The following is a 72,089-nucleotide window of genomic DNA, read 5'->3' as shown; positions in this document are numbered from 1 at the left end:
TTAAGTTCCAGGTTGAAAAGTCATAAGGCTGGAAGGTGGCAAATTCAAGACTCAAACGTAGGTTTGTGTGAATTTGAACCCTAAGGTCTTGCTCCTGGAGGAGACCCTGATCTTGTAGAACTTGGCGGAGGATTAGAGGAGAGGTGGTGGGAACTGAACAGGATGCAGCAGGGCTAAGTGAATGAACCCAGTCCAGTGTGATGGTTGTTGTTGTTAGGTGTAATCAGTCAGTTCTGACTCATTGCGACCCTGTGTACAATAGAATTAAACAGTGCCCAGTCCTGCACCATCCTCACGATCTGTGTGATGCTTAAACCCGCTGTTGCAGTGACTGGATCAATTCACCTCATTGACGGTCTTCCTCCTCTTGGCCGGCCCTCTACTTTATCAAGCATGATATCCTTCTCCAGGGACTGATCCCCTCTTGACAATATGTCCCAGGTATGTGAGACGTAGTCTCGCCATCCTTGCTTCTAAAGTAGCATTCTGGTTGTAATTCTTCCAACAGAGATTTGTTCGTTCTTTTGGCAGTCCATGGGTATATTCAATATTCTTCTCCAACAGCACAATTCAAAGGCATCAATTCTTCTCCAGTCTTCTTTATTCATTGTACAGCCATCATATGCATAGGAGGTGACTGAAAACACCATGGCTTGGGTCAGGTGCACCTTCATCTTCAACATGCCATTTTTGCTTTTCAACACTTTAAAGAGGTCTTTTGCAGCAGATTTGCCCAGTGCAATGCATGTTTTGATTTCCTGACTGCTGCTCCTGTGAGCATTCATTGTGGACTCAAATAAAATGAAACCCTTGACAACTTCAATCTTTTCTCCATTTAACATGATGTTGGTTATTGGTTTAATTGTGATGCTTTTTGTTTTCTTTATGTTGAGATGTAATTCATACTGAAGGCTGTGGTCTTTGATTTTCATCAATAAGTGCTTCAAGTCCTCTTCACATTCACCAAGAAAGGTTGTGTCATTTGCATAACGCAGGTTGTTAATGAGTCTTCCTCCAATCCTGATGCCCTATTCTTCTTCAAAGAGTCCAGCTTCTCAGATTATTGGCTCAGCATACAGATTGAGTAGGTACAGGGAAAAGATGCAAACCTGACACACACCTTTCCTGACTTTAAACCACGCAGTATCCCCTTGTTCTGTTGGAACGACTGCCTCTTGATCTATGTATAGATTCCTCGTGAGCACAGTTAAGTGTTCTGGAATTCCCAAAATTCACAATGTTATCCATAATTTGTTATTATCCACACACTCGAATGCGTTAGCATAGTCAATAAAACACAGGTTAACATCTTTCTGATATTCTCTGTTTTCAGCCAGGATCCATCGGACATCTGCAATGATATCCCGGGTTTCACCTCTTCCCTTCTGAATCCAGCTTTAATTTCTGGCCGTTCCCTGTCAATATACTGTGCAGCTGCTTTGGAAGGATCTTCAGCAAAATTTAAATTCTGTGTGATATTAATGATATTGTTCGATAATTTCCGCATTCAGTGAGATCACTGTCTTGGGAATGGGCATAAATATGAATCTCTTCCAGTCGGTTGGCCAGGTAGCTGTCTTCCCAATTTCTTGGCATAGATGAGTGATTACTTCCAGCCCTGCATCTGTTTGTTGAAACATCTCAATTGGTATTATGTCAATTCCTGGACCTTTGTTTTTTTGCCAGTGCCTTCAGTACAGCTTGGACTTCTTCCTTCAATATCATTGATTCCTGCTTATATGGTACCTCCTGAAATGGTTGAATATTCACTAATTCTTTTTGGTATTGTGACTCTGTGTATTCCTTCCATTTCTTTTGATGCTTCCTGACTCATTTAGTATTTTAACCATAGAATCCTTCAATACTGCAAGTCGAGGTTTGAATTTTTTTTTTCAGTTCTTTCAGCTTGAGAAATGCAGAGTGTGTTCCTCCCTTCTGGTTTTCCATCTCCAGGTCTTTGCACATGTCATTATGATACTCTGTCTTCTTAAACAGCCTTTTGACGTGTGATGGTAGCCACAGTCTTATCCTCTATTACTTCAATCCTGAGGAAGGCTCTACTTCCAAGCTCTGTGCCCTTGGATCTGAGTTCTGTAATTTTCTAAGGTTTAGATTCTGCCTTGGAGTTGGGGTATAAGTTCAAAACTGGGACCTGGGCTCAGAGTTCCAGTTTTGAGGCTGGATAATTTGGATGAGCTGTGCTGCTATGAATCTTGGTGAAATTTGTCTCCATCTTTCTCTTCCTCACAGGGAAGGAGCTGGAATTGCATTTTTTCTCAAGGGGAGAAGGCAGTATCTCCAGGGAAGTCCTCCCCACACCCCCACCCCCAATTCACGAGGTGAACTCTAAACTCCCTCATTTTCTTATCACCACAACAGTATCACACTCAGACCAATCAGGGCCGCAGTAGGCCTGGCCTTTGGGAATTATCACCCAGATGCATAAAGTCTGACTCTAGTTTTTGCTTCATGCCTGCATGAGGCCCATGCTGGAGCCATTGTGAGCGCTAGCCCTCTGACTGCCCCTGCAATCCTCATTTCACAGAGCTCTCTGAGGTGACTTTGAATCTGTCTGTGTCTTCTAGGTGTGTGTTGGAGATGTCTATTTCCATCTACAGTAATTCTGTTTGTGCTTCTGTATGATTCTCTCAGTCTGTCTCATCGTGTTTCTGTATCTGAGTCTCTGCCATTGTCTACATGCGTTTGCATATTTGTTGAGATTTGTTTGTCCTACAATGAAGAGTTTTAAGACACACACAAAACATTAAAAAAAAAAACTCTCATTTTCAGGTAGATTTTCTACAAAAAGAATAATATTCATTTAAATGCCATGTGGCCTCCAAGCTGCTTGCTGATCTACATACAAGGCAGATCCAAGATAAATTAATGGGTAAGAGACTAGGAAGCATATTCCACCTGTCAGGGAAGTTGTTAATCTTGAGGGAAGCAGGGGGATAGAATGTGCAAGATTTCAGCAGGGCTGGTACATGAAGAAAGGTCTGAGAGTGAAGAGAGAAAGAGAGTGCAGGTTTTGGGTCCATGCTCAGTGTTACAGTACACTTGCTTCCACAGCCATAGCTCTTGATATCTATCCCCTTGTCTGTACAGTTCTTACACCTGTCCATCTGCTTCAGCATTCTCTTTAAGCTCTTTATATATACAGAACATTTCACATCAACAATGGATACCCACAGAATTAATGAATCATACATCCAAATCTGTTGAGTGAATGAGTGAGCTGATGACTAGAGATAATTCAGCTTTTATACCAATTGCTAGTGCACCTACCCACTTCACTGTTATCAGATTACATTATATTATATTTTCATCTTGATTGGAACTTAGCTAATTCTCTCTGATCCTTTGACCACTAATGAATAGAGTCCACCATCTCTGTATCTTTGATCTCTCCATGGATCCTAAATCAAATCTGTTCTTTTTGGAGCCACCTATGTATTTATTCAGTAGCCTCTCTGATTACTGCTTTTAAACTCAAAGGTTACAGGTGTAGTAGGATAATTTTCACCTGGAATGCCAATATCCTTCATTATCCATATTCATATTTCTACCCTTTTCTGGCTTTCTGAAACCACAATCTCTCTTTCATTCAACATGTAGAGTACCACTTTCCCTGGTGTCCTTGTGTCTCAGACTCACATTACCCCAGTGCCGTCGAGTTGATTCCAACTCATAGAGACCCTATAGGACAAAGTAGAACTGCCCCATAGAGTTTCGAAGGAGTGCCTGGTGGATTCAAACTGCCGACCCTTTGGTTAGCAGCTGTAGCCCTTAACCTCTAAGCCACCAGGGTTTCCCAGACTCACATTAACAGAGATAAAACTAAATTCTTTCTGATGAATCCATCTTAGATGAGACTGGATTGTGCGTCCATATGCACAGTGTGATGGAAGCATCCCTGAAGGAGGAATCAGTGGAGCTAAACTCTAATCCAGTTTCTGCAGAAATTGACTGTTAAGCCTTGGGTATTAATCACTCTCCCTCTCTGGGTCTTAGTGTCCATTTATGAATTAAGTAGCTCATATTTATTCAGCGCTTCACATATCATACAATATCATGTTTACAACAATCCGTGATGCAAATGTATTTTTATTCCATCTTTAGAGATGAAGACACTGAGGCTTAGGAAGATTGTTATTGTTCTAGGTCACACAGAGAATAAACTGTCAAGTGGGATTCAAACTACGGTTTTTGGAATCTGTTTGCAGAGCTCTAAAGCACTGTGCATATGATATTAATTATCTCATTTGTTTCTTCTATCCCAACAAGAGAATCATATTACCATTAATTCCATTTTTCATGTACAAAAAAAGAAAAAAATAAAGCTTTGTATCAGAGTGTAAATTGTCCACATCACACATCTAGTAACGATCTGAGCCTGGATTTTGACCCAGGTCTGATTTATTCCAAAGTTTCTGTTCTTAAAATGCTGTTTCCCATGAAGACTGGGTGGTGTCAAATATGCCTTTTACCTGTAACATTTTAGGATTCTGGGGAACAGAGGAAAGGGAGGAAGGAAGAGAGTGTCTGTCATAGGCTGTGAAGGGTGATTATTCTTACCTAGAATGAGATCGATAACTTCAGTTTCTACCATTGCCCCCCAAATCCCTCCCTCCACCTTTGAGGTGGGCTATAAAGGCAGAAGATCCTATAGGTGGGAGCTTACTTAGTTTTTGCTTTTGTTTTTCCTCAAATGGCAGGTGAAGACTGGTCTCTCCTATTGGTGACATGGGAGCTAAGGGCAATGCAAGTGTTGATCTCTTACCCTTTTTCCTGACTGGCATCCCAGGACTGGAAGCTCAACATGGGTGGCTCTCCATTCCCTTCTTCACCATGTACATCATAGCCATTGTGGGCAACAGCCTAATCATGGCAGCAGTGCAGGCGGACCCTGCCTTACATGAGCCCATGTATCTGTTCCTCTCCATGTTGGCCATCACTGAGGTGGGTGTCTCTGTATCTACACTGCCCACTGTCATGGACATCCTTTGGTTTGATGCCCGCCAGATTGACTTTGATGGCTGCTTGGCCCAGATGTTCTTCATTCACACCTTCTCCTGCATGGAGTCAGGAGTCCGGTTGGCCATGAGTTATGACCGCTTTGTAGCCATCCTGAACCTGCCCCGTATCATCTCCATGGGCTTTGGTATTACACTGAAGAGTGTGGCACTCATAGCCCCTCTTCCCATCCTGTCGAGGCAACTGCCCTATTGCCACACTAACGTCCTATCCCATTCCTACTGCCTCCATTCAGACCTAATTCAGATGCCTTGTGCTGATACCAAGCTCAATAGCATTCTGGGCTTGGCCATTGTCCTGACCACTTTTGGGCTGGACTCACTGCTGGTTGTGGTCTTTTATGTGCTGATTCTTTACACAGTGCTGGGCATTGCCTCTGGGGAGGGAAGGCGGAAGGCCCTCAATACATGCGTGTCACACATCTGTGCAGTGCTTGTGTACTATGTGCCTATGATTGGTGTGTCTGTGATGCATCATGCTGCCAAACATGCCTCACCCATGGTCCACACACTCACGTCTAGCATCTACCTCTTTGTGCCTCCTGTAATCAATCCCATCATCTATAGTGTTAAGACTTGGCCAATCCGAAAGGGGATTGTTGCCATGTTCTCCCATAAGAGGGAATTGCTCTGACTCACCCCAAGGGAACAGGGACTTTCAGTGAGTCCAGAAATCCTGCTGGTATTTTTGCTATGGACAAAACTCGACTTTAAGCATTTTTAGGAGGAATATGGGTGAAGAATTCAAAGTGTTGCCACAGGCTTGACTCTGGATCACAAGAGTCATCCCTAAGCTCTTTCCATCTCACATTATATTTGTGTGTGTATCTCTGTGTACACACTTGTATATATCTTTCTTCCCTAGCCAGATATGATCAAGTTGAGGGCAGAAATCAGGAATTTTCCTTTTCCTTAATCCCTCCAAACTTATAGCAAAAATCCTGACAAATAGTGACTAAATAGTAAAGGCTCAAGATTTAATGATATTTGAATTGAAATAAAACACATCCTTATTTTTATGGGTTAGATGGAATTAAGAATATACCCTAATAGAGAAAGATTATCCAAGACCTTGCATATGGGTAAGGTAAGCATACCTGCTGGTGGCCCCAGGTAGTCCTGGCTTACACCTGTTTTTCTTAGCATCATTTTGAATAATGCCCCCTTTTACTCTTAAAAGTGACCTTCTTTAAGCAATAAATTATATGTGGGATTTAATTACAAAGTGATCTCTTATTCTGTAAGGAACCAGACTCTCCCCACAATCCACTGTTCAATGGCCCCCATCCGGAGTTTAGGTACCGGAAGACTCTGAGGATGAGGAACAGTTAGGTAAGTGACCTCAACTCAGGCATAGAGTGAAATATGGGTAACCTCCCAATACCCAGGCTTCAAATCCTCAGAATCCCAGAAAAAGCAATAAGATCCACTGTAGTAGAATATCAACTCCTGTTTTTAGATAAATACCCACTGCCAAATAAGTCTGGTAGTACTGTGCCTGGATGTTGTTGTTGTTGTTAGCTGCCATCAAGTTGGCACCAACTCATGGCAACCCTTTTCATGGAATGAAACATTGTCCAGTCCTGCACCATCCCCATGATCAGTTGCTGATCAGACAATGTTCCATTACTACCCATGGAGTTTTTTGGGCTGATTTTCAGGAGTAGATCACCAAGCCTGTTTTTCTAGTTTTAGTCTTGAAGCTCCACTGAAACCTGTTCCACATCATAGCCACATTCAAGCCACCATTGACAAATGGGTGGTGGCTGCACGTGAGTTTACCCAGTGCCCTCGAGTCGACTGGCTAAAAATTGAACCTGGGCCTCTTGCATGGGAGGTGAGAATTCTACCTTTGAACCGCCAATGCCTGAATACATCTCCCAATTTCCACTTTCTTCTCCTTCCTGTCAGTTGTAAGTAACCTCATCATGCCATGCCGTGGGAATATTCTTATTTACTTCCTTATTCCACTCCTCACTCAGCGCAGTCAGCATAAATCTGATTGGTCCTTCCTTCTGCCTATGCTTGTGTAAGTTTTCCTGGAAACCTTTCGTCAAATGGGGGAGATCATCCTCAGTCTTAAATCACACAGGCCTTTGTACAGAACGCACTGTACTGTTGATCAGTAACTGGCCTCAGGTTTTCAGCTTCACTAACTTTGGGTACTTGAATGATAATAAGAATGTTTCCTCACCACAGGTTGTTACCAACCTCATCCAACTAACCAAGGTCACTTTTACATAATGACCTTTGCAAAGTACTCAATCAGTTTAGAACAGTGTGTCTCCAAATTTTTCTTTAGGTACTTTTTAAAATAATTAAAGAGGAAAGGACAACTATTTATATTTTTATCATTAATTTACATAGATACTGAACCTATATGTTCTAGGATATACTATAAATCTAATCAGTTTAAAATAAACTGTTTTATCACATCTTTCAATATACAACGGAATCTAAATGTTTTGATACTCGACGGCATGCGTTTAAGAATATATAAACACATTCTTAAACAGATATTTGACATCAGTCCATTGTCCCTTCAACTTAAATTTTTATTGTACTTCCTCCAAAGAGTTTTAATAATATAATGTACTTGAATGTTTGCAACTCTTTTAATGACCTTCTATTATAATTCTTTGCAACAAAAATATGTACATTTAAATTTGATTTTTAAAAATTGACTGCAAATAAAGAATTGTTTTAAAAGTGTATTCTGCTTTGAATTATATTTTATACTTATGACTACACAGCCGATTAAAACAAAATAAGCATAAAACAAATTTTACATATAACGAGTAAAATTTTATTGGCAATGCATGTTTTAATGAGATACATGGGGCTTCTTTTGGAACTTAAAATGATTTTTTTTTTTTTTACTAATAGAATGAGACATCCTTCAGTATCATTTCTGTTCTTATTTACCTTCTCTTCTTTTTGTAAATGTAAACACTGAGAAGTTTGTTGACTCAAATAAGAAGATGGTATTGGGACAGTTTTATCATGGCCTGGTACTATTTTTTTCAATGCTTTTGGAATTAACAAAAACCAAATGATGATATATTATTTAAAAATTGTTTTTAATGACCTAATAAACCTGGACAATGAATAAGGAAGACCGAAGAAGAATTGATGCCTTTGAATTGTGGTGTTGGCGAAGAATATTGAATATACCATGGACTGCTAAAAGAACGAACAAATCTGTCTTGGAAGAAGTACAACCAGAATGCTCCTTAGAAGCAAGGATGTCAAGACTGCGTCTTACATACTTTGGGCATGTTGTCAGGAGGGATCAGTCCCTGGAGAAGGACATCATGCTTGGCAGAGTACAGGGTCAGCGGAAAAGAGGAAGACCCTGGGCAAGGTGGATTGACACAGTGGCTGCGACAATGAGCTCAAGCATAACAATGATTTTAAGGATGGCGCAGGACCGGGCAGTGTTTCGTTCTGTTGTGCATAGTGTCTCTATGAGTCAGAACCGACTCGATGGCACCTAACAACAACAATAAACCTTAATTCTACGTGTTCCCTCTTTACTTCTGTTGAAAGTAATGAACGAAAGCCATTTGACTTTACCATTTGACTTTCGTTCCCCAGCTATCGATATCGTTACCTTCGTCAAAAGCTATGTCAAAATCTGTGTATCTTGGGATGATTCAAGGTGGCTTTGATAAACTATGTATTTTCTTTTTTTTTGGGTAAAGTGAGAGAAATGAGAGTGTGAAAAGGACGGAAAAAAGGCGTAACAGAAATCCAGTAAACCAGATATATTCGCAGGCAAAGCATTTTAAGCAAAGAGAGTATATGGAAATAGAATATCTAATAGTTCATTCCCTTAAAACTATAAAAAGTGCCCAGGCATTTTGTGTAATGTTTTCCTTTGCTCCAGGGCTATATGTAGTGACTGAAAAGTAGTAATTTGACAGTTTCTGTGGGGCCAAAGTGACTGTTCTGAACAAATCCATGTCAAATCTCACCATTCAATGCACGGGAAGATGATTTTTCAGATCGGTACTCAGAAAGTTATGAATGGATGTGTGTCTTTCATTGAAGAGAGTGGTTTCCTACTTCCTTTCTTTATTAAATTAATATTTTTTGTGTATTAATTCAATGTCAGGCACAATTTAGCTTTTAGTAGGGTAGATATAAGAAACTCTGGTGGTGCAGTGGTTCAGAGCTTGGCTTCTAACCAAAATGTCAGTGGTTGGAACCCACCAGCCACTCTGTAGGAGAAAGATGAGGTGGACTGCTTCCGGAAAGAATACACCGTTGGAGACCCTGTGGGGAAGTTCTATTCTGTCCTATAGGGTTGCTATAAGTCAGAATCAACTGGAGGGTAGATATATAATTATTTGATTTTGGGACGCAGCATGACGAATAGATCTAAAGGCTTAGGAATGGATGTTTTAGTAATTCCCTGGGGCAGGGAATTTCCCTCTAGGTCTTGAATATTGTCAGCAGATGGTTATACCATATAAGCCACAACTCTAAAGCATGAACGTGCATGAATAAACCTTGCATGTATGATCAAATCTCATTTTTAGCAGGGCTATTTTCATTGTCACTTCTTTTACCATAGAAATCATCATCTCTGGGGACATGATTGCTTAGCAGCAATTCTCAGAGAGAGTTTCAGATTATTATGAATAGAATTTATTTTTTTTTCACAGTTGTTTAAGAATGCCAGACTTAGAAAAATCCAAAATGATAGCTTCATGCTTAAAAAAAAAAAAAAAAATGCATTAAGATTTTATCCAGTAAACTTTCTGGCCATCTTTTCACACTCTCAGGGACTGTGTTTTTGAGTAACAATCACCAAATGACGAGATCACAGACGTTTTGGAGCCCTGTAAGATTAAAGCTATGCCACACAATATGGTAGTCACTAGCCACACATGGCTACTGAGCACTTGATGTGGGTAGTTCAAATTGAGATATGCTGTAGATATAAAATACACGCCAAATTTAGAAAACGTAGAATGAAGAAAAGATGTAAAATATCTCATTAATGTACTTTTACACTGATTATATATTAAAATAACTTTTTAGATATATTGGCTTAATTAAAATGTATTTTAAAAATTTTCACTTTTCCTTTTACTTTTTAATGTGGCTACTAGAAAATTGTAACCTACATGTGTACCTTATACCTTTTTTTTTTTTAAGCTGTGCTTTGGGTGAAGGTTTACAGAGCAAATTAGTTTCTCATTACACAATTAATACCCATGTTGTTTTGGGACATTGGTTGCCAGCCCCCTGACTTTTCAACACTCTTCCTTTCTCGACATTGAGTTCTGCATCTCCATTTGTTCAGCTTTCCTGTCCCCTCTTGCCTTCTCATCCTTGTACCTGGGCTGGTGAGCCTGTTTAGTCTTTTATATGTGGTGGAGCTATGTGTATTATTGTTTGTTTTATGGGCCTATCTAACCTTTGGCTGAAGGGTGAACCTCAGGAGTGACTTCAGTACTGAGTTAAAAGGGTGTCCAGGGGGTTTACTCTTGGAGTTTCTCCAGTCTCTGTCAGACCAGTAAGTCTGGTCTTTTTTTTTTTTTTGACTTAGAATTTTGGTCTACATTTTTCTCCAGCTCTGCCCAGGACCCTTTATTGTGATCCTGTCAGAGCCGGGCTCAGTCTGGTGGAGGCTATGGTAACTGTGGCCCAATAGTTTTTCTAACTTACCTTTCCCTTGTGTCTTTGGTTTTCTTCATTCTCTCTTGCTCCAGATGGGGTGGGACCAGTAGAGGTATCTTAAATGGCTGCTCACAGCTTTTAAGACCCCAGAAGTACCTATGTAACTTATTTCTATTGGACATCCCTAGGCTATATGTGAAATAATGGAAGCTAATAGAAAATGGTAGGGAAATAGAATAATGAGCTTGAAAGTTGTATTTCTTTGTTTAATAAATTCTATGAATTTCAAGTCACGAAATTCCCAGCATGAATGGCAGAGAAATAACAAACATAATATAGCAGTCTGCCATATTTCTTAAGAACTTGAATCTATGTATGCACACAGAAACCACACATACATAACTTATATCTATATCATCTGTATCTATATCTATCTCTATCTATATATCTATATATGTTGTTGCCAAGTCAGCTCTGACTCATGGAACTTTATACATAACAGAAGGAAACATTGACCAGTCCTGTGCTGTCATCATGATCGTTGGTGGGTTTGAATCCATTGTCACTGCAGTTATGTCAGTCCATCTCATTAAAGGTTTCCCTTGTTTTTGCTTATATGCAATTATGCATTCTCATGGATACACTTAGGTATAGAGATATCTTTTCCTCTGTAAGAGTTGCTGATGTATGTATCCAGGTCTAGAATTTGCTTTTTTCTTACATCAAAGTTGTAGAATGATGCTGCCAGTTTTCCATATATCTTCATAAGGAACAGAACAAAACAAAAAACAAGTACTCCTTCTCCACTTAAACACAGAAAAGGTATTGTTGGTCTCTTTGTAATCATGGCGCTTATTATAAAGGCGGCTGTATATTTTGAAGGAGAGGGAGGTCACACCTGAAGACTAATTGATCATAGGAATTTGTTACCTATGACACATTTTCAAATCAAACAGATCTGCCATCAAAGGGGTGGAAATGTGTGCAAAAATTTGAATAATGAAACAGATTCTACATGGTTTTGAGAGCAAAAGATCTTTACTCCTCTAAGAGGACCATCCTGACTCTTTCAAAAGTTGTGTGATTTAACCTGAATTGATGCTTTAAATCTAGGATCAGAAGTAGAATTGGAAGGAAAAAAGGGAATTGTAAATGCTCTTTTGGTTTGGTCTGAGCTTCATGACCTGACTTGATCATTAAAAAGAAATCCCAAGTGGCCTAAGTAAATGACTTTTTCTCTTTAAAAAGTAGAATTTTCATATGTACATAAGAGAACCAAGGAAAGATTGGGAGAAAAATCTTTGTGTGGCAAAAAAAAAAAAAAAAAAAGGTCGCTGTGAGTCAGAATCATTCCGTGGCAACGGGTTTGGTTTGATTTGTTGACCTTGAGCTCTAACTGGGTAAATGCCTCAGAAAATAGGAGATAATGAAATTGAGGAACGTCTTCCCAGCTATAAATGCCTCCCTCTGCAGTTCTCTCTGGCCCAAGTGTTTCAGACTATTTTTTTTTAACTGGATGAATATCAAATATTGTTTACAAAACAAGTTGACAAGCTTTGCCTTCAACCAAATAAGACACAAATTAAAATTAAAAAATTCTCATATTAAAGAACTTCTTATTCTATTTTGCTTATAGAGACTAACAAGCACTAAAAAGTCTAAGATAGAAGAAATAAAAATACATATCAGGTTAAAAATCATAAAAATGCACAAATAAAATGCTCTTATTAAGGCTTATAAACAGCATTAAAACATTTTGATATTTTGTAAATAAATATGGAAGAGTTACATAAGTATTCAAGTTCACTTAGTATTCCTAGTAAGGGTGAACCTTTAGAAAAATTAGTCTAGTTTAGCATTTTAAAAAACTATTTGAATCTGGTTTTTTTCCATGATGTTATCTCAGTATGAAATGTACTGGTAGAATAACATTTTATTTTATGGAAGTCTTGGGTTTATTTTCTCACTAAAAATCGAATAATTTTGAGCTTCAATATTTCTTACTGTGTTTTCCTTTGTTACATAAGGTAAAATTCTTCCCATAAATGCATGAGTTTATGTGAATACATAATTATATTTTAATTTGGGAAAGTGATGTCTTGAGTAAATAGAGTGAAACTTCAAAATTGTCAAAACATTATGCAAAAACAAATATTCTGCTTATTTTATAGTCTCCATTGTCCAATTCTTAAACTATACTCTTTCCCTAAGTCTACAACTCTTACTCCTGAGTAATTAAAAAAATTTCATTCCCTCATCTCTGGTGCATATTTCTTTGGGAAAGGAAGTGGATAATTGCCCGGCGGATCTGCTTGGTTTTAACACTGTAAATGACGGGGTTCATCACAGGAGGTGCCAGTAGGTAGACATTGGCCATGATAACATGGACCATTGGAGAGTTATGCTTCGCAAAGCGGTGAGTCATAGATACTCCAACCATGGGGACATAGAGGATGAAAACAGCCAGAATGTGGGACAGACAGTTATTGAAAGCATAGAATCTCTCAACCATAGAGGCAACACCCAGGACACTTTTTAGAATCATTGCATAAGAAAGCAAAATGACCAATGGGTCCATCACAATAATGAGCAACACCAGGGCAAATCCGTACCAGCTGTTGACCCGGATATCAGCACAGACCAGCCGAATCATATCCTGGTGGAGGCAGTAGGAGTGAGAGAGAAGGTGAGAGTGGCAGAAGGCCAGGTGCTTGAGTAGGAAAAGGGAGGGAAGAACAGCCAGAACACAGCGGCAAAGGATGGCTAACCCAATTGTGCCAATCACTATGTTGGTGAGGATGGAGGTGTAATGGAGGGGGCGACAGATGGCCACATAGCGGTCAAAGGACATGGCCAGCAAAACAGAGGATTCCATGAAGGAGAAAGTATGAATGAAAAATATCTGTGCAAAGCAGGCTTCAAAGCTGATTTCCCGGGCATTGAACCAGAGGAGCTGCATAGCTGTGGGCAGGGTGGTGAGGGTGAGACCCAGGTCAGTCAGGGTCAGCATGGAGAGAAATAGGTACATGGGCTGGTGGAGAGATGGCTCTGTGCAGATGACAGTGAGGATGGTTGTGTTTCCCATGATGGAGATGGTGTAGAAGCAGCAGAAGGGAATGGAGATCCAGATGTGGGAGGCCTCAAATCCAGGAATGCCCGTGAGGATGAAGTAGAAGTGGTCTTGAGTAGTGTTAGTTATCTGGGACGTGACCAATGAAGGAAGCTCCAGATTCAGGGTCTTTGCTCAAAGAAACATTAGAAATACTCTTCTTATTTCATAACTCTATCTTTAGCCCATTTGATCTAAATTTTTCCAAATAAAGGTTCAGGGTTTTGGGGATGACTAAGGAAAATTCAAGAACATCATTGCTGCCCTTCTTCAGCTTATCTTATCAGAGGTTGCTTTCACATAACTGTTCTCCCCTTCAAGGCTCAATACAGATGGATTCACGAAAAACTTTTTAATTTTTTCTGCTTCTGCTGTCCTACTCTCATTAAGAATTAGATGGTGCCCGGCTACAACTGATGACTGCCCTGACAGGGAACACAACAGAGAACCCTGAGGGAGCAGGAGAGCAGTGGGATGCAAACCCCAAATCCTCATAAGACCAGGCTGAATGGTCTGACTGAGACTGGACGGACCCCGGTAGTCATGGCCCCGAGACCTTCTGTTGGCACAGGACAGGAACCATTCCTGAAGCCAATTCTTCAGACATGGATTGGACAGGACAATGGGTTGGAGAGGGATGTTAGTGAGGAGTGAGCTTCCTAGATCTGGTGGACACTTGAGAGTAAGTTAGCATCTCCTGCCTGGACGGGAGATGAGAGGGTAGAGGGGGTTAGAAGCTGGTAAAAAGGACACGGAAAGAGAGAGTGGAGGGAGTGTGCGGGCTGTCTCATTGGGGGGAGTAATAGAGAGTGTGTAGCAAGGTGTATATGGGTTTTTGTGTGAGAGACTGACTTGATTTGTAAACTTTCACTTAAAGCAAAATAAAAATTATTAAAAAAATTACTCCCCCCCCCCCAAAAAAGAAATACTAAAAGGAGTTCTTTGGTTAGAAAACCAATAACATCAAGTATCAACCCAAGACTAGGAGACTGGGCAGGGCAATTAGAAGTCAAACCAGACAGGGAAATCAAAAAAAAAAAAAAAAAAGAAGCAAGTTTCAAAGAAAAAAGCTGAAAACAGGGTAACAGCAATGGTATTACGTAAAGGAAGACGACATTAAAACAATAAAGAGGGACTAAGAAATGTGAACATAGATCTCCCATATGGAGAGGAAGAAATGGCGACACGAAGAAAGAAAATTAGATTTAAATTTAGAAAAATAGGGGTAAATAAAAAGATAACCACAAAGGAGACATACTACTCTACTCATCAAAATAAAATGCAAGAAAAAAATAGAGACTCAGCAGAAACAAAATCAACAATAATGAATATGAGGAAAGAACAATATATAAAGATTATCTACTCCGCACATAAAATTAAGTGGGAAAAAGAAACTGTCAAAAACACACAAAAAAGACATCAAAATGGTAGCACTGAATTCATAAAAAAAATAAATTCATACCTATCCATAATTAAGCTGAATATAAATGGACTAAATACACCAATAAAGAGACCTAGAGTGGCAGAGTGGATTAAAAAACACGATCCGTCTATATGCTGCCTACAAGAGACACACCTTAGACTTAGAGACACAAAAATACTTAAACTCAAAGGATGGAAAAGATCTATATCAAGCAAACAACAATCTAAAAAGACAGGAGTGGCAGTATTAATTTCTCACAAAATAGACTTTAAAGTTAAATCCAACGTAAAGGATAAGGAAGGACACTATATAATGATTAAAGGGGCAATACACCAAGAAGACATAACTATATTAAATTTTGAGGCACCTAATGACAGGGCTGCAAGAAACATAAAACAAACTCTATCAGAGCTGAAAAGTGAGATAGACAGCTCCACAATAACAGTAGGAGACTTCAAAACACCACTTTGGTTGAAGGACAGGACATCCAGAAAGAAGCTCAACAAAGACATGGAAGATCTAAATGCCACAGTCAACCAACTTGACCTCATAGACATATACAGAACACTCCACCTAACAGCAACTAAGTATACTTTCTTTCCTAGTGCACATGGAACATTCACTAGAATAGATCACATATTAGGTCATAAAGCAAGCTTTAGCAGAATCCAAAACATTGGAATATTACAAAGCATCTTCTCTGACCATAAGGCCATAAAAGTGGAAATCAATAACAGGAAAAGCAGGCAAAAAAATCAAACACTTGGAAACTGAACAATATCCTGCTCAAAAAAGACTGGATTATAGAAGACATTAAGGATGGAAAAAAGAAATTCATAGAATCCAATGAGAGTGAAAACACTTCCTATCAGAACCTTTGGGACACAGCAAAAGCAGGGCTCAGAGACCAATTTATATCAGTAAATACACACAGAAAAAAAAATGAAGAAAGGGCCAAAATCAAAGAATTTTCCCTACACTTGAACAAATAGAAGGAGAGCAACAAAAGAAACCCTCAGGCACTAGAAGAAAACAATAAAAATTAGAGCAGAACCAAATGAATTAGAAAACTGAAAAACAATTGAAAGAATTAACGAGACCAAAAGCTGATTCTTTAAAAGAATCAACAAAATTCATAAACCATTGGCCAGTCTGACAAAAGAAAAACAGGAGAAGAAGCAAATAACCCGAGTAAGAAATGAGATGGGCAGTATTACGGCAGACCCAACTGAAATTAAAAGAATCTTATCAGATTACTATGAAAAATTGTACTTTAGAAAATTTGAAAACCTAGAAGAAATGGATGAATTCCTAGAAACACACTACCTACCTAACCTAACAGGACATAGGTAGAACAACAAAATGGACCTAGAACAAAAGAAAAGATTTAAAAGGTAATCAAAAAACTCCCAGCAACAACAACAACAAAAAGCCCCAGTCTGGATGGCTTCACTGCAGAGTTCTACCAAACTTTCAGAGAAGAGTTAACACAACTACTACTAAAGGTATCTCAGAGCATAGAAAAGGACGGAATACTCCCAAACTAATTCTATGAAGCCAGCATAACTCTGATACCAAACCAGGTAAAGACACCACAAAGAAAGAAAATTACAGGACATATATCCCTCATGAACTTAGGTGCAAAAACCCTCAACAAAATTCCAGCAATAGAATTCAACAATATATCCAAAAAATAATTCACCATGACCAAGTGGGATTCATACATTCATTCATGCAGGGATCGTCCAACATTAGAAAAACAATTTATTGAATCCATCACACAAATAAAACAAAAAACAAGAATCACATATTTTATCAATTTGTGCAGAAAAGGCATTTGACAATGTTCAACACCCATTCATGATAAAAACTCTCAGCAAATAGGAATAGAAGGAAAATTCCTCAGCATAATAAAGGTCATTTATACAAAGACAACAGCCAACATCATTCTAAATGGAGAGAGCCTGAAAGCATTTCCCTTGAGAGTGGAAACCAGACAAGGATTCCCTTTACCACCATTCTTATTCAACATTGGGCTGGAGGTCCTAGCCAGAGCAATTAGATTAGATAAAGAAATAAAGGGCATCTAGATTGGCAAGGAAGAAGTAAAATTATCTCTATTTGCAGACGACATGATCTTATACAAAGAAAACCCTAAGGAATCCTCAAAAAAAAAAAAAAAAAGAAAAAACTACTGAAACTAATAGAAGAGTTCAGCAGAGTATTGGGATACACGATAACCATTAAAAAATCTATTGGATTCCTCTACACCAACAGAAAGAACATCAAAGAGGAAATCACCAAATCAAAACCATTTACAGTAGCCCCCAAGAGGGTAAAATACTTAGGAATAAATCCTATCAGAGACGAAAAAAGGCTTATACAAAGAAAACTACAAAACACGTCTGCAAGAAACCAAAAGAGACCTACATAAGTGGAAAAACATACCTTGCTCATGGATAGGAAGACAACATTATCAAAATGTCTTTCTACCAAAAGCGATGTATACATTTAATGCAAGTCCAATCCAAATTCCAACGATTTTCTTTAATGAGATGGAGAAACAAATCACCAACTTAATATGGAAGGGAAAAAGTCCCTGCATACGTAAAGCATTACTGAAAAAGTAGAACAAAGTGGGAGGCCTTACTCCACCTGATTTTAGCACCTAGTATACCACCATAGTAGTTAAAACAGCCTGGTAGTGGCACAACAACAGATACCTAGACCAATGGAACAGAATTGAGAATCCAGACATAAATCCATCCACATATGAGCAGTTGATATTTGACAAAGGCCCCCAAAAAGTTAATTGGGGAAAAGTCAGTCTTTTCAACAAACAGTGCTGGCATAACCGGATATCCCTCTGCAAAAAAATGGAAGAAGACCCATACCTCACTCCATGCACAAAAATGAGCTCAAAATGGATCAAAGACCTAAATATAAAATCTAAAATGATAAAGATCATGGAAGAAAAAATAGGGACAATGTTAGGAGCCCTAATACATGGCACAAACAATATAGAAAACATTACAAAGAATGTAGAAGAAAAACTAGATAACTGGGAGCTCCTAAAAATCAAACACCTATGCTCATCCAAAGACTTCACCAAAAGAGTAAAAAGACTGCCTACAGACTGTTAAAAAGTTTTTAGCTATAACATTTCTGATCAGCGCCCGGTCTCTAAAATCGACATGATACTGGAAAAACTCAACTGCAAAAAGACAAACAACCCAATTAAAAAACGGGCAAAAATATGAATAGACACTTCACTAAAGAAGACATTCAGGTAGCTAACAGATGTATGAGGAAATGTTCACCATCATTAGCCATTAGAGAAATGCAGATCAAAACAAAAATGAGATTTCATCTCACTCCAACAAACCTGGCAGTAATCCAAAAAACACAAAATAATAAATGTTTGAGAGGCTGTGGAGAGATTGGAACACTTCTACAACGCTGGTGGGAATGTCAAATGGTACAACCACTTTGGAAATCGATTTGGCACTTCCTTAAAAAGTTAGAAATAGAACTACCATACTATCCAGCAATCCCACTTCTTGGAATATATCCTAGAGAAATAAGAGCCTTTACACAAACAGATACATGCACACCCATGTTTATTGCAGCACTGTTTACAATAACAAAAAGATGAAAGCAACCAAGGTGCTCATCAATGGATGAATGGATAAATAAATTATGGTATATTCACACAAAGGAATACTATGTATTGATAAAGAATAGTGAGGAATCTGTGAAACATTTCATAACATGGAGGAACCTGGAAGGCATTATGCTGAGTGAAATTAGTCAGTTGCAAAAAGACAAATATTGTATATGACCACTATTATAAGAACTCGAGAAGTAGTTCAAACAGAGAAGAAAATATCCTTTGATGGCTAGGAGATGGGGGAGGGAGGTGGAGTGGGGAGGGGTGCTCATTAATTAGATAGCAGATAAGAACTACATTAGATGACAGGAAAGCTAACACACAGTACAGGGGAGGTCAGCACAACTGGACTAAAGTAAAAGCAAAGAAGTCTCTGGAATAAAATGAATGCTTCAAAGGCCAGCGTAGCAGGGGCAGGGGTTTGAGGACCATGGTTTCAGGGGACATATAAGTCAGTTGGGATAATCAAATCTATTAAGAAAACATTCCGTACCCCACCTTGGAGGGAGGGGTCTGGGGTCTTTAACCCTAGCAAGCGGCCATCTAAGATGCATCAATGAGTCTCAATCCACCTGGATCAAAGGAGAATGAAGAACACCAAGGACTCAAGGTAATTACTAGCCCAGGAGATAGAAAAGGCCACATAAACCAGAGACTACATCAGCATGAGACCAGAAGAGCTAGATGGTACCCAGTTACAACCGATGACTGCCCTGACAGGGAACACAACAGAGAACCCCTGAGGGAGCAGGAGAGCAATGGGATGCAGACCCCAAATTCTCATAAAAAGAACAGACTTAATGGCCTGACTGAGACTAGAGGACCGTGGTGGTCATGGCCCCCAGACCTTCTGTTAGCCCAAGACAGGAACCATTCCCGAAGTCAACTCTTCAGACAGGGATTGGACTGGACAATGGGATGGAGAGGGATGCTGGTGACAAGTGAGCTTCTTGGATCAGGTGGACACTTGAGATTAGGTTGGCATCTCCGCCTTGGAGGGGAGATGAGAGGTTTGAGGAAGTTAGAAGCTGGCAACATGGACACGAAAAGAGAGAGTGGAGGGAGTGTGCGGGCTGTCTTATTAGAGGGAGAGCAATTGGGAGTATGTAGCAAGGCGTATATAAGTATTTGTGTGAGAGACTGACCTGATTTGTAAACTTTCTCTTAAAGCACAATAAAAATTAAAAAAAAAAACAACAACAATATATTGGGAAGGAGGTAAGGGTAAATGCACTGTTAAGATACTGAAATATTTCAGGCCACAGATGATTGTTCTTTGGACAGGAATTGAGGCAGTGAAAAGGGAGAAAATAAAAAGTTTCGAAATTGATTTAGGTGAGAGAATAAACATGACTTTGTTGACTGTTTGAATGGGAAGGTGTCATGACTGAGAAAGGCAAGGCCACAAGTTTATTCATTTAATCAATACATATTCATTAGATATGTAGTATAAACCAGAATCTCTACTTGTCTCTGGGGATACACGGATAGACAGAATTTGAGGTTTCTAATTTGAGAGCATATGGGAACAGCTTACTGAGGCAATACTGCCAGAAAAGTAAATGTGTGCATGGGAGGAGGGCAGTTAACAGTACAGAGAGTAGTAGGTAATAGGTATAGTTTTAGACAAATTGAATTTGAGATGATGGTAAGCCATTCTAGCAGAGATGAAAATTGGGTACATAATTCCGGAGACCAGAAGAGAATGATAAACTCTGAGTACATTTTTGTGAGTTGCAGAGACATATAAGATAATTGAACTTTAAGAGACAAGGGAGCTTAGAGAGAAGGGGACCTGGGTAGATTCCAGGAGCTCGTGTGTGGCACAGTGATTAAATCGCTTGGCTGCTAACCAAAAGGTGGTGGTTCAAACTGACCAGCCACTCCACAGGAGAAAGACAGGACAGCCTGCTTTTTCAAAGATTTATTGCCTTGGAAACCCTATAGGGCAGTTCTACTCCGTCCTACAGGGTTTCTACGAGTTGGAATCAACTGCACAGCAGTGGGTTTGGTTGGGTTTAGGTAGATTCCTGAAAATTATGTCACTTAATGACCCAAAACCTAAAACTGTTGCTATTCCAACTCATAGTGACCCTGTAGGATAGAGTAGAACTGCCCCTTAAGATTTCCAAGAAGTGGCTGATGGATCTGAACTGCCACCCTTTTGGTTAGCAGACAAAAGCTTAACCACTGTGCCACCCGGGCCCCACATTGCTGGATTATCTCGTAATAATGAGTTCACATAACCTCTCTGAGCCTAAAAATCCTAATTTTCAAAATAAATATTATGTTTCTGTTCCTTGGGAGCGGCTATAAGGATTAACTTTTCAAACTTGGAATAACCCAGTTATCAGTGACTGTTTACTTACCCATCCGAAAAAATAATTCAATATAAATAATAACATTTATGTATTGAGAATCCCATATTGTATGGAATTTTTTTTTAAATCAGAATAACAGTGTTATGATTATCTCCTTTCAGAAAAAGGAAAAGTGAGGACATGAGAACATGTTCTGAATGCTCTTACTTAAGTGACAAAAGCAGGTTTTACTCAGCACAGATTTTTGTTGTTACTTTAGTGTAACTGGTCTTTGATTTGTAAATCGAAATGAATTGTATAGTAATTAAAATACATCTTTTCTAATAACTTAGCCTTAAAAATAAGTAGTTAAGGATGAAGCATTGATCTAATCTCATCACCTTGGGAGATGTGGACTAGGAACCAGACCTTGTCTGACTGCTGTGTGGTACATCCGACTTAAATGGATTACACTTGGAGACCAGATTCAGCTCCCTGGTACTGTAGTTGAGGTCCTTACGCTGCTGGAGAAAATCCACCGAACACAGGAATACTTTTTTGAGATACATCTCAACCTGTGACGGGACATTTAAGAATTTATTATAGACTGTTAAAAAAAATAAGGCTTTTCTAGAGGGCTCCTTTATCGATCCACATTTCCAGGACTTAATCCTCGTTCTTGAGAACACTTTATATAATCTTGTTTTTTGTGTGCAAGAAATAAGAGTTGGGAAGCTTAGGTTCAGATATATTGCATTACACACACATATAAAAAAAAATGTATACATAGATATGTGTATATATATATATATATATATATATATAAACCCATTGCCATCAAGTTGATTCAGATTCATCGGGACCCTATAAAACAGAGCAGAATTCCTCCATAGGGTTTCCAAGGAGTGGCTGGTGGATTTTAACTGCCTACCTTTTGGTTAGCAGCCAAGCTTAAAACCACTGTGCCACCAGGACATATGAACAGGAAATATCCCAAGTGGGCTAGTGAGAGCATTCACAGGAATAAAACAAAAATGGAATATATATATATATTATATATATATATATTATATATATATATTTGTGTGTAAAGGGAATTATCCCAAGTAGGTTGGAAGTATGTTGGTAAGAGCATTCCCAGGTACCTACCTGGGCATTCCCAACCTACTTGGGATATTTCCAATTATACACAAATACATATATACATGTATATATATAACCCGTTGCCGTCGAGTTGATTCCAACTCATAGCGACCCTATAGGACAGAGTAGAACGATCCCATAGAATTTCTAAGGAGTGCCTGGTGGATTTGAACTGTTGATCCTTTGGTTAGCAGCCTTAGCACTTAACAACTATGCCACCAGGGTTTCCATGTATGTATATATGTATATATATCTATCTACATTTCCCAACTCTCACTACTCAGACACAAAAAGCAAGATTGTATACATTGTTCTCAAACAACGGAGAAAACCCATGAACACAGAGGAATAAGTCCAAAATGGATGTCAGAAGAAACTCTGAAACTTGTTCTTGAACATAGAGGAGCTAAAGTGAATGGAAGAAATGATGAAATAAAAGAGCTGAACAGAAAATTTCAAAGCATAGCTTGGGAAGACAAGTAAAGTATTATAATGGAATGTGCAGAGACATTAGAAAACCAGAAGAGAATAACACACTCAAAATTTCTCAAGCTGAAAGAACTGAAGAAAAAATTCAAGCCTCCATTTGTAATACAGAAGGATTCTATGGGCAAAATATTGAATGATGCAGGAAGCATTAAAAGGAGGTGGAAAGAATGTAGAGAGTAACTGTACCAAAATTAATTGGTCAACATTCAACCATTTCAGGACATAGCATAAGATCTAAACAGATGGTATGGAAGGAATAAGTCCAAGCTGCACTGAAGGCATTGGTGAAAACCAAGACTTCAGGAATTGGCAGAATACCAGTTGAGGTGTTTCAACAAACAGATAAAACACTGGAAGAGCTCACTCATCTATGCCAAGAAATTTGGAAGACAACTACCTGTCCAACTGGCTGGAAGATATCCATATTTGTTCTCATTCCAAAGAAAGGTGATCCAAAATAATTGAAAATCATTGAACAATATCATTAATATCATATACATGTAAAATTCTGCTGAAGATCATTCAAAAGCAATTTCAGCCGTACGTCAACAAGGAACTGCCAGAAGTTCAAGCGGAATTCCAAAGAGGGCATGGAACGAGAGATACCATTGCTGATGCCAGATGGGTCTTGGCTGAAAGCAAAGAATAGGAGAAAGAAGTTTACCTGTGTTTTATTGACCATGCAAAGGCATTTACTCTATGGATCATAAAAAATTATGGATAACATCATGAAAATGGAAGTTCCAGAACACTTAATTGTGCTCGTGCCCAACCTGTACGTAGACCAAGAGGCAATCATTCGAACAGAACACGGGGCTAACGTGTGGTTTCAAATCAGGAAAGGTGTGTATCAGGGTTGTGTCCTTTCACCATACTTATTCAGCCTGTATGCTGAGCAAATAATCCAAGGAGCTAGACTATATGAAGAAGAATGTGGACGTAAATGACACACTCGCTTGCTGAAAGTGAAGAGGTCTTGAAGTACTTACTGATGAAGATCAAAGATCACAGCCTTCAGGATGGATTACACCTCAACATAAAGAAAACAAAATCCTGACAACTGGACCAATCAGCAACGTCATGATAAACAGGGAAAAGACTGAATTTGTAAAGGATTTCATTTTACTTGGATTTATAATCAAGCCCCACCGGAGCAGCAGTCAAGAAATCAGATGACGCATTGCATTGGGCAGATATGCTGCAAAAGATCTGTTTAAAGTGTTAAAAGGCAGAGATGCCACTTTGAAGGCTAAGGTGTTCCTGAAGAAAATCATGGTATTTTCAGTCACCTCATATGCATTTGCAAGCTGGACAGTGAATAACGAAGACCGAAGAATTGACTCTTTTGAATTGTGATGTTGATGAAGAATACTAAACATACCATGGACTGCCAGAATAATGAACAAACCTGTCTCAGAAGAAGTCAGAACGCTCCTTAGAGGTGAGTCTCACTGACTTTGCACGTGTTATAAGGAGGGACCTTCCCTGGAGCAGGACATCATGCTTGGTAAAGTAGAGGGTCAGTGAAAAAGAGGAAGACCCTCGACGAGATGGAGTGACACAATGACTACAACAATGGCCTCAAATATAGCAACCAGTGTAAGGATGGTGCAAGACTGGGCAGTGTTTCGTTCTGTTGTAGCTAGGGTCACCATTAGTCAGAGCTGGCTCGATGGCACCTAACAACAATACACACACACACATAGAGATATATACACAAACATGTAGATGACAATTGACAATATCACAGAATGGAATTAATAAAGGGCAGAAAATGACATTTATTTAAGAGAAATCTGTACTCTGAACAGTTTTTTTTGTTTTTTACTTGTATTGAAAATCTCTTATCACAGCACCATTACGTACCACCACGGATACCATTCACAGGTTTGATGAGGGTGGCGTCTCCCCTTGGCTCCATATTCTTTTACCAAAGTGATTGCTGCAAATCTAAGACTATTTGCATGTATTTTATAAAATTCATTAAAACCATTGTACTGAGGTATAATTATGCACATATTACATATGAAGGAACAACTTTCAAAGGTCATTCCTTAACGAGACGTGATGAAAAATCAAAGGTGCTCGACATAATAACAGCACACCTTGAGCCACTTAGAAAACAAGTCTAATTTAAACAATTTGTGGTTATTTCTATATTTTCAAACTCCTGATATCCAAGCTCTTTTTATACTTTTCTTCCAGATGTGTCTGTCTTTAGCTCCTACCAGCATCTACCATCTTCTTTCAGTGATAGTTTTCATCTCTTTAAATTTCTGATTCTATCATTGAGTTTAACTGAACTCTCCCTTGAGAATTAGTTCAACAGTTGTAAAAATCTTCAGTCTCCTTGCACCTTGGATTTTGATATATAGTGTTCATTTTCCATTTTCATGTAGCACCAATATCTACAACTTCTTTCTTTTTTTCTTTCATTTGGACTCCACTGTATGAAGGTTTTCTTTCATTATTGCAGACTGAGATTACATGTGCACCTGTGTGTAAAAGCTGACATTGACATTGTCATTTATGAGGGCATAAACATTCCAGATCCAATAAGCATTTTTATTCATTTACCAGCTATCTTAATCTGGGTTCTCTAGAGGATCAAAACCAGTGAATTGTTTGTATAAATATACACAGAGGCATTTCCTTTAAGGAAATGGCTTACACAATTCTGGGGTTTGGCAAGTCCCAAATCCACGGTTCAGGCGACAGGCAGCTCATGTGGTTCCAGGGGCTGATAAATTCAAAACTGGCACAGCAGGCAGTAGGCTGAAGGCTTCTCATGTCCCAAGAACCAGAGGTCACACAATGAGAAGAGTGCAGCATCAGGAGGAAGCAAGCGTTACCAGAGCATCCATTTATATACTGAAGGCAGACCCCACCTCCAAGGAAACTCCCCTTTCAAATGATTGGCTGCTCAAAACTGATTACAGAATGGAAGATGATTACATAGTGTCTGCCAAACTATTGAGAATTGTGGCCTAGCCTAGTTGACACTTGGCATTAACCATCACACCAGCATTTGAGTTTACAACACAAACCTTATTCCTCATCACATGCTTAATAACAAAACCACCGTGACAAAGGTAGAATATGGCTTGTATTTTTAATTATTTTTTTCCCCGAAGTGATATGACTAATTAGGAGCAAAGCTGAATTAAAAAAAAAAAAAAAAACCTACCATGTCTCTAGTCAAAGAATAAACGTGTTTCTTTACATTGAAAGATTAATACACATTTCGTATTCTTGGTAAAGCAGATGGTCAGCAAAACTGAGTGAAACCCTCAATGAGATGAATTGACATAATAACTGCAACAACGGACTCAAATAAACCAATGATTCTGAAGCTGGCACAAGACAATGTCACACTTTGTTCTGTTACGCATAAGTTCACCATGAGTGGAGCCAACTCGGTGGCAATTAACAACAAACAACATTCCTTCCCCATTTATTTACAGTTTTGATGGTGGTGGTTTCAGCTCTTTACTTTATGCTACTTAAAGATAAATATTCTTGTAAATCCGTCATTTAAATTATAGTATTCACAGGTCCTGGAATTAGTACATGGACATCTTTAAAAATTTTTTTTTGTATATTTGTTTTATTGTTGTTTTTGAGAATGTACACTGCAAAACATATACCAAGTCACTAGTTTCTATATCTACAATTCAGTGACTCTGATTACATTCTTCAAGTTGTGCAATTACTCTCACCCTCCTTTTCTGAGTTGTTCCTCCCCCATTAACATAAACTCAGTACCCACTAAGGTTCCTATCTAGTTTTTCAAGTTGCTGTTGTCAGCTTGATCCCATATAGATAGTTCTTAAAATAGCCTAATGCTCAAGGCAGACTTTTTTTTTTTTACTAGTTAAGCTAAACTATTGTTTAGTTTTAAGAAGAATCCAAGGTATATTTTTGGTTTAAGCTTTAAAGATTATCTTAAGGTAACAGTTTCAGGGGTTCACCATGGCTCAAGGAAGCCTGGAGTCCATGAGAATTTGAAATTCTGCAGTTTCACCCTTTTGATAAGGATTCCTTTATGGAATCCTTGATCAACATGTTCAGTAATGGTAACCGAATGCCATTCAGTTTTCATGGCAAACATGGCAGTTGTTCAGAGGCAATTAGCCCACACATTCCATATTCTCCTCTTGTTCCTGAGTATCCTTCTTCCTCTGTTGCTCCAGGTAAATAGACACCAATTGCTGTGCCTTGGATGGCCGCCTGCAAGCTTTTAAGACTACAGATACTATGCAATGAACTAGGAGGTAGAACAGAAGCACTAAATAAGTTTTTAGGCCAATTACGTAGAATGTTCTGTGAAACCATGACCCTAAACCTCCAAACCAAGGAAACAAATTCCATGAGGTGTTTGGGTAGGAGGGTGATGTCGTTGTTCTTACTGTCCAGTCATGCTTTCTGTTATCCAGAATCTCCTTGAATGGGAACTTCCTTTATAATTGTTTTATTTTTAATCCATTAATGTTTTAATGTCGCTATGTTTACTGTTTTAATGTCGCTATGAATCGGAATTGACTTGATGGCACTGGGTTTTTTTAAAATGTTTTAGAGACAATTATTTTACCATTCTTTTAGTGATTACCCTATAAATTACAAACTGCGTCTTAATTTTTTATGTTCTTATGGCTTTTACCTGCTGTCAAGTTGTCCCCTGACTCATGGCAACCTTCTGCAAGGCTGGCCAAAATGCTGCCCAGTCCTGTGCCACCCCATGGTAGGTTTTGAACAGAGCAGTTATGATCCATAGGGTTTTCACTTGCTGAATTTTGGAAGTAGATTGCCAGGTCTTTTTTCCTAATCCATCTTCATTTGAAAGCTCTACTGAACCCTGTTCAGCATGATAACAACACACAAGATTCCACCGATGGATAAGTCATGTCTGTGCATGAGGTGCAGAAGTATAGTTTTAAATATATGGGTTTGAGATAATGGTGTGCCATCCTAATAGAGACAAAAATTGGATGTATAATTCTTGAAGCTAAAAAAGAATTTTAGGCTATGGGCATAGATTTGGGATTTATAGACAAAGATAAGGTAATTGGTAATTTTATTTTCTTACATTGGCCAAATGTGTGGCAAAAGACCTCTTTAAAGTTTTAAAATACAAAAATGTCACTTTGATAACTAAGGTATGTCTGACCCAAGCCATGATCTTTTCCGTTCCTTATGTGTGTACAAAAGGTGGGGAGTGAAAAAGAAGACAGGAGACAAACTTATGTGTTCAAAATGTGCTACAGACAAAGAATATCAGCTATACCGTAGACTGTCAAAAGAACAAACAAATCAGTCTTAGATAAATACAACCAAAATGCTCCTTAGGAGGGAGGTTAGCAAGACTTTATCTCTATTACTTTGGACATGTCTTTGGGAAAGACCAATTGCTAGAAAAGGACATCACAGTTGGTAAAGTAGAAGGTCAGTTAAAAAGAAGGAAACCCTCAATGAGATGAACTGACACAAGCCACTACAATGGACTCAAACATAGTAATGATCATGAAGATGGCACAGGACTTGGCAACATTTCATTCTGTGATAAAAAATGTCGCCAACGGCAATAACAATCAGGTAATTGAAGTGATGGGAGTCAAGGAGAAGCAGAGAGAGAAAGAAGAGGGCTAAAACAAGAGGCCAAGCAGATTACTGAAAATTGTGTTGCTTGGTAACCATGTAGCAATGACAAGTTAATTTAGTATCTCTGATCCTAGAAATCCTAATTTTCAAAATAGATATTATATTTCTATCCCCTGGGACTGTTATCAGGATTAACTTCTCTAACTCTGAAAGTCCCAGTTATCAAAGGCTGCTTAACTACCCCATTAATTTTAATAAATAATAATAAACAAATAAATAAATAACAGCATTTATGTATTGAGGAGCCAAAAAAAAAAAAAAAAAAAAAGAAATCCCATGTTGTATGGGAGTTTTTTTTTTTTTTAAGTGATAATAATATTAATATTACCTCTTTTTTAGAAAAAGGGGAAGTGTGGACATGGGAAACATAATTATATTTGAATGCTCTTCCTTAAATGACAAAAGCAGATTTTACTCAGCAGCAGACTTTTATTGTTACTTTAGTGTAACTGCTTTTTGATTTATAGAACAAAATTATATAGTAAGTAAAATACATCTTTTCTAATAACTTCATCTTAAAAATAATTAAGGGTGAGACACTGGATCTCATTTCACAACCTTGGGAGAGATGGACAAGGGGCTAGATCTTGTTTAACTGCCGTGCATCACAACTAAATGGGTTACAGTTTGAGATCTGACTCAACTCCCTGGCTTCACACTTCAATGTGGTACTAAAATTGGGGCCCTGATGCTGTTGGAGAAAATCTGTTGAACATAGGAATATTTTTTGAGATACATCTCAGTCTGTGATGGGACATTTATTTAACAATTTATTACACTTTCTTAAAAAATTAAGAGTTTTATAAAGGTATTCTTAATCCATACGCATTTCTAAGTCTTAATCCTCTCTGTTCCTGAATTTTATCTGTTATTGAGAACACTATCTGTATTCTTGTTTTTGATGTCTCAGTGAAAGTTGGGACTTTGGTAGGAAATATCTCAGGGGGGTTAGTGGGCATAGGTGTGTGTGTGTGTGTTTACATATGTACACATATGTGTATGTATAGATATGTATACATATATGTATGTGTATGTATGTGTGGTCAAAAGCTTGGCTGCTAACCAAAGGCTCCGCAGTTCATATCTACCAGCCACTCCTTGGAAACTCTAAGGGGCAGTTCTACTCTGTCCTGTAGGGCAGCAATGAGTCAAAATCCACTTGACAGCAATGGGTTTGGTTTGGGGATATACACATATATATATACATATATACACACATTTTTTATATATATATATCTTCTTGACTTCGTATTTCTTTGCCAGAATAATTGTTCAAAATTTAAGGCAATTTAACTGTTATTAATTATTTTTTTTTTTATTAAACACAATTTACCTGTGCTTTAATTTTTTTTTTAATTTAATTAAAATAGATCATGGAAGTGTAATTATACAGATTTTACATATGAAGAAGCTGCACCTCCAAAAAGTTAAATAAATTTCTCAGCTCATTTATTAACAACTCATGATGACAAATTAAAGGTACCCAACAAAAGAACAGCACAGCTTGACCAAGCTTAGAAAACAAGTCTATTTAAACAATTCACAGTTGTTTCTATGCATCACACCCTTAACATCGAAGCTGTCTTTATGCTTATCTTTTGGAAGTGTTTGTCTTATAGCTCCTTCTAACGTCTATTACCTTCTCTCTGCAGTCATTTCCATTTCTCTGAAAACCTGATCCCATCAATTAGTTTAACTCAACTCTGCCTTGAAAATCACTTCTACTGGTTCTGAAATCCCCAAGCTATTTCCACTTTAGTTTGATATTTAGTGTTCATTTTTCATTTCCATGTAGCACCCATATCCAAGATTGTCTTTCTTTCTTTAATTTGACCTCGTTTATCAAGGTTCTTTTTCATTATTTGATTGATGTTACCTGAGCACCTGTATTTAATTAGAAGGTGATATTGACTTTACCAATTATTTTTAAGGGTATAAACATATTTCAGCTTTAAAAGCACTTTCATTCCTTTACCAGAATTTTGCATTTATAATGGAAAATCTTATAGTTTAGCACACAGTTAATAATAACACCGCCACCATGAAAAAGATGTAATAGAGATTAAATTTTGAATTATATTTTTGATTTTTTTCCCCAAAGTCACATGGCTGGTTTAGAGCAATGTTGGGGTAAAAAACAAAAAAAAAAACAGTATGTCTTTTAACTTCTAGTCAAGGAATTATCATGTCCCTTTATTTACATTGAAAATTTCTTGTATAGACTCTATTCTTGGTAAAATAGAGGGTCAGCAAAAACAAGGGAAACCCTCAATGAGACGGGTTGCACATAGCCAAAACAATGGACTCAAACATACCACTAATCACAATGATGGTGCAAGACCTGTAACATTTTGTTCTGTTATACATAAGGTTGCCATGAGTCACAGCCTAGATAGCAACCAACAACAACATTTCTTCGCCATCTATTCTATTTATAGTGGTCTCTGCTCTTGACTTCATGTGACTCTAGCAAAAGGATTCCTGTAAACCTAAATCTCAATCATTAGTGCATTTTTCTCTGAAAAAGGAAGTGAAAGATTCCCTGTCGGATCTGCTTAGTCTTTACACTGTATATGATGGGGTTCATCACAGGAGGTATCAGCACGTAGATATTGGCCAGGACCACGTGGACAAGGGGAGAGGCATGCTTGGCAAAGCGGTGAGTCATAGACACACTCACCATAGGGACGTAAAGAACCAAAACAGCCAGAAAGTGGGACAGACAGTTATTGAGGGCCCGAACTCGCTCAGTCCAGGTGGCTGTGCCCAAGATACTTTTTAGGATGAGTGCATAGGAGAGCACAATGAGCAGTGGGTCAACTGCAATAATGAGCAACACCACCACAAGTGCAAACCAGCTGTTGACCTGGATGTCAGCACAGACCAGCCGAATCATATCCTGGAGGAGGCAGTAGGAGTGAGAGAGAAGGTGAGAGTGGCAGAAGGGCAGGCGCTTGAGTAGGAAAAGCGGGGGAAGAACAGCCATGACACAACGGCAAATGATGGCTACTCCAATTCTGCCAATAACTTTACTGGTAAAGATGGAGGCATAATGGAGGGGGCGACAGATGGCCACATAGCGGTCAAAGGACATAGCCAGCAGGACAGAGGATTCCATGATGGAGAACCCGTGGAGGAAAAAGAACTGGGCAAAACAAGCTTCAAAGGTGATCTTCTGAATGTTGAGCCAGAGGAGCTGCATGACTGTGGGCAGGGTGGTGAGGGTGAGACCCAGGTCAGTCAGGGCCAGCATGGAGAGAATAGGTACATGGGCTGGTGGAGAGATGGCTCTGTGCGGATGACGGCGAGGATGGTGGTGTTGCCCATGATGGAGATGGTATAGAAGCAGCAGAAGGGGATGGAGATCCAGATGTGGAAGGCCTCAAATCCAGGGATACCCATGAGAATGAAGTAGAAGGGGCCTTGGGTTGTGTTATTCTCCTTGGACATGACTGATGAGTGAAGAGCCAGAACCTCTGTTTCCTACAATAAGAATCTCATCAGTGTGCTACTGTAATAGAGTCGTTATCTATTCAATTCAAGACTCAAAGATGTATCTGGGATTGCTTTGTCTAATACTACTGAGCCACATAATTAGCTAGAACACTATCAACTGCGGGTTCTTCTGCATAAATTTCTATTTAAAGTGAGCTTTTTTTTTAAATCTTTCATGTCTGCCAATTTAATTTATGCTTCCTGCAATCCTCTCGTATTACGTCTCTCACCTGCTCCTGTGTATATGTCTATACCAAAACCAAAATCCAAACCCAGTGCCGTCGAGTCGATTCTGACTCATAAAAAAATAGCGACCCTATATACGTATATATTTAGACATACGCATTTGCTAACTAGAAGTGCTCTCATTAATATTTCAAATAACTTTCTAGTAACCAAATACAAAGACTAATATTAGTGTATATTCTCCTTAGCATCACAGAGGAAAGGATGGTGGTGTTGCCCATGATGGAGATGGTGTAGAAGCAGCAGAAGGGGATGAAGATCCAGATGTGAGAGGCATCAAATCCAGGGATGCCCATTAGGATGAAGTAGAAGGGGTCTTGAGTAGTGTTAGTTATCTGGGGCATAATAGATGAATGAGGCTCCAGGCTCAGTGTCTTTGCTCAAGGAGAACCAGGAACATTAGAAATAGTCTTCTTGTTCTATAACTCTATCTGTTGCCCATTTGATCTAAACTCTAGCCAAACAAACATTCAGTATTTTGGGGGGTAACTAAGGACAGGTTCAAGAACACCATTGTTGGCCTTCCTAAATCTATCTTATCAGAGGTTGCTTCCACACAACTGTTCTCCCCTTCAAGACTCAATACAGATTATTTCACGGGAAACTTTTAAATTTTTTCTGCTTCTATTTTCCTACTCTCATTCAGTTCTTAGCAATCTGAAATCTGCCTTTCAACCAAATCACCCTACCAATACTGTTCTCACAAAGACTTAAAAAGAACTCCTAACTAAAAGTAATGGCTAATATTGAGTTTTCATCCTTTTTGAGATGTTTATATCCAATATCTCCTTCTGAATTCTTCTTTAACTTTTATAACAACATTCTCACCTGTTTTGATTGTTCAAATTCATTTTTATCTCTTTCACTATTGCCCCTCTCTTTTATCATACACTAAAAAAAAAAAAAAAAAATTTTTTTTTTTTTTTTAATGTGGCTATTCCTCAAGGTTAATCTTTTTTTCCACTATAACATACCACTTTTTATTTTCATTAGTTAATGTCATCCTGATACCATGGATTATATTTCTACAATATTAAAACAAAACTGGAGGCAAAGGGTAGGTGCACAGGAGAAGGGTGAGAGAAGGAGGAAGTGAACCAGTCAGAAGGCTATTACAGCAGCCCAGGTGAGGACAATCACATTTACTGAGTACTTTCTATGTTTAGGCACCATTCTAAGTATGTTACCTGTATTAATTCTCTTCATCCTCTAACAACAGTTATCATCCCTCTTTTTTTTCTCTTATCATTCACAGAGGAATCTGATCTGTGGTTTCTTGTGTCTGGTGCCTTCTTCACTAATTGTGGCCTCTGTTTTATCTTCTAGGCACAGGGGCAGGTATGTTACAACCTTTTGCAAATCCCTAGGCTGGAGGGTGGGGAAGTGTGGCAGGTCCCTTCAGGATTACTTGAAGATGTGTCCTGAGACCTAGGTTCTCACTGGTAAGCTGGTAATTCAGCTCTACTATTTTTATTAAGAGGGTTTGCTAAATTCCAAGTGGTTTAAGAAGTTAAATATAAATCAGTAACAAAATATGTAATAGAGAAAATAATACTAGTATTTACTCTCATTGAAATGCCTCTCTAAATTTTACAAAAACCACTGATGTAAAGACAAGTGGATGTGAGCACAGAAAAATTAAATGTTTCTCTATACCAGAAAAATGATGAAATTAAACAAAAAAAATTATTACAACATACTATACCAGTTCTGTTGAGTGGACTCCTACTCATGGCAACGGTACTTGTGTCAGAGTAGAAATGTGCTTTATAGGATTTTCACTGATTTTTCAGAAGCAGATTCAGGCATTTCTTTCAAGGTGTCTTTAGGTGAATTTGAACCTCTAACTTTTTATCAGACAAGCAATTATACCACCCAGGGACTCCAAAACAGGCCATAGAATGTATTAATATTTATCAATATTAAGACCATGTTAAATTAATGGGAAATCATATGACAGAATTCCTGAGAAAAAAGAAATACAACTATGTTGTTGTTGTTAGGTTCTGTCGAGTCCGTTCCGATTGATAGTGACCCTATGTACAACAGAATCAAACACTGCCCAGTCCTGCACCATCCTCACAATCGTTGTTATGCTTGAGTCCATAGTTGCAGTCACTGTGTCAATCCATTTTGTTGAGGGTCTTCCTGTCTTTTGCTGACCTTCTATTCTAAGGAGCATGATGTCCTTCTCCAGGGACTGGTCTCTCCTGATAACATGTCCAAAACATGTGAGAGAGAGTCTCGCCATCTTCAACTCTAATGAGCGCTCTGGCTGCACTTCTTCCAAGATAGATTTGTTCATCCGTGGTATAGTCAATATTTTCCTCTAACAAAATAATTCAAAGTAATCAATTTTTCTTCAGCCTTCTTTATTCATTGTCTAGCTTTCATATGCATATGAGATGATTAAAAACACCATTAGTCCTTAAAGTGACATCTTTGCTTTTGAACACGTTAAAGAGATGTTTTGCAGCAGATTTGCCCAATGTAATGCGGTGTTTGATTTCTCGACCTCTGCTTCTGTGGGCATTGATTGTATATCCAAGTAAAATGAAATCCTTGACAACTTCAATCTTTTCTCCACTTATCATGATGTTGCTTATTAGTCTAGTTGTGAGGATTTTTGTTTTATGTTGAGGTGTATTCCACGCTGAAGGGTGAGATCTTTGATCTTCATCAGTAAGTGCTTGAAATCCTCTTCACTCTTAGCAAACAAGGTTGTGCCATCTGCATATCGTAGTTTGTTAAGGAATCATCCTCCACTCCTGATGCCAAAATCTTCTTCACATAGTCCATCTTCTAGGTTATTTGCTCAGCATACAGATTGAAAAAGTATGGTGAAACAATATAACCGTGACACATTTCTTGAATTAAACCATGCAGTATCTCCTTGTTCTATTCGAACAACTGCCTGTTGGCCTAAGTACAGGTTCCTCATGAGCACAGATAAGTGTTTTGGAATTCACATTCTTGCAATGTTATCAATAACTTATGATCCACACAGTCGAATGCCTTTGCATAGTCAGTAAAACACAGGTAAACATCTTTCTGTTACTCTCTGCTTTCAGCCAGGATTCATCTGACATCAGCAATGATATATCCCTGGTTCCGAGTCCTCTTCTGTATCTGGCTTGAACTTCTGGCAGTTCGCTGTCAATGTACTGGTGCAGGCACTTTTAAATGATCTTCAGCAAGATTTTACTTTATCTGTGGGCTCTAATTTACTTTAACAACTCATTGAAGCCTTTTCTAAGGTGAATTGTGGGAACACTCTCAACAAGCACTACTGAGCTTTGTTTTTCAAACAGTAAACTTGAACAGAAGCCTAATGGTTATCAGGAGTGCAGAAGTAAAACCCTGAGTTTAATTTGGGAATACTTAATTTTAGTCTTGAAATCCCACCCAATTAGTCCTCCTGGCACCTCCAAATTTGAATGTTCCTCACACAGGACATAGGGTTGATATGAGAACCCACTGGATGGTACCTAACAACCACATTATTGTGTTTATTAGAAGTAATTGTTTTACTATTCTTTTAGTGATTGCCCTATAGATCACAAATTGCATCTTAAATTCTTATACCAAAAACAAAACAAAATAAAGAACAATTGTTGTTGAACCGATTTGGACTCATAGCCACCCCAGGTGTTACAGGGTAAAACTGAGCACTGTGGACTTTTTTTTTTTTTTTGGCTGTAATCTTTACAAAAGCAGATCATCAGGACATTCTTCTGTGGCTCTGAAGGTGGATTTGAACTTCCAGCCTTTGGGTTAGTAGCCAAGTGCAAATCCTTTGTGTTACCCGAGGATCTTAACTTCTTATAGCCTATCTTAAACTAGTACTTTGCCACCTTCTCAATAATGCTAGAACTTCAGAACCTTTTTAATTCAAGTTAAATCCATTGTCTTTTGCGTTATTGTCATGCATTACAATTCAAAGCCCCAATACAACTTGGATATTATTGCTTTATTGAGGTAATTTTAATTTATAAAAAAAAAAAAATTAATTTATACTTCCCCACATATTAGCCATTTCCATTGCTCTTTATTTTTTTCCCTGTAGTTCTGTGTTTTTCTGTGGGATCACTTTCCTTCTCCCTAAAGAACTCTCTTAATATCTGTTAAGTGTAGGTTTACTATTAAAAAAATTCCCCAGCTTTTGTTTATCTGAAACTTCTTTACTTTTCTTTAATTTTTAAAGATATTTTCACTGTATGTAGAACTGAAGGTGGTGGTTATCACTTTAAATATATCACTCCAGTATCTTTTGATTTCCTTCTTTCCTATGGTGAAGGTAGCTGTATGTATTTTTGTTGATCCTTTAAAGCTAATTAGATTTTTCCCTGTTGGTTTTCAGTGCTTTTTTCTTTGCCATTGGTTTCTGGAAAATTGAATATGAATATGAATTTCTTAGGGGACTTCCTTTAATATGCAGTTTGATGGCTTTCATGAATTTGGGGGAATTCTCAGCCATTATCTCTTCAAATATTGTTTCTACCCAGTCTTTCTCTGTTTTTTCTATTACTCCAGTCCCCATAAATGTTATCTTTTAATTATTTCCCACGTCTCTTACATGTCTTTTATATATTCAGTTGTTATTTTTTCTCTGCTTCGGTTTGGCTGCTTCTTTTGAGTTGTCTTCTAGTTCACTGATTGGTCTGTTGTGTTTAATCTTCTGTTGAAACATTCATTAATTTATATTACTTTTTCTATTTTGGATTTTTTTCAGTTATGGAATTTCCATTAGATTATTTTAAATAGAGTCAAATTCTTTGGTTAAATTTATTACTTCTTCGACTTTCTCCACCCTTTCTTATTTGAACATATTTATGAGAGTTACTCTAGTTGTTTTAAAGTCTTTTTCTCTTAACTCTAGTATCTGATTTACCTGTTGGTCCCCTCATTTTTCTTTTTTCCCAGGAACATCTCTCTGTCTGTGCAAAGCTCAGGCTCTCAAAATTTACCCTTGCAGAGAATTAGAAAATGCCCTGAGAAAATAAATATCTGCAGAGGTCGGTTCACCTCCCCATGGTTCTCCCCTTTCTAGAATCTTAGAGTCTCTTGTTTCCATCATTTGAAAACTTTGTTAGTACTTTTAAACATATACACACACACATACATATACATGTGTATTGCGTATACACATAAAAATATGTGTATATATGTGTGTGTAAGTGTGTGTATATACATGTGTATATAGATATGTGTGTATATACATCTGCATATACATATATGTATACATGGAGCCCTGGTGGCCCAGTGGTTAAGTGTTTGGCTGCTAACCAAAAGTCAGCAGTTCAAAACCTCTAGCCACTTCTTGGAAACCCTATGAGGCAGTTTGACTCTGAACTCTAGGGTTGCTATGAGTCAGAACTGTCTTGACGGTAACTAACAACATACATACGTACATATTTTACATATATATGTGTATATATATACATATATATGTAATTATTTTTAAATCTGGTTTTCTAGTTTTGCAAGCAAGAATATTGGCCTGGGATAGGTGACACCAGCCTGCCCAGAACTGAAAGTCAGAACTTCCCTTTTAATTATTATTATTATTATTTTTTTGTGAAAGTATATGCAACCTAAATTACACCATTTCAACAATTTCTACACATACAATTCAGTGACATTGATTATATTCTCTGAGTTGTACTACTGTTCTTATTATTCTTTTCTACATTATTCCACCATTATCTTAAACTCACTGACCCCCTAAGCATCTCATCCAACCTTTCAAGTTGCCATTGTCAATTAGACCTCACATAGCTAATTCTTTAAAAGGGCACAATGCTCAAAGCAGAAGTATTTTACTAATTAAAATAAGCTATTTTTGGTCAAAGATGACTTCAGGAGATAGTTTTGGTTTAAGGTTTAAAATTTAAAGTTCAAAGATTATCTCAGGGCAATAGTTTTGGGGGCTCATCCAACCACAGTGGCTCAGACAGTTTGAAATCCATTGAGAACTTTAAATTCTGTTCCACATTTTCCACTCTTTTGATCTGTAGAATCTTTGACCAAAATTTTCAGTAATGGTAGTTGTCCAGAGAGAAGGTGAGAAGGGGGATGTAAGTGTATCTGGAGTGAAGGTCAGTGACAGGTAACCCATCCAACCCCACCCCTATTGAGTAGACTCATAGTGACCCTATAGTACACTGTAGAGCTGCCCCATAGGGTTTCCAAGGCTATAAATATTTACGGAAACATCTGACATATCTTTCTCCAATGGATTGGTGGTGGGCTTGAACCACTGACATTTCAGTTAGCATCCAAGTACTTTAACTGCTGGGTGACCAGGTTTCCTTGACAGATACCAAAGGGTCTTATAAGCCCTATTAAGGTGTTTGCAGGCAAATCAAAGATGCCCACATAATATCAGCATAGCTTGAGCTAGTTTAGAAAACAAGTCTAACAAACAATTTGCAGGTTTTTTTTTTTTTTTTAATGCATCACACCCTTAACATTCAAACTGTCTTATCTTCCATGCTTATCTTCTAGAAATGTCTGTATTATAGCTCATACCAGCATCCACCATTTTCTCTTAGCAGTAATTTCCATCTTTCTGAAACACTGGTTCTACCACTGACTTTAAATGAACTCTTCCTTGAGCGTTAATTCAACAGGTTCTTAAAACATGAGGCTCCTTCCGTTTTCTTTTCAGGTGGCACCAATATCCACAACCACCTTTCTTTAATTTGGCCTCCTAGTTTTTGAAGATTCTGTGTCATTATTTCAGATTGTGATTCCATGGGAACTTATGTTTAATTAAAAGCTGATATCTGCTTTAGCATTTATTTAGAAGAACATAAACATATCCCAGCTTCAATAAGCATTTTCATACATTTACTAGAATTTTGAGTTTATTACACAAATCCCTGTATTTCATCAAAAATTTAATAACAACACCACTGTGAAGAAGGCAGAATAGCCATTGCATTTTTATTCATTTCTTTTTTCTTTTTTTTTTCTTTATTGAACTTAGATGGTTTACAGAACAAACTAATTTCTCATCAAATAATTAGAACACACATTGTATGACATTGGTTAACAACCCCACGACATGTCAACACTCTCCCTTCTCAATACTGTGTTCCCTATTACCAGCTTTCCTGTTCCCTCCTGCCTTCCAGTCCCTGCCCCAGGGCTGGTATACCACTTTCGTCTTATTTTGTTCCATGGGCCTGTTCAATCTTTGGCTGAAGGGTGAACCTCAACAGTGACCTTATTACTGGGGGCCATTCTTCCAGGGTTTCTCAGGCCTCTGTCAGGCCAGCATCTGGCCTTTCTTTTCGAGTTAGAATTTTGTTTTGCATTTTTTTCCAGTTTTGTCTGGGACCCTCTACTGTGATCCCTGTCAGAGCAGTCAGGGCCCGTAGCCAGGCATCATCTAGTTGTACTGGACTCAGTCTGGTGGCAGCTGTGGTAGATGTGGTCTATCAGTTCTTTGGACTAATCTTTCCCTGTATCTTTAGTTTTCTTCATTCTGCCTTGCTCCTGAACAGGTAACACCAGTGGAGTGTTCCAGATGGTTGTTCACAGGTTTTTGAGACCCCAGACACTACTCACAAAGTAGAATGTAGAATATTTTCTTTATAAACTATGTTATGCCAATTGAGCTAGATGTTCCCTGAGAACATGGTCCCCACAGCCCTCAGCCCAGCTATTCAGTCAAACAGACATTGTAGCATTGTAGTTTAAATTATATTTTTTAAACTCTTTTTTTCCTTAAAAGGATATGGCTGGTTAAGAGCAAAATTCAGTTTTAAAAGCCCTACCTCTTTTAATTTCTAGTCAAGGAATAATCATGTTTCTTTGTTTACATTCAAAGTTTCTTAAGAAGTCCCTATTTCTTCTGTGGTCTATGCTATTTACAGTTTCAGTGGTAGTGGTCTCTGCTCTTGACTCCATGTTACCTATAAAAAGTCTTTCACTAAACCTAAAATTCTCTCTCAGCGCAACTTCCTGTGGAAGAGAAGGTGAAAGATTCCTTGGCGTATCTGCTTAGTCTTGACACTGTAAATGATGGGGTTCATCACAGGAGGGGCCAGCAAGTAGATATTGGCAATGACCACGTGGACCAGTGGTGGAGCGTGTTTTGCAAAACGATGAGTCATGGATAGACTCACCATAGGCACATAGAGAACCAGAACAGCCAGAAAGTGGGACAGACAGTTATTAAGGGCCCGGAGCCGCTCAGCCCAGGTGGCTGTGCCCAAGATACTTTTTAGGATGAGTGCGTAGGAGAGCACAATGAGCAGTGGGTCAACTGCAATAATGAGCAACACCACCACAAGTGCAAACCGGCTGTTGACCTGGATGTCAGCACAGACCAGCCGAATCATATCCTGGAGGAGGCAGTAGGAGTGAGAGAGAAGGTGAGAGTGGCAGAAGGGCAGGTGCTTGAGTAGGAAAAGTGGGGGAAGAACAGCCATGACACAACGGCAAATGATGGCTACTCCAATTCTGCCAATAACTTTACTGGTAAAGATGGAGGCATAATGGAGGGGGCGACAGATGGCCACATAGCGGTCAAAGGACATAGCCAGCAGGACAGAGGATTCCATGATGGAGAACCCGTGGAGGAAAAAGAACTGGGCAAAACAAGCTTCAAAGGTGATCTTCTGAATGTTGAACCAGAGGAGCTGCATGACTGTGGGCAGGGTGGTGAGGGTGAGACCCAGGTCAGTCAGGGCCAGCATGGAGAGAAATAGGTACATGGGCTGGTGGAGAGATGGCTCTATCCAGATGATGATGAGGATGGTTGTGTTGCCCATGACGGAGATGGTATAGAAGCAGCAGAAGGGGATGGAGATCCAGATGTGGAAGGCCTCAAATCCAGGAATACCCGTGAGGATGAAGTAGAAGGGGTCTTGTGTGGTGTTATTCACTTTGTACATGACTGATGAATGAAGAGCGAGAATCTGTTTCCTACAATAAGAATTTCATCATTGTGCTACTGTCATAGAGTCATTATCAATTCAATTCAAGACTCAAAGACGTGCTTGGGATTGTTTTTTCTAATACCACTGAGCTGTATACTCAGCTAGAACAGTAACAACTGTGGGATCTTCTGAGATAAATTTATATTGAAAATGAGCTTTTTTTTTTTTTTTTTTTAAATCTTTTATGTGTTCTGCTTTGCACTATAATTTAACTTATGCTTCCTCTAAATCTCTTGGAAACCTTGGTGGTGTAGTGGTTAAGAGCTATGGCTGCTAACCAAAAGGTCAGCAGTTCGAATATACTAGGCTGTCCTTGGAAACTCTATGGGGCAGTTCTAATTCTGCCCTATAGGGTTCCAGTGAGTTGGAATTGACTTGGTAGCAATGGGTTTGGGTTTTTTTTGGTACACACCTCTTGTATTACACTTCTCACCTAGTTCTGTATGTATGTTTATATATATATATGAACTTAGACATTTGCATTTACTAACTTGAAGTGCTCTCAATATTTGAATTAACTTTCCAGTAACGAAATGCAAAGACTAATCTTAGTGTATATTCTACTGGAATTACAGAAATAATAAGATACTTCCTCCTCTTTAATTGTATAGACAATATTGAGTGAAAAGAAGTATCACAGATGATCCCCAGGATTCTCACTTTGGCAACTGTGTGGATTATAGTAATAACAACTTTTATATGGTGCACTAGAATAGTAGAAGATTCTGAGGAGACGATCACAGATTCAGTGTGTGTATGTTGAGTTTGATGTTCATAGGAGCTATCCAAGAGAAATAATTAATTGGGTGGACATAAGGCCCAAGTGTGTGTATGAGCACACAAAGGGCAGGGGGTTGTGGGAAGAGAAAGTAGACATGGTATCTGCATGATCTGAAAGTCTATCAGAGATCAGAGGATTCCTGAATTTATATTGGATCTTTTTACTTGAGGGCAGACCTAAGGTCAATGGGTACATGTTAAGGAAAAAGAAATGGATAAATACTTAATATCAGTAAGAGCCTGATAATAAATTTACTCTGCTATAGAGTCACTATGAGTCAGAATTGACTCAACGGCACTGGGTTTCGGTTATAAGACGAACCCTGGTGGCTCAGTGATTAAGAGCTTGGCTGCTAACCAAAAATTGGGAGTTTAAATCTACCATCCCCTCCTTGGAACCCCTATGGGGGCAGTTCTACTCTGTCCTGTAGGGTCAATATGAGTCAGAATTGACTGGATGGCAGCAGGCTTGGTATTTTTGGTATAAGACAACTGAGTTCCCCAGGCGCTGCTAACAGTCTGCACTTGGCTGGTAGCCAAAAGGTTGGTGCAGTTTGGGCCCATCCAACAGCACTGTGGAAGAAAAGGCCTAGCAATATTCTTCCATAAAGATTATATCCAAATAAACCTTATAGAGTAGTTCTACTCTGTAACACATGAGGTCATGATGAGTCAGAACTGACTCAACAGCACACAACAACAGCAATAAGGCAATTATTTCTAGTCTTTCAAGTAACTCTCCCTACAGGTAAAATTCCTAGACTCTACCAGGTGGTGGTGATGGGGAATCCTGCATTATGTGTGGGGGTAGCTATTTAGGTCTTTAGTTCTTCCAGTGCTCTTTCTTTGATCCTTTGCTTACCTTTGTGTCATAAGGTCTAGGCTCAATTGTTGGAAAATACTGAGGAAATCATTTCTTTACCTTCATGTTGGCATTTAATTCTCACTATGGGGTAATTGGATGGCTGGGAAACCACAGGCCTACCCTTCATAGCAGTTTGATACAGGAACCCCTGCCCGGCTTGTGCTGGTTTTTGTTTATTCTTCATTCAGATGCTTCCCTGCTTCCCTTAACACTCCCCTCCCCCACTTTAAGACATTGATTGAGCCATCTGCAAGGCAGAGAGGAAGACAAGCAAAATGGGAATGAAGGGGAAATCACCCAGAAAAGGCCAATTTTCTGGATAGAATTTGTCGATAGATGATATGCGGCTGAATCTAAAAAGGCAGTTGGTTCTTATTAATATGCTTTGAAAACATGCTGGCTTCAATGGCCACAGGTTAGGTGTAAAAGGGACTAATGAGATCAGTGCTATCCTTTGAATTCAGTGAGAGACAGTGATAAATCTCTGGATAAATCATTTCATGGTCCCTATCACATCTCCCTACCCCAGTCCAACCTCCCCTCAATATGTATCTCCCCCTAGACAGTATCCCCTGTTCTCAAACATCATAAACTTTTCCCCAGGTGTTCTCCTCCTCTTATCACTAATCATTCATGGATCAGCCCAGCCTCACCTGTGCACTCTCTGTAGTCTTTCAGCTCTCCGTGGCTTCTACTCTCTGCTCCGTGCCTAGGTATGGTTATATACTCCTGAAGATCCCAGGCTGGAATGCAAGATGTAGGTGGAGAAACCTCTGGAAGAACCGTGCATATCTATGAGGACTGTGCTTTGAGACTCGAGGCCCTGTGGGACAGAATCAGAAAGCCAGAGAGTTGTTCATGAGAGGCACCTGTAGCCACTAGCAATCCATATAAGAAGAAACATCATTATATTACTGTTCCAAAGCCTTGAGAGAATGTGATTTCATTCTTTTTTTAATTGTGCTTTAAGTGAAAGTTTACAAATCAAGTCAGTCTTTCACACAAAAACTTACATACACCTTGCTACATACTCCCAATTACTCTCCCCTTAATGAGACAGCCCACTCTCTCCCTCCACTCTCTTTTCGTGTCCATTTCACCAGCTTCTAACCCTCTCTACCCCTCATCTCCCCTCCAGGTAGGAGATGCCAACATAGTCTGAAGTGTCCACCAGATCCAAGAAGCTCACTCCTCACCAGCATCCCTCTCCAACCCATTGTTCAGTCCAATTCATGTCTGAAGAGTTTGCTTCGGGAATGGTTCCTGTCCTGGGGCAACAGAAGGTCTGGGGGCCATGACCACTGGGGTCCTTCCACTCTCAGTCAGACCATTAAGTCTGGTCTTTTTATGAGAATTTGGGGTCTCCATCCCACTGCTCTCCTGCTCCCTGAGGGGTTCCCTGTTGTATTCCCCATCAAGGCAGTCATCAGTTGTAGCCAGGCACCATCCAGTTCCTCTGGTCTCAGGAAGATGTAGTCTTTGGTTCACGTGGCCCTTTCTGTTCCTTGGCCTCATAATTACCTTGTGTTCTTGGTGTTCTTCATTCTCCTTTGATCCAGGTGGGTTGAGACCAATCGATGCATATTAGATGGCTGCTTAGTAGCGTTTAAGACCCCAGACACCACTCTTCGAAGTGGATGCAGAATGTTTTCTTAATAGATTTTATTATGCCAATTGACTTAGATGTCCCCTGAAACCTTGGTCCTCAAACCCCTGCCCCTGCTTCGCTAACCTTAGAAGCATTCAGTTTATTCCAGAAACTTCTCTTCTTTTGGTTTAGTCTAGTTGTGCTGACCTCCCCTGTATTGTGTGTTGTCTTTCCCTTCACCTAAAGTAGCTCTTATCTACTAATTAGTGAATACCCCTCTTCCAACCTTCCTCCCTCCCCCCCTCATAACCACAAAAGAATGTTTTTTTCTCAGTTTAAACTATTTCTCGAGTTCTTATAATAGTGGTCTAATACAATATTTGTCCTTTTGCAACTGATTAATTTCACTCAGCATAATCCCTTCCAGGTTCCTCCATGTTATGAAATGTTTTACAGATTCAATACTGTTCTTTATCGATGCGTAGTATTCCATTGTGTGAATATGCCATAATTTATTTATCCATTCCCTTTGATGGGCACCTTGGTTGCTTCCATCTTTTTGCTATTGTAAACAGTGCTGCAATAAACACGGGTGTGCATATATTTGTTCGCATAAAGGCTCTTATTTCTCTAGGATATATTCCAAGGAGTGGGATTGCTGGATCATACGGTAGTTCCATTTCTAGCTTTTTAAGGAAGCATCAAATTGATTTCCAAAGAGGTTATACCATTTTAAACACCAACCAGCAGTGTAGAAGTGTTCCAATCTCTCCACAGCCTCTCCAACATTTATTCTTTTGTGTTTTTTGGATTAATGTCAGCCTTGTTGGAGTGAGATGAAATCTCATTGTAGTTTTGATCTGCATTTCTCTAATGGCTAATGATGGTGAACATTTCCTCATATATCTGTTAGCTACCTGAATGTCTTCTTTAGTGAAGTGTTTATTCATGTCTTTTACCCATTTTTTAATGGAGTTATTTGTCTTTTTGTACTTGAGTTTTTGCAGTATCGTATAGATTTTAGAGATCAGGCACTGATCAGAAATGTCATAGCTAAAACCTTTTTCCCCGTCTGTAGGGAATCTTTTTACTCTTTTGGTGAAGTCTTTGGATGAACATAGGTGTTTGATTTTTAGGAGCTTGCAGTTATCTAGTTTTTATTCTGCATTCTTAATAATGTTTTGTATACTGTTTATGCCATGTATTAGGGCTCCTAACATTGTCTCTATTTTTTCTTCCATGATCTTTATCATTTAAGATTTTATATTTAGGTCTTTGATCCATTTAGAGTTAGTTTTTGTGCATGGAGTGAGGTATGGGTCTTGTTTCATTTTTTTGCAGATGCATATCCAGTTACGCCAGCACTATTTGTTAAAAAGACTGTCTTTTCCCCATTTAACTGTTTTGGGATCTTTGTCAAATATCAACTGCTCATATGTGGATGGATTTATGTCTGGATTCTCAATTGTCCCACTGGTCTATGTATCAGTTGTTGTACCAGTACCAGGCTGTGTTGACCACTGTGGCGGTATAATATGTTCTAAAATCAGGTAACACAAGCCCTCTCACTTTGTTCCTCTTTTTCAGTAATGCCTTATTTATCTGGGGCCTCTTTCCCGTCCATATGAAGTTGGTGATTTGTTTCTCCATCTCATTAAAGAATGTCATTGGAATTTGGATTGGAATTGCATTAAATGTATAGATTGTTTTTGGTAGAACAGGCAGTTTTATAATGTTAAGTCTTCCTATCTATGAGCAAGACATGTTTTCCCACTTACGTAAGTCTCTTTTGGTTTCTTGCAGAAATGTACTGTAGTTTTCTTTGTATAAGTCTTTTTTTCATCTCTGGTAAGATTTATTCCTAAGTATTTTATCTTCTTGGGGGCTACCGTGAATGGTATTGATTTGGTGATTTCCTCTTCGATGTTCTTTTTGTTGGTGTAGAGGAATCCTACTGATTTTTGTATGTTTATCTTGTATCTCTCTACACTGCTGAACTCTTCTATTACTTTCAGTAGTTTTCTTGAGGATTCCTCAGGGTTTTTTTTTGTGTATAAGATCACGTCATCTGCAAATAGAGATACTTTTACTTCTTCCTTGTCAATCTGGATACATTTATTTCTTTATCTAGCCTAATTGCTATGGCTAGGACCTCCAACAAAATGTTGAATAAGAGCGGTGATGAAGGGCATCATTGTCTGGTTCCCGATCTCAGTGGGAATGCTTTCAGGCTCTCTCCATTTGGGTGATGTTGGCTGTTGGCTTTGTATAAATGCCCTTCATTATGTTGAGGAATTATCCTTCTATTCCTATTTTGCTCAGAGTTTGTATCATGAATGGGTGTTCAACTTTGTCAAATGCCCTTTCTTCATCAATTGATAAAATCATGTGATTCTTATCTTTTGTTTTATTTATGTGGTGTATTACATTAATTGTTTTTCTAATGTTGAGCCATCCCTGCATACCTGGTATGAATCCCACTTGGTCATGGTGAATTAGTTTTTTGATGTGTTGTTGAATTCTATTGGCTAGAATTTTGTTGAGGATTTTTGCATTTACATTCATGAAGGATACAGGTCTGTAATTTTCTTTTCTTGTGGTGTCTTTACCTGGTTTTGGTATCAGGGATATTGTGGCTTCATAGAATGAGTTTGGTAGTATTCCATCCTTTTCTATGGTCTGAAATACCTTTAGTAGTAGTGGTGTTAACTCTTCTCTGAAAGTTTGGTAGAACTCTGCAGTGAAGCCATCCAGACCAGGGTTTTTTTGTTGTTGTTGTTGTTGTTATTGGGAGTTTTTTGATTACTTTTTCAATCTCTTCTTTTGTTATGGGTCTATTTAGTTGTTCTACCTCTGTTTGTGTTAGTTTAGGTAGGTAGTGTGTTTCTAGGAATTCATCCATTTCTTCTAGGTTTTCAAATTTGTTTGAGTATAGTTTTTCATTGTAATCTGATATGATCCTTTTAATTTCAGTTGGGTCTGTTGTAATATCGCCCATCTCATTTCTTATTAAGGTTATTTGCTTCCTCTCCTGTTTTTCTTTTGTCAGTTTGGCCAATGGATTATCAATTTTGTTTATTTTTTCAGAAAACCAGCTTTTGGTCTTGTTAATTGTTTCAATTGTTTTTCTGTTTTGTATCTCATTTAGTTCTGCTCTAATTTTTATTATTTGTTTTCTTCTGGTGCCTGTGGGTTTCTTTCGTTGCTCTCTTTCTATTTGTTCAAATTGTAGGGAAAATTCCTTGATTTTGGCCCTTTCTTCTTTTTGTATGTGTGCATTTATTGATATAAATTGGCCTCTGAGCACCGCTTTTGCTGTGTCCCAAAGGTTCTGATAGGAAGTGTTTTTATTCTCATTGGATTCTATGAATCTCTTTATTCCATCCTTAATGTCTTTTGTAATCCAGTCTTTTCTGAGCAGAGTACTGTTCAGTTTCCAAGTGTTTGATTCCTTTTCCCTGCTTTTCCTGTTGTTGATTTCCACTTTTATGGCCTTATGGTCAGAGAAGATGCTTTGTAATATTTCAGTGTTTTGGATTCTGCTAAGGCTTGCTTTATGACCTAATATGTGGTCTATTCTAGAGAATGTTCCACGTGCACTAGGAAAGAGTATACTTGGTTGCTGTTGGGTGGAGTGTTCTGTATATGTCTATGAGGTCATGTTGGTTGATTGTGGCATTTAGATCTTCTGTGTCTTTATTGAGCTTCTTTCTGGATGTCCTGTCCTTCACTGAAAGTGGTGTTTTGAAGTCTCCTACTATTATTGTGGAGCTGTGTATCTCACTTTTCAATGCTGATAGAGTTTGTTTTATGTATCTTGGAGCCCTGACGTTGGGTGCATAAATATTTAATATGGTTATATCTTCTTGGTATATTGTTCCTTTTATCATTATATACTGTCCTTCCTTATCCTTTATGATGGATTTAAAGTCTGTTTTGTCAGAAATTAATATTGCCACTCCTGTTCTTTTTTGATTGTTTTTTGCTTCATATATTTTCTTCCATCCTTTAAGCTTTAGTTTGTTTGTGTCTCTAAGTCTAAGGTGTTTGTCTTGTAGGCAGCATATAGACGGATCTTGTTTTTTAATCCATTCTGCCACTCTCTGTCTCTTTATTGGGGCATTTAGTCCATTTATATTCAGGGTAATTATGGATAGGTATGAATTTAGTGCTATCATTTTGATGTCTTTTTTGTGTGTGTGTTGTTGACAGTCTCTTTTTTCCACTTAACATTATGTGCTGAATAGATTATCTTTATACATTGTCCTTTCTTCATATTTGTTGTTGTTGATTTTTTTTCTTCTTAGTCTCTATTTTTTTCTTCTATTTTATGTTGATAAGTAGGATAGTTTGTCTCCTTTGTACTTCTCTTATTATTTACCCCTAGTTTTCTAAATTTAAAACTAACTTTTATTTCTTTGTATCGCTATATCTTCTTTTCCATATGGAACACGTATGATTACATTTTTTAATCCCTCTTTATTATTTTAATGTTGTCTTCTTTTATAGAATAACATTGCTGTTACCCTGTTTTGACCTTTTTTTTTTAAATCTTGCTTTTTTTTTTGGATTTCCCTATCTGGGTTGACTTATGATTGCTCTTGCCGGTGTTCTACTCTTGGGTTGATACCTGATATTATTGTCTTTCTAACCAAAGAACTCCTTCCTTTTAATATTTCCTGTAGTTTTGGTTTGGTTTTTATGAATTCCCTAAACTTGTTTTTATCTGGAGATGTCTTAATTTCACCTTCATATTTAAGAGACAGTTTTGCTGGATATATGGTTCTTGGCAGGCAATTTTTTTCCTTCAATGTTTTAAATATGTCGTCCGATTGCCTTCTTGCCTGCATGGTTTCTGTCAAGTAGTCCGAGCTTATTGGCTTTCCTTTGCAGATGACTTTTCGTTTATCCCTCGCTGCTCTTATAATTCTCTCTTTATCTTTGGTTTTGGCAAGTTTGATTATAATATGTCTTGGTCACTTTCTTTTAACATATACCTTATACGGAATTTGATGAGCATCTTGGATAGATTTCTTCTCATTTTTCAAGTTATCAGGAAAGTTTTCTGCCAACAAATACTCAACAATTCTCTTTGTATTTTCTGTTGTCCCTCCTTGTTCTGGTACTCCAATCACTCGTAGGCTTTTTCTCTCAATAGAGTCCCACATGATCCCTAAGTTTTCTTCATTTTTTTAAAATTCTTTTATCTGATTTTTCTTCAAATATATTAGTGCCAAGTGATTTATCTTCGAGTTCGGAAATTCTAGCTTCTATTTGCTCAATTCTGTTCCTCTGACTTTCTATTGAGTTGTCTACTTCTGTAATTTCATTGTTTATATTCTGAATTTCTAATTGCTGCCTGTCTATGGATTTTTCCAGCTTATTAAACTTTTCATTATATTCCTGAATAATGTTTTTAATTTCTTCATTTGCTTTATCTGTGTGTTCCTTGGCTTGTTCTGTGTATTGCCTCATTTTCTTCCTGATGTCTTGAAATGTTCTGTATATTAAATTTTTGTATTCTGCATCTGGTAATTCCAAGAATGCACTTTCACCTAGAAGATCCCTGGATTCTTTGTTCTGAGAGCCTGTTGAGGTGATCCTGGTCCATTTCTTTAAGTGACTTAATATTGACTGTTTTCTCCAAGCCATCTATAAGTTGTATTAGTTTATGTTTGCTTACTGTCTCGTAGCTTCTTGCTTTGTTTTGTTTTGGCATACCGCTATGGGTTGCTTGAGTGAGCTAACTTTATTACTTTTGCCTTGGGAGCTCTGACGTCCTGTCCCCAGTTGGCTAGAGCTGTTATCAGGTATATCAGTCTAGGAGTCCATTCAGTTTAGTTGTACAAATTCAGCTCGGGTTTCCAGGTAGCTGATCATCAAGTGTGTGGTACAGGCTCTGTTCTACAGTCTTAGAGGGGCAGGGTTGATTGGTGTATATACAGGTATTTGATTGCAGCAGGGGGGTCACACTCTGAACAAGGCAGGGGGCTAGGAACCGACCCCTGAGTGTCTCTGAGGAAAGCGTTTCCTTGTTCCTTAGAGCATGTGCAGGTGGGTGGGTTCTGCAGATGGACTGGGGGCACCCAAAGTTTTTGGTTGTAAGGACTGGGAGGTACCAGTTATCTTTGGACCCCTGTCGCAGGTGGCTGGGTGACCTGAATGGAGCTACCAGTCCTTAGGTCCCTAATGTGGGTAGGTGAGTATCTTGTTTAATAGGCAAAGCAATGTCAAACATCAAACACCCACCTCTCCACTACACAGCTGAAATAGTTGGAGTCTGCCAACAAGGGCCTATTCTCCCGAAATGGGCCCACTCATGTCCAGGCATAAGGGAAAGTTGCTCAAAGTCCATGTACTGTTTATGTCTGGACAGGAGCCGCTTCTGTCCTGAGCTCCCCCAGTTAGTGGAGCTAGCAAATTATCTTTTCCCCCAAATGCAAATTTTTTCCTTTCCGAAGGCCGGGAGGATAGCTCTAGGTGCTCAGTAGGGCCTATCTCAGGCCCAGAGAATTCATCCACTGAAGCCGGCTTGGAGGTGGGGGGTCACGGTAAAATATATGCAAGTACTTACCTTTTGCCGAGAGCGCCATTCTTCTCAGGTTCCAGAGATGGGAGTAAGCTGTGCCGCTGGCTGCTTCTCCCTGAGGAAACTGTGGCTGAATGCTAGTACCAGCCTGCCACTGCTGCCAATCCGGGAATGGTGCCTGAGGGCTCCCCATGATTCAGGTCCAGTAACTCCTCTCCATTTCTGAATGGTCTCTTCCTCCCCCTGCTCCTCAGTTCATTTCCTAAGCTTGGCTGTGAAGTTCAGAGCTCACAGCTTGTCACAGATATACTTGTTTCACTTGTAGTTTTGGGTCTTTGTTGTAATGAGGGCTCAGCAGGAAGCGTCTGTCTATCCCGCCATCTTGGCTCAGCCTCCCCATGATTTGGTTCTTGATGGGAGGGAAGTTCTCTTGGAAATTAGGCCTGAGCAGCTCCTGGCAAAGCTGGGTGAGCTTAGTGGACATGGGTAAAAGGTATTTTTCAGGGGCAATGCCTTGAAGGGAAGAGTTGTATATATTCTTAAAGAAGAGAAGTGTTAGGGACTGGAAATTCTTTTTCATTTTCATGAAAAAATCTAACCCATTCTAGTTTCAGTTTGAAGTGGTAAAAATGCCTTAGGTGATGGACTTATATTTCACTTCCCTCTAAAGCTAGTCCCGTTGCTGTTGAGTTGATTCTGACTCATAGTGACCCTATAGGACAGACTAGAACTGCCCCCATAGGGTTTCCAAGGAGCATGCCTGGTGGAATCAAATTGCTGACCTTTTGCTTAGTAGCCATAGCTCTTAATTACTACACCACCAGGGTTTCCTGGTGGCATAGTGGTTAAGAGCTATGGCTGCTAACCAAGAAGTTGGCAGTTCAAATCCACCAGGCACTCATCGGAAACTCTATGGGGCAGCTCTACTCTGTCCTATAGGGTCACTATGAGTTGGAATTGACTGGACAGTAGTTGGTTTGGTTTTTAGTTTAAAACCTAGTCTAGTAAGCCTACTTATGAATCTTTTAATATTATTGGCAACAAAACTTAAAGCCAAGAAGCAAAATCTCTTGACTTCAGTAACTATCTGCACATACTTTGAGGGAAAATGAAGAAACAGTACTAATATATATAATAACTGATATTAACTGAGAGTTCAACATATACTATTGACTGAGCCGAAACAAGCTATCTCACAAAAATACAAAGATTTTATGAGGTGACATGGAAAGGACCTAGCCCATAGTCTGGCAGATGTTGTCTTGGTGATCACCAGTTCCTTCCTTCTTACTATTTAAGTTTATCTGGTTTTGAGAGGGAATTCTGTGTTGGAACATAGCTGTTCTTTGACATTGTCATGCATTTGGAATAAAACCAAACAGATTTGAGGTGGCTCAAAGGTATTGGGGGCAGTATCTCAAAACTGTTAATAGATTCAAAAGTCAGAAAGGCAAAAAAAAGGGATATCCTTTTATAGGTGTTAGCTGGTATATACAGTGTAAGTTACTTCTTTCTTCAGGGACACTGGATCTCCACTTAGGCAAGAAGGGCTATGATGAGTGTCATCTAGGGAAACTGATGTATAACTTCATTGGGATTATACTTCTCACCAGATAATGGAAATGGGTAAGCTCTTTGGGTGTTCACAGTGAAAAGACTTTCATAAGAAAAATAAAAATTGTAAGAATATGTTTTGCATTCTAGTTTGGTGAGTAGTGTCTGGGGTCTTAAAACCCTGTGAGTAGCCATCTAGGGCACTCCATTGCTCTCACCCCTTCAGGAGCAAGGACTAATGAAGAAAAATAAAAGGTACAAGGGAAAGATTAGTCCGAAGGACTATTGGACCACATCTACTACAGCCTCTGTCAGACTGAGTCCAGTACAACTAGATGGTACCTGGTTATCACCACTGATTGCTCTGACAGGGATCACAGTAGAGGGTCCTGGACAGAGCTAGGGAAAAATGTAGGATAAGTTTGTGACATAAAAAGAAAGACCAGACTTGCTGGCCTGACAGAGACTGAAGAAACACTGAGAGTATGGCCCCCAGGTACGCTTTCAGCTCAGTAATGAGTTCACTTCTGAGGTTTACCCTTCAGCCAAAGATTGAACAGGCCCATGGAACAAAACAAGACTAAAGGGGTGCACCAGTCCTGGAGTAGGGACTGGAAGGCAGGAGGGAACAGGAAAGCTAGTAATAGGGAACACAGTGTTGAGAAGGGAGAGTGTTGACATGTGGTGGGGTTGTTAACCAAGGTCATACAACAATGTGTGTACTAACTGATGAGACGCTAGTTTGCTCTGTAAACCTTCATCTAAAGTACAATAAAAATAAATATTGTAATAAAATTGAGATAAGGTTTTTATTCACTATATCAGCAAAAAAATATATATATATATATAAATTTTATATATATATACATATATATAAAACCCATGGAGCCCTGGTGACACAGTGGTTAAATGTTTGGCTGTTAATGAAAAGGGTGGCTACCCAGTTGCTTCTTAAAATCCCTATGGGCCGGTTCTACTCTGTCCTATAGGGTTGCTATCAGAGTTGGCTCTACAGCAACAGATATATACATGTGTACACATATTCAAATATATACATATACTTATACAATTATATATATACATATATATACCTATAAAATTACATATACACACCAAACCAGTTGCTATCGGGTTGACTCCATGTGTGTCAAAATAGAACTGTACTCCATAGGATTTTAAATGGCTGATATTTTGGAAGTAGACCTTCGGGTCTTCCAAGAAGCCTCTGGATGGACTCAAAACTTCAGCTTCCAGGTGAGCATGTTAATTACTTATATCACCCAGGTACTTTATATATATATAAAACCCAGTGCCATCGATATATATATATATATAAATTATTTTTAAATCTGCTTTTCTAATTGTGTCAGCAAGAGTATTGGCCAGGCTCATCATCCTGCCCAAAACTGAAAGTCAGAGTATCCTTTTTAAATTTTTGTTTGTGTGTATGTAAAAATACATGCAACCAAAGTTACACTATTTCAACTATTTCTACATGTACAATTCAGTGACACTGGTTACATTCTTCAAGTTGCACTACCATTACCATTATTCTTTTCTACATTATTCCACTACCATTACCTAAAACTTGCTGCCTCTGAGTGTCTAATCCAACATTTCAAGTTGCTGTTGTCAATTTGATCGCACATAGATAATTATCTTAAAGCACACAATGCTCAAAGCAGACATATTTTACTAATTAAAATAAGCTATTTTGGTTTTTCTTTTATTTGGTTTCAAGGAAGACTTGAGAAAATAAACTTGGTTTAAGGTTTAAAATATAAGGTTTAAAGATTATCTCAGGGTAATAGTTTTGGGGGCTTATTCAACCACAATGGCTCCAGAAAATCTGGATGCCATTGAGATTTTCAATTTTGTTCCACATTTTTCCCTCTTTTGATCAAGATTCTTCTATGGGATCTTTGATCAAAACGTTCAGTAATGATAGTTGTTCAGAGAGAAAGTGAGAAGGGTGATGTAAGCTGCAGAGAAGGTCAGCGACAGGTAACCCATCCAAATCCACTCCTGTCAAGTAGATTCTGACTTATAGTGACCCTATAGGACAGAGAAAGGTTGTCCCATAGGGCTTCCAAGGCTGTAAATCTTTACAAAAACATCTTTCTACCCCGGACTGGCTGATGGGCTCAAACTGCTGACCTTTTGGTTAGCGGTCAAGTGCTTTAATGTCTGCACCACCAGGGTTCCTCTAGAGATGACAAACGGTCTTATAAGCCCTATTAAGATGTTTGCAGGCAAATCAAAGGAGCGCAACATAATATCAGCACAGCTTGATCTAGCTCAGGAAACAAGTCTAACTTAAACAGTTTGCAGTTTTTTCTATGCATGACACCCTTAACATTCAAACTATCTTTAGGCTTGTCTTCCAGAAGGTTCTGTGTTATAGCTCATATCAGGATCTACCATTTTCTCTCAGCAGTAGTTCCCATTTTTCTGAAACACTGATTCCACCACTAACTTTAAGTGAACTCTGCCTTGAACATTAATTCAATAGGTTATTGAATTCCCAGTGTCCTTCCATTTTGGCTTTCGAAAATTAGTGTTCAATTATCTTTTCATGTAGCACCAATATCTACAACCATCTTTCTTTAATTTGACCTTCTAGTGTATGAAGATTCAATTTCATTATTTCAGCTTGTGATTCCATGAGCACCTGCGTTTAATAAAGATCTGACATTTGCTTTAGTAACGATTTATAAAGGCATAAACGTATACCAACTTCAATAAGCATTTTCATGCATTTATCAGCATTTTGAGTTTATTACAGAAATCCTTATATTTCACCACATACTTAATAACAACACCACTGTGACGAAGGCAGAAGAGGAATTGTATTTTAAAGTGTTTTTTTTTTTTTTTTTTCTCAAAACCATATAGCTAGTTAAGAGCAAAGCTGGGTTTTAAAAAATGCTACCTCTCTTAATTTCTAATCAAGGAATAATCATGTCTCTTTATTGACATTGAAAGTTTCTTAAGCAGTTCCTATTCCTTCCCCTGCCTATGCTATTTACGTTCTTCATGGTAGTGGCCTCTGCTCATGAGCCTATGTTACCTATAGAAAGTATTTTTCTAAACCTAAATTGCAATCTTAGTGCAACTTCCTTTGGAAGAGAAGATGAAAGATCCCTTGGTGTATCTGCTTAGTCTTGACACTGTAAATGATGGGGTTCATCACAGGAGGGGCCAGCAAGTAGATATTGGCAATGACCACATGGACCAGTGGTGCAGCATGTTTTGCAAAGTGATGAGTCATGGATAGACTCACCATAGGCACATAGAGAACCAGAACAGCCAGAAAGTGGGACAAACAGTTATTAAGGGCCCGGAGCCGCTCAGCCCAGGTGGCTGTGCCCAAGATACTTCTCAGGATGAGTGCATAGGAGAGCACAATGAGCAATGGGTCCAACACAGCAATGATTAACCCAAGAGCAAATTCATACCAGCTGTTGACCCGAATATCAGCACAGACCAGCCGAATCATATCCTGGTGGAGGCAGTAGGAGTGAGAGAGAAGGTGAGAGTGGCAGAAGGGCAGGCGCTTGAGTAGGAAAAGTGGGGGAAGAACAGCCAAAATACAACGGCAGATGATGGCTACTCCAATGCTGCCAATGACTTTACTGGTAAGGATGGAGGCATAATGGAGGGGACGACAGATGGCCACATAGCGGTCAAAAGACATGGCCAGGAGGACAGAAGATTCGATGGATGAGAATCCATGGAGGAAAAAGAACTGGGCAAAACAGGCCTCAAAGGTGACCTTCTGAATGTTGAACCAGAGGAGCTACATGACTGTGGGCAGGGTGGTGAGGGTGAGACCCAGGTCAGTCAGGGCCAGCATGGAGAGAAATAGGTACATGGGCTGGTGGAGAGATGGCTCTGTGTGGATGACGGCGAGGATGATGGTGTTGCCCATGATGGAGATGGTATAGAAGCAGCAGAAGGGGATGGAGATCCAGATGTGGAAGGCCTCGAATCCAGGGATACCTGTGAGGATGAAGTAGAAGGGGTCTTGGGTTGTATTATTCTCCTTGAGCATGACTGTCGAATGAAGAACCAGAATGTCTGTTTCCTACAATAAGAATCTCAGCGGTGTGCTACTGTCATAGAGTCATTATCTATTCAAGATTCAAAGCTGTGTGTGGGGTTGCTTTTTCCAATACTGCTGATCCCAGGATAGTAAGAACTGCAGGTTCTTCTGACATAAATTTCTGTTTAAAATGATCTTTTTTTTTCTTTTTGTAATCTTTCTAGTCTTCTGCTTTGGAGTTCAGTTTAATTAATATCTCCTGTAAACCTTTTGTACTATACTTCTTATCTACTCTTGTATATACATCTGTGTACATATATACTTAGATATTTGCATTTCCTAACTGGAAGTGCTCTCAATATTTCAAATAAGTTACTAGTAACTAAATGCAAAGACTAATCTTAGTGTATATTCTCCTTTGCATCATAGAAAAAAATACTTCCTTCTCTTTAATTTAATAGATAGTATTGAGTAAGAGGAAGTATCACAGAAAATGCCCGTTTCTTGCTTTGGCAACTGTGTGGATTACAGTAATAATAACTTTTATATGGAATACTGGAGTAGCAGAAGATTCTGGGGAGAAGATCACAGATGTAGTGTGTTTGTTGAGTTTGACATTCATAGAAGCTATCTGAGAGAAATAGTTAAGTGGATGGATATAAGGCCCAATTGTGTGTGTGTATGAGCACACAAGGGGCAGGGACTTGTGGGAGGAGAAAGAAGACATGATAGATGCATGATCTGAAAGTCTATCAGAGTTCAGAGGATTTTTGAACTTATACTTGATCTTTTTTACCCAAGGGCAGACCTAAGGTCAGTGGGTGCATATTAAGGAAATAATAATAATTAATGCTTAATACTGGTAAAAACTTGATAATAATTTTACTCTGCTATTAGACAGTAACCCTGATGGCTCAGCGATTAAGAGCTCAGCTTTTAACCAAAAGGTAGGCAGTTGGGATTCAACACCCATTTCTTGGAATCCCTATGGGGGCATTTCTACTCTGTTCCACAGGGTCACTATGAATTGGAATTTGTAACAGGCTTGGCTTTTTTGGTATAAAACAGTCAAGGTTCCTGGCAGCTACAAACAGTTTGCACTTGGCTGATAACTGAAAGCTTGGTGCTGTATGGAACCACCTAATAGCACCAGGGAAGAAAAGTCCTGGCAGTCTGCTTCTGTAAAGATTATAGTCAAGAAAACCTTATGCAGTAGTTCTACTCTGTAACACATGAGATTGCCATGAGTAGGAATTGACTCCATGGCACAAGAACAGCAATAAGGTAGTTATTTCTAGTCTTTCAAGTAACCCTCCCTACAGGTAAAACTCTTAGAGACTCTCTACCAGGTAGGGGTGATGGGGAGTCCTGCATTGTGTGGGGGGGTAGTTTATTTAGGTATTTAGGTTCTTCTGTCCTGCTTCTTTGCTCCTATGACTGGTCTTTGTGAGGTAAGGTTTATGCTCAGTTGTTGGAGAATAATGAGTTAATCATCTCTTTACCGTCATGTTGGTTTCTAATCCTTCTAACCCAATTGCATGGCTGGGAAACCACAGGCCTGCCCTTCATAGCAGTGTGATTAAGGACTCCCTGCCTGGCTTGTGCTGGTTTTTGTTTATTCTTCATTCAGATGTGTCCATGCTCCCCTTAACACTCCATTCCACCTTTTTAAGACATTGGTTGACCTATTTGCAGGGCAGAGAGGAAGACAAGTAAAATGAGAATGAAGGAGTATCACCCAGAAAAGGCCAATTTTCTGGGTAGAATTTATTGATAGATGATATGTGGCTGAATCTAAGAAGGCCAAAAACAAAACCCACTGACCTCGACTCATAGTGACCCTACAGGACAGAGTAGAACTGCACCATACAGTTTCCAAGGAGTGCCTGGTGGATTTGAACTAGCTGACTTCCTGGTTAGCAGCAGTAGCACGTAACCACTACTCCACCAGGGTTTCCTCTAAGAAGGCAGTTGACTGTTATTAAAGTGCTTTGAAAACACTTGGGCTTCAATGGCCACAGGTTAGATGTAAAAGGAACTAATGGGCGCAGGGCTATTCTTTGAACTCAGTAGGGGCAGTGATAAGTCTCTGGATAAATCACTTCATTTCATGGCCCCTACCACATCTCCCCACTTCAGTCCAACCTCCTCTCAATATGTGTTTGAAGGTGGGTCTGCTTCACTCTCTCCCTAGACAGCATCCCCTGTTCTCACACAGAATGACCTTTTCCTCAGGGTTTTCCCTCTTATCACTAATCATGGGACAGCCCAGCCTCACCTGTGCACTCTCTGTAGTCCTTCAGCTCTCTCTGTAGCTTCTATCATCTGCCTTGTGGGTGGATAAGGTTATATCCTCCTGAAGATCCCGGTTGAAATGCAGGAGGTGGGTGGGGAAACCTCTGGAAGAATCTTGTAGAAATATGAGGATTGTGCTTTGAGACTTGAGGCCCTAAGGGACAGAAACCAAAAGTCAGAGGGTTGTTCAGAGGAGGCACTTGTAGCCATTAGCAATCCATATACCAAAAAGCAAGAAATCTTATCTTACTGCTCCAAAGCCTTTCAAGATTATATCTGAGTTGATAAAAATTACTTAGGTGATGAACTTATGTTTTACCTCCCTCTAAAAGCTAGTCTAGGAAGCCTACTTAAAAAATGTTTTAAGGTTTTTGGAAACAAAACTTAAAGCCAAAAAGTAAAATCACTTGACTTCAGTAACTACCTGGACATCTAATCTGAGGGGAAACAAACTGTAATAATACATATAATAACTAACATTTACTGAGTGTTAAATATATACCAGTGACTAAGCCAAAACTAGCTAAGTCACAAAAATATGAAGATTACATGAGGTGACATGGAAAGGATCTGGCTCATATTCTGGTAGATGTTGTCCTGGTGATCACTAGTTCCCTCCTCCTTACTATTGAAGCTTATCTGGATTTGAGAGGTAATGCTACATTGGAGCATAGAGGATCTTTAACATTGTCCTGTGTCTTGAATAAAACCAAACCAATTCGAGATGCCTTAAAGGTATTGGGAGTGGTATCTCAAAACTCTTGATACATTCAAAAGTCAGAAAGGCAAAAAAAAAAGGAATATCCTTTTGCAGGTATTAGCTGCTATGTATAGTGTAATTTACTTCTTTCTTCAGGAAGACTGGATCTCCACTTAGGGAAGAAGGGCTATGATGAGTGTCATCTAGAGGGCTGTTCTAGAAATTGATGTATAACTTCATTGGGATTATACTTCTTACCAGCTCTTTGGGTGTTCACAGTGAAAAGTCATTCATAATAAGAAAAATAGAAATTGTAATCAAATTGATATATGTTTTTTATTCATCATATCAGCAAAAAAAATTGTAACACACTGGGTTGGCAAGTGTGTAGTGAAGTAGGTACTTTCAAAATTTCTGATGAGACAATGACAATAAATAAGTAGGGCTTCTAAGGAGAACAATGGAATATTGTACCTACTAAATTATAAATACCCAAAATTATTTACTAGGGATTTCTTATAAATGCATTCACACATGAGCAAATTGACATATATAGCCCAAAATTTTCTACAGTATTATTTACAAAGTACAGAAATGGGAATAAATTGAGAACGGGTGAATAAATTCTGATAACATACAATGTATCAAAATTAACACAATTAAATATTCTGTAGCTATAATAATATGTGGTGGTGTTCATGTTCTGGTTGTGAGGGATCGCCAAGATATATGTGTACATTAAAAGTAAAGTAGAAGACAGTCTACAGTTTTCACTGGGAAAAAGTCCAAATGAATATGGTTTCTTGCCTATGAATAAATTTTATCTTAGAAGAAAAAAACAATACACAGAAAATCATTGTTGCCTTTGGGGAGGGTAACAGAAGGACTGAACTACAGACTAGAAGTAAATATTTTCACTGCGCAGTAATTCAGTCTTTTGAAATTTGAACCATGTGAAAGTCAACCTTGTCAACAGAATTACATTTAAAGTATAGATGTAAGATAATCACTATTGATATGAAAATTGGCAGAAAAGGAACTAAATATAGGTTAAGGCCTGCTAGTTTTCTTGTTTATCTGAGGGGGATGAAGGACATTTTAATTAATCCTGGACTTCATAAACTATACATGTTAAAAATTTAACCCTAAGAATAGAAGAAGACTATATAACTCCAAAACAGAGAAAAAAAAAACAAAACATATTTTAAATGTGACAGAACACAGAAAGAAAAATATGTAAACCAGGTGGTATGAAAACATGTGTTTATCTCAGATATTAATAATAATAATACAACTATAAACTCATGGGAGCAAAGATATTGGGTAAAAAAAACATGCTTTTGTTGTTGTTAGTTTCCATCAAGTTGATGCTAACTCATGACAATCTCTTACGTGCAGAGTAGAACTGTTCCATAAGGTTTTCAAGGTTTCGACCTTTCAGAGGCAGATCACCAGGCCTGTCTCCTGAGATGCCTCTGGGTGGGTTTGAACCACTAACCTTTTGGCTAGTAGTGGACCGCTTAACTGTTTCTGCCACCCAGGAACTCCTCAAAAAAAAACAAAAGCAGGTGAGAAATTTCAAAGATGGAATATAGGAAGAATATAGGTGACTATAACTGATTTTTCAAAGCAAAGATGGATAGAACCTGACTGACTACAGAGGGACAAAAGAACGAGAAGTCAAGCCATTTTTCTGACTCAGAAAACATGTCCAAAGCAAGTGAGACCAAGTTTCATCATCCTTATGAATCTGAGGCATCTGGACCTCCGGGAGGCAGGGGAATGGTGTGTGAGGCTCAAAACTGGAGATTTGGTGAAAGCAAGTGTGAGAATAAGTTAGATGCAAAGATTGATCCACTGCTCACCACCATACAAGCAGATGATTATCACACTTTAACAATGTCTTATTGTATTACATTTTTGGTTTGTCTTAATTCACATTTTATTGGGATATAGTATTCACAGAGAAAAGTGCCCACCTTAAAAGAGTATAATTCAATAATAATTAAAAAGTGAATACATCTTGTGTCCTCAAACCAGATCAAGAAATAAAACTTTACTACTTCTGAATGGTCAGTTGTGGTAGGTGTTCCATGTGTGTTTTAAAAGAATGTGAGTAGGCATATAGTTATTGGTTTGTAGATTTAGGCTTTAGTCATGTTTCCCAAATCTCTTAAATCTTACTAATTTTGATTTTTGGCCTACTTGTTATATCAGTTACTAAGAAAATTGTAACAAAATCTACTACTGTGATTATGGTTTTGTCTACTTATTTTATAATTCTGGTAATTATTGCTTTATGCATTTTATGGCTATGTTGTTACTGTTATAAAGTGCCATTGAGACAATTTGACTCATAACAACACCATGAGACAGGGTAGAGGTGCCCCATAGGGTTTTCTAAGTTGGAATCTTTACGAGGGAGAAAACATTGAAGTTGTCAAGGATTTCTTTTTACTTGGATCCACAATGAACACCACTGGGAGCAGTGATCAGAAAATCAAACAAAGTGTTGGATTGGGCATATCCACTGCAGAAGAACTCTTTGAGGTCTTCAAAAGTAAAGATGTCACTTTAAGGACTAAAGTGCACCTGACCCAAGTCATGGTATTTCCAATCACCTCATATACATTCATAAGCTGGACAATGAATAAGGAAGACTGAAGAATAATTAATACCTTTGAATTATGACGTTGACAAAGAATATGGAATATATCATGGATTGCCAGAGGAATGAACAAACCTGTCTTGGAAGAAGTACAGAATGCTACTTAGAAGCAAGGATGATGAAACTTGGTCTCGCTTGCTTTGGACATGTTATCAGGAGGGGCCAGTCCCTGAAGAGGGACATCATGCTTGGTCAGCAAAAAACAGAAAGACCCTCAATGTGATGGATTGACACAGTGGCTGCGACCATGGGCTCAAGCATAAAAATGATTGCAAGGATGGCACAGGACTGGGCAGTGTTTCGTTCTGTTGCACATAGGGTTGCTATGAATCACAACAGACTAGATGGCACCAACAACAACAGCAATTTTTATTGGAGCAGACCTCCAGTTCTTTCTCCCCGGAGCTGATGGCTGGGATCAGACTGACAACCTTTTGGTTAGCAGCCTAAACCAATCCGTTGCACCTCCAAGGCTCAGCAGGTACATGCAAATTCAGATATGTTTCATCTAACTTATTATTTTTATTATGAAATGTCCGTCTATCACTAGTAATGATTCTTCTTTGTCACTTAATTTATCTGAAATTAGTATAGCTATTCCAGGTTTCTTTTTATTCCAGGTTTCTTTTGGTTACTGATTGCATGGACCATCTTCTTTAATCTGTTTTCTTTAAATGTTTTCTGTATTCATGTATTTAAGATATTTCTTAAAAGAAACAGAAACATTTGTGATTCTGTAAGATAAGATTTCTCTTTTAATTTAAGTGTCAGACCAATTTATTGCAATGCACGTAATTACTGAATGGATTTAACTTTACCATCTTACTATATTTTTTTTAATTTACCCCATCTTTTTCTCACCTTTCTTGACTTATTTTAGATTATTTATTATGTTTTATTTTTCTATTTTTCTTCAGCTAAATGTTAGGTTCAAACCTCCTTTAGCACTTTTTTAGGGGTTATTATAGAAACTAAAATGTATATGCTCAGCTTAACCAGTCTAGTTTGTATTAGCTTTTTATTTCTTCCTGGACAATGTAAGTGCTAAAGACTAATTTTACTCTATTTGACTCTTCCAATCTTTTGTCCTTTTGGGTACATGTATTTTATTTCTGTATGTAATTTAAAAACATAAAACATATTTTTCATACTTTCAATATTCATTTGTATCTACTCAGCTATTATTCTTGATTTTATTAAATTTTATTGAAGTAACTATTTTAATGTCAGCATATAATGATCCCAATAGTTAAATTTTCTGTGAATCTAACCCTTCACACTCTTTCTTTTTTCCCTTGATTTTTGTTTTATTATTGTATTTTGCATGTCAGGTTACATTCTTAATGAATGTAATGAAAACTTATGATGATACTTTGAGTTGCAGGTTGATATCTTTCTTCTAATAGAATTTACTCTTATTTCTGATTATAATGACCAGCCATCAGTTTATCTGGGACTGTAGGATTTCCTATATTGTGGTACTTTCTGTGCTAAAACTGGGGAAGTGCTGAGAAAACTGGGATGGCTGGTCATTTTAATTGTTATAAATGGGGTAATGAAATTAGGTAGTAAGATGACCGGAAAAAAAAAAATTTATAAGGCTGGTCTACTTCTGATTCCCTCACTCCAAATTATAAGCTTTCTGGAATCCAACCAAATGCCTAGGTATTTATCAGGTAACCTCTTCCTTGGTGTTTTCCATGCTTTAATTTTTGTTCCCCTGCTTTCTATTCCTTTGAGACTGCTCTAAGCTATTCTCATTTTATCAGCTATTACTTATGAATTTGCAAAGGCATTAAAAGAAATGGCACCAAATATCAAATTGATTTCTCTAGGTGTCCCTTCTCTTTGAGGTTTTGGCCTTTATGTCCTCACTGGTTTGAATGATCTCTGAAGTCATTTAAAATATATCTTTCTAACTTTTCGAATTGTTCTTGGAGGGAAGATTTTTCTGAAACTAACCTTGCCTTGATGAATGTGGAAATCCTTATACTATTTTATGCATTTTCTCAAGTTGTCTAATTTAACTTCATGCCTACCTGAATATAATACATAGCAGTTTTTTTCCTGTGGAAAAAATAAAGGATTAAGGTAATTTCCAAAGGTTACCCAGAACATCTTCCAACATCAGATTATCTTTTTTCTTATGGAGAATTCTGTGTTTTCACAAGTTTTCCTGCATGGCTGCTCCAGATATCAGGGTAATTGGAAAATTCACTTCACACAATGTATTTTAAAATAATTCTGTATAAAAATCTGCCATACGTAACCCACTCAACCTACATCCCCACTCCAGTTTACTGAGTTGTTATGAAGATTCTCCTTTTAGATACTATGTTTTAAGTAACAACAATTACATGACATGCATTATAGGATACCTTGTGATTATAAAAAAAAAAATTCTTCCTATTTTGGCCTTTGGCTAAACTCTGGCCCTCTTCTCTGATAGCATTTGCAATATGCCACGATGCATTTCTTTTGTCTTAATGCTCTAGACAATGAGGTTGACAACAGCTGGGAAGAAGAGGTAGGCATCGACCATCATGGCTTGCAACAGAGGGGACACATGATGTCTAAAATGGTGCACCATGGACAAGCCAATCATAAGATCATAATAACTGAGTACAGCAGAGACATGTGACCCACATGTGTTGAGTGCCTTCCTCCTTCCTCTTCCAGTGATGATACCCACTACAGTGTGGAGTATGAGCCCACAGGACATCACAATGAGCAGTGAATCCAGCCCAAAAGTGGAGGTAATGATGAAAAGCCCATGTACATTGTTGATAGAAATGTCCCCACAGGGTAGATATATGAGGTTGGGCTGGAGGCAATAGGAAAGGGAAGGACATTATGGAAACAGACAGGCAGTCAGTGCAAGAACAAGGGCAATAAAGCCATGAGTGTAATGCTTTTCCGGTCAGTAATAACTCCTGTGCCAATGATAGGGGCAAGGTCAGGATGGCAATATAGCGCAATAGGCTATAGATGGCCACAAAGGAATCCACAGACATGGCTAGCAGCACAGCTGACTCCATGATGGAGAAGGAATGGATGGAGAACATCTGGAGATAGGAAATAGGAAGATGCCTAACACCGTAGGCAGAGTGGATGCAGAGACGCCAACCTCACCCAATGTCAATGGGGCAAAAAAGATGTACATGGGCTGGTGTAGGGCAGCGTCTGCCCTGATGACATGAAGAATGGTGCCATTACAAAGGAAGATGATGATGTACATCAGGCAGAAGGGGATGGAGATCCAGATGTGCTCTGCCTCCAGCTCTGGGTTGCCAAGCAGAATGAGTGTTGTAGGCAAAAACCTCATACAATTATTTGATTTCTTCATGTTGAAATTGCATCCCATGGGATTAGTGCCACCTTGAAAATTAGAAACAAACTAATAGATATTATCATGGAGAAAATCTAACGGACTTGCATTACTTCTTCAATTTCTCCACCCTTTATTATTTGACCATATTTATCAGAGTTACTCTCTTTACTTTAAAGCCTTTTTCTCTTAAACACAGTATCTGATTCACCTGTGGGTTTCCTGGTTTTTCTTTTTTTCCAGAAACTTCTCTCTGTCTGTACAAAGCTCAGACTCTCAAACTTTTTCCCTTGCAGAGAATTGGAAAATGCCTTCAGAAAATAAATACCTGCAGAGTTCAGCACACCTCTCCATGGTTCTCCCCTTTCTAGAATCTTAGACTCTCTTATTTCCATCATTTAAAAAATTTGTTAATACTTTTAAACATACACACACATACACATACAGGTACACGTGTGTGTATATGTGTGTGTGTATATCTGTATATACACATGTATGTATGTACATATGTGTATAAATACACATACATGTATGGAACCCTAGTGGCACAATGGTTAAGTGTTTGGCTGCTAAGCAAAAGGTCAGCTAACCAGCTGCTCCTTGAAAACTCTGGGGAGCAGTTCACTCTGTCCTGTAGGGTTGGTATAAGTCAGAATTGACTCCACAGCAATGGATAACCACATACATATACATACACATATACACATACATATACAATTACATATACAGACACACAGCAAACCATTTGCCATTGGGTTGACTCCTCTTGTGTCAAAATAGAACTGTGTTCCATAGGGTTTTCAATGACTGATTTTTTTAGAAGTAAATTGTCAGATCTTTCTTCCAAGGAGCCTCTATGTGGACTCAAACCTTCAGCCTTCAGCTGAGTGTGTTAACTGTTTATACCACCCTGGTACTTCATATAAAAATATATATATATATGCAATTATTTTTAAATCTCTTTTTCTAGTAGCATCAACAAGAATATTGCCCTGGCATCTCATCCTACCCAGAATTGAAAGTCAGAATTTTCTTTTTAAAATTTTTGTGTATGTGTGTGTGAAAGTATTTGCAACCAAAATTACACCATTTCAACAATTTCTACATGTACAATTCAGTGACATTGGTTACTTCTTCAAGTTGTAGTACCGTTATCATTATTCTCTTCTACATTATTCTACCACCATTGTCTTAAACTTCCTGCCCCTAAGCATCTCATCCAATGTTTCAAGTTGCTGTTGTCAATTTGATCCACATAGGTAATTATTTTAAAGTGCTCAAACCAGCCATATTTTACTAATTAAAATAAGCTATTTTTGGTTCAAAGAAGATTTCGGGAGATAGTTTTGGCTTAAGGTTTATAACATAAAGTTTAAAGATTATCTCAGGGCAATAGTTTTGGGGGTTCATCCAACCTCAGTGGCTTCAGAAAATCTAGATTCTATTGAGAATTTTAAATTCTCTTCCATGTTTTCCCCTCTTTCGATCAAGATAATTCTATAGAATCTTTGATGAAAACATTCAGTAATGGTAGTCCTTCATAGAGAAAGTGAGAAGAGTGATGTAAGCACAGCTGCAGAGGAGGTCAGTGATAGGTAACTTACGAAAACCCACAACTGCCGAGTAGATTCTGACACATAGTGGCCCTATAGGACAGAGTAGAGCTGCCCGTAGGGTTTCCAAAGCTGTAAATCTTTATAGAATTATCTGCCTCATCTTTCTCCCAGGGACTGGCTGTTGGGCTCAAACCGCTGACCTTTTGGGTTGCAGCCAAGTGCTTTAAACACTGTGGCCCCAGAATTCCTTGAAAGATGACAGAGGGTCTTATAAGCCCTATTAAGATGTTTGCAGGCAAATCAAAGGAGCCCAGCATAATATCAGCACAGCTTGAGCTAGTTTAGAAAATGAGTCTAATTTAAACAATTTGCACTTTTTTCTATGTATGACACTCTTAACATTCAAACTTTCTTTATGCTTATCTTCCAGGTGCGTCTGTCTTCTAGCTCATACCAGCATCTACCATTTTCTCTAAGCAGTAGTTTCCATCTTTCTGAAACACTGGTTCCACCACTGACTTTAAGTGAACTCTGCCTTGAACATTAATTCAACAGGTTCTTGAACTCCCAGGCTCCTTCCATTTTGGCTTCTGAAAATTGGTATTCAGTTTTCTTTTCCTGTAGCATCAATATTTATAACCATCTTTCTTTAATTTTGCCAGCTAGTTTATAAAGTTTCTCTTTCATTATTTCAGATTATGATTATAGGAGCTTTTGTGTTTAATTAAGAGCTGACATTTGCTTTAGTAATGATTTATACAGGCAGAAATATATAGCAGCTTCAATAAGTATTTTCATACATTTACCAGCATTCTGAGTTTATTACACAAAATTTTGTATTTCATCACATACTTTAATAACAACACCCACGTGAAGAAGGAGGAACAGGGGAGGTTTTTTTTTTGTATATAATTTTTATTGTGCTTTAAGTGAAAGTTTACCAATCAGTCTCTCACATAAAAACATTATATACACCTTGCTACATTGTCCCAATTACTCTCCCCCTAATGAGACAGCCTGCTCTCTCCCTCCACACTGTCTTTTCGTGTCCATTTTGCCAGCTTCTAACCCCCTCTACCTTCTCATCTACCCTCCAGGCAGGAGATGCCAACATAGTCTCAAGTGTCCACCTGATCCAAGAAGCTCACTCCTCACCAGCATCCCTCTCCATCCCATTGTTCAGTCCAATCCATGTCTGAAAAGTTGGCTTCGGGAATGGTTCCTGTCCTGGGGCAACAGAAGGTCTGGGAGCAAGGACCACAGGGGTCCTTCTAGTCTCAGTCAGACCATTAAGTCTGGTCTTTTTTATGAGAATTTGGGGTCTGCATCCCACTACTCTTCTGATCCCTCAGGGGTTCTCTATTGTGTTCCCTGCCGGGGCAGTCATAGGTTATAGCCGGGCACCATCTAGTTCTTCTGGTCTCAGGAAGATGTAGTCGCTGTTTCATGCGGCCCTTTCTCTCTCTTGGGCTCGTAATCACCTTGTGTCCTTGGTGTTCTTCATTCTCCTTTGAGCCAGGTGGGTTGAGGCTAATTGATGCATCTTAGATGGTTGTTTGCTAGCATTTAAGACCCTAGATGCCATTCTTCAAAGTGGGATGCAGAATGTTTTCTTAATAGATTTTATTATGCCAATTGACTTATATGTCCCCTGAAATCATGGTCCCCAAACCCCTGCCCTTGCTACACTGGCCTTTGAAGCATTCAGTTTATTCAGGAAACGAAACTCCTTTGCTTTTGGTTTAGTCCCACTGTGCTGACCTCAGGGGAAGTATTTTAAATTAAATCTTTTAATTTTTTTTAATCAAAACAATAAAACTAAGAGCAAAGCTGGGTTTTCAGAAACATTACCTATCTTAATTTCTAGTCAGGGAATAATCATGTCTCTTTATTTACATTTAAAGTTTCTTAAGCAGTTTCTATTCCTTCTCTTGTCTATGCTATTTATAGTTTTCATGATAGTGGCCTCTGCTCTTGACTCAATGTTACCTATAAAAAGTATTTCTCTAAACCTAAATTCTACTCTTAGTGCAACTTCCTCTGGAAGAGAAGATGAAAGATTCCTTGGCGTATCTGCTTCGTCTTGACACTGTAAATGATGGGATTCATCACAGGAGGGGCCAGCACGTAGATATTGGCAATGACCACATGGACCAGTGGTGCAGCATGTTTTGCAAAGCGATGAGTCATGGATAGACTCACCATAGGCACATAGAGAACCAGAACAGCCAGAAAGTGGGACAGACAGTTACTAAGGGCCCGGAGCCGGTCAGCCCAGGTGGCTGTGCCCAAGATACTTCTCAGGATGAGTGCATAGGAGAGCACAATGAGCAATGGGTCCAACACAATAATGAGCAACCCAAGAGCAAATCCATACCAGCTGTTGACCTGAATATCAGCACAGACTAGGCGAATCATATCCTGGTGGAGGCAGTAGGAGTGAGAGAGAAGGTGAGAGTGGCAGAAAGGCAGGTGCTTGAGTAGCAAAAGGGAGGGAAGAACAGCCAGAACACAACGGCAGATGATGGCTACTCCGATCCTGCCAGTGACTTTACTGGTAAGGATGGAGGCATAATGGAGGGGGTGACAAATGGCCACATAGCGGTCAAAGGACATGGCCAGCAGGACAGAAGATTCCATGAATGAGAATCCATGGAGGAAGAAGAACTGGGCAAAACAGGCCTCAAAAGTGATCTTCTGAATGTTGAACCAGAGGAGCTGCATGACTGTGGGCAGGGTGGTGAGGGTGAGACCCAGGTCAGTCAGGGCCAGCATGGAGAGAAATAGGTACATGGGCTGGCGGAGAGATGGCTCTGTGTGGATGACGGCTAGGATGGTGGTGTTGCCCATGATAGAGATGGTGTAGAAGCAGCAGAAAGGAATGGAAATCCAGATGTGGAAGGCCTCAAATCCAGGGATACCCGTGAGGATGAAGTAGAAGGGGTCTTGGGTGGTGTTATTCACCTTGGACATGACTGTTGAATGAAGAACCAGAATGTCTGTTTCCTACAATAAGAATCTCATCAGTGTTCTAATGCCATAGAGTCATTGTCCATTCAATTGAAGAGTCAAAGATGTGTGTGGGACTGCTTTTCCCAATACTACTGAGCTATATAATTAGCTAGAACAGTAACAACTGCAGGTTCTTCTGACATAAATTTCTATTTAAAATGATCTTTTTTTAATGTTTCATTTCTTCTGATTTTCTGTGCAATTAATTAATGCTTCCTCTAAACCTCTTGTATTATACTTCTTACCTTCCCCTGTTTATACGTCTATATACATACGTATTTTTTTTTATACATATGTATTTAGGCATTTGCATTTACTAACTGGAAGTGCTCTCATTTATATTTCAAATAAGTTACTATTGACCAAATACAAAGACTAATCTTGCTGTATATTCTCCTTGGCATCACAGAAAAAATAAAATATTTCCTTCCCTTTAATCGTTTATGTACTATTGAGTGATATGAAGTATCAAAGATAATGCCCTGGTTTCTTACTTTGGCAACTGTGTAGATTACAGTAATAATAACTTCTATATGCAGCACTAGAGTAGTAGAAGATTCTGGGGAGAAGATCACAGATACAGTGTGTGTATGTTGAGTTTGATGTTCATAAGCGCTATCCAAGAGAAATAATTAAGTAGGTGGATATAATGCCCAAGTGTGTGTGTGTGTGTGTATGAGCACACAAGGGGCAGAGGGTTGTGGGAAGAGAAAGAAGACATGGTAGATGCATCATCTGAAAGTCTATCAGAGATTAGAGAATTTCTGAATTTATACTTGGTCTTTTCTTCCCGAGGGCAGAACTAAGGTCAGTGGGTGCGTGCTAAGGAAAAAAAAAAAAAACCTTAATAACAGTAAAACTTGATACTAATTTTACTCTGATATAAGACAGTTAGGAACCCTGGTGGCTCAGTGATTAAGAGCTCAGCTTCTAACCAAAGGTCGACAGTTTGAATTCACCAGTCGTTCCTTGAAACCGTGTGGGGGCATTTCTACTCTGTTCTATGGAGTCACTATGAATTGGAATTGACGATCCTAGCAGGCTTGGTTTTTTTGGTGTAATACAGTTAATATCCCCAGGGTGCAGTTAGCAGTTTGCACTTGGCTGGTAACTGAGAACTTGTTGCAATACGGACCCACCCAACAGCACTGCTGAAGAAATAGCCTAACAATCTGTTTCTGTAAAGATTATAGTAAAAAATACCTTATGTATTAGTTTTACCCTGTAACATAGGAGGTCACCATGAGTAGGAATTGACTACATGGCACAAAAATAGCAATAAGGCAGTTATTTCTAGTCTTTCAAGTAACTCTCCCTACAGGTAAAATTCTTAGAGACTCTCTACCAGGTGGGGGTGATGGGGACTCCTGCATTATGCGTGGGGGTAGTTTACTTAGGTCTTCAGGTTCCTCCTGTCCTGTTTCTTTGCTCCTATGACTTGTGTATGTGTGGTAAATAGTTGGAGAATACTAAGGAAATCATCCCTTTACCTTCCCGTTGGCTTCTAACTCTCATTGTGGGACAACTGCATGGCTGGGAAACCACAGGCCCACCCTTCACAGCAGTGTGATTCAGGATCCCCTGCCTGGCTTGTGCTGGTTTTTGTTTATTCTTCATTCAGTGCTTCCTTGCTTCCCTTAACACTTCATGCCACCCTTTTAAGACATTGATTGAACCATTTGCAAGGCAGAGAGGAAGATAAGTAAAATGGGAATGCAGGAATATCACCTAGAAAAGGCCAGATTTCAGGAAAGAATTTCTTGATAGATGATATGTGGTTGAATCTAAGAAGGCCATTGACTCTTAACGTGCTTTGAAAACACCCTGGCTTCAATGGCCACAGGTTACATGTAAGAGACTAGTGGGAGCAGGGCTATTCTTTAAACTCAATGGGAGATAATGATAAATTTCTGGAAAAATCACTTCATTTTGTTGTCCCTACCACATCTCCCCACCTCAGTCCAACCTCCTCTCAATATGTGTCTGAAGGTAGGTCTGCTTTCACCCTCCCCCTATAA

The 72,089-nt window shown here is 38.7% G+C and overlaps 4 protein-coding genes and 3 pseudogenes across 4 annotated transcripts; 1 reads left to right on the top strand and 6 right to left on the bottom strand.

The window, feature by feature from the left end:
* Window positions 1–4,746: 4,746 nt before the first annotated feature.
* On the top strand, window positions 4,747–5,714 carry LOC126079229 (olfactory receptor 51I2-like). The gene has a single exon (XM_049890159.1). The coding sequence runs from the start codon at window positions 4,747–4,749 to the stop codon at window positions 5,668–5,670; it is 924 nt and encodes a 307-aa protein (XP_049746116.1). The 3' UTR covers window positions 5,671–5,714.
* Window positions 5,715–12,921: 7,207 nt separating this feature from the next.
* Window positions 12,922–24,722, bottom strand: LOC126080019 (olfactory receptor 51Q1-like). The gene is made up of 2 exons (XM_049891346.1): window positions 24,668–24,722; window positions 12,922–13,910 (listed from the first exon to the last, which is right to left on the bottom strand). The coding sequence occupies exons 1-2, from the start codon at window positions 24,720–24,722 to the stop codon at window positions 12,922–12,924; spliced, it is 1,044 nt and encodes a 347-aa protein (XP_049747303.1).
* Window positions 24,723–30,962: 6,240 nt separating this feature from the next.
* LOC126079244 (olfactory receptor 51Q1-like) lies at window positions 30,963–31,918 on the bottom strand (annotated as a pseudogene).
* An 8,240-nt stretch (window positions 31,919–40,158) lies between these two features.
* LOC126080018 (olfactory receptor 51Q1-like) lies at window positions 40,159–41,115 on the bottom strand. Its single transcript, XM_049891345.1, has one exon. It carries the CDS (start codon window positions 41,104–41,106, stop codon window positions 40,159–40,161), a length of 948 nt encoding a protein of 315 aa, XP_049747302.1. The 5' UTR covers window positions 41,107–41,115.
* Window positions 41,116–55,573: 14,458 nt separating this feature from the next.
* Window positions 55,574–56,533, bottom strand: LOC126079243 (olfactory receptor 51Q1-like; annotated as a pseudogene).
* Window positions 56,534–64,597: 8,064 nt separating this feature from the next.
* Window positions 64,598–65,521, bottom strand: LOC126079228 (olfactory receptor 51J1-like; annotated as a pseudogene).
* A 3,563-nt stretch (window positions 65,522–69,084) lies between these two features.
* LOC126079242 (olfactory receptor 51Q1-like) lies at window positions 69,085–70,044 on the bottom strand. Its single transcript, XM_049890168.1, has one exon. The coding sequence runs from the start codon at window positions 70,030–70,032 to the stop codon at window positions 69,085–69,087; it is 948 nt and encodes a 315-aa protein (XP_049746125.1). The 5' UTR covers window positions 70,033–70,044.
* Between the last annotated feature and the right edge of the window lie 2,045 nt (window positions 70,045–72,089).

Source organism: Elephas maximus, chromosome 7 (genome assembly GCF_024166365.1).
Source record: "Elephas maximus indicus isolate mEleMax1 chromosome 7, mEleMax1 primary haplotype, whole genome shotgun sequence".
In the NCBI taxonomy this organism is placed as follows: Eukaryota; Metazoa; Chordata; class Mammalia; order Proboscidea; family Elephantidae; genus Elephas; species Elephas maximus.
Note: the sequence above shows the minus strand (reverse complement) of the source record. Positions and strands in the feature narration are given on the sequence as shown.

Excerpts from the sequence above, each read along its gene's own strand:
- LOC126080018 (XM_049891345.1), bottom strand. The coding sequence starts at position 41,106 with ATGTACAAAGTGAATAACACCACACAAGACCCCTTCTACTTCATCCTC.
- LOC126080019 (XM_049891346.1), bottom strand. The coding sequence starts at position 24,722 with ATGGAGCCAAGGGGAGACGCCACCCTCATCAAACCTGTGAATGGTATC. Across the intron at positions 13,911-24,667 it reads TGTGAATGGTATCCGTGGTG|CAAAGACCCTGAATCTGGAG; the intron begins GTACGTAATGGT and ends TGTTTCTTTGAG.
- LOC126079229 (XM_049890159.1), top strand. The coding sequence starts at position 4,747 with ATGGGAGCTAAGGGCAATGCAAGTGTTGATCTCTTACCCTTTTTCCTG.
- LOC126079242 (XM_049890168.1), bottom strand. The coding sequence starts at position 70,032 with ATGTCCAAGGTGAATAACACCACCCAAGACCCCTTCTACTTCATCCTC.